The sequence below is a fragment of the Uloborus diversus genome, chromosome 5 (assembly GCF_026930045.1).
Source record: "Uloborus diversus isolate 005 chromosome 5, Udiv.v.3.1, whole genome shotgun sequence".
NCBI classification, from domain to species: domain Eukaryota; kingdom Metazoa; phylum Arthropoda; class Arachnida; order Araneae; family Uloboridae; genus Uloborus; species Uloborus diversus.
The window spans coordinates 73,804,575-73,865,522 of record NC_072735.1 but is presented as its reverse complement, the minus strand read 5'-3'; the positions used below and the strand labels follow the sequence as shown (position 1 = coordinate 73,865,522).

At 35.3% G+C, this 60,948-nt stretch overlaps 1 protein-coding gene across 1 annotated transcript; it reads right to left on the bottom strand.

The window, feature by feature from the left end:
- Positions 1 to 1,390: 1,390 nt before the first annotated feature.
- On the bottom strand, positions 1,391 to 36,285 carry LOC129222970 (protein tyrosine phosphatase domain-containing protein 1-like). Its single transcript, XM_054857533.1, has 16 exons — positions 36,131 to 36,285; positions 35,255 to 35,335; positions 31,712 to 31,827; positions 31,595 to 31,616; positions 28,794 to 28,988; positions 27,912 to 28,001; positions 27,708 to 27,810; positions 22,353 to 22,669; positions 14,692 to 14,894; positions 14,424 to 14,546; positions 14,197 to 14,265; positions 13,905 to 14,114; positions 12,831 to 12,958; positions 6,125 to 6,226; positions 5,940 to 6,023; positions 1,391 to 1,648 (listed from the first exon to the last, which is right to left on the bottom strand). The coding sequence occupies exons 1-16, from the start codon at positions 36,283 to 36,285 to the stop codon at positions 1,391 to 1,393; spliced, it is 2,256 nt and encodes a 751-aa protein (XP_054713508.1).
- Positions 36,286 to 60,948: the final 24,663 nt, after the last annotated feature.

Below are 60,948 nucleotides of genomic sequence, written 5' to 3'. Positions count from 1 at the left end.
TTGACCTAAAACTTTGCTTCTTGTTGATTCAAATTATCAAATTTGAGACCGCGTAATTAAAAAAGTTGATTAGTTGCAATGAGTTTCTAACCTGAACCTTAAACTACACTACTTGAAATATAACTACAGCTGTGTCCCAAAGATGTTGACCCGTCGCGATCAAAGTTATTGACCTCTAAACTAAGCCATTTTTAAAAAATCATCGACTTTGAGACCGTTTAATTACTAAAGCCAAGAGAAACGAAAGCTATTTTATATTTTTATTAGTACTATACTGTGGTGAGTGGTTAATCATATACTTATTTCCGAGGGTTACTCACGGCTTTAGCAGATATCCTCGCCCAAACAAAGCAAAAAAATTTTAAAAATTGCATTTTCAATTGACCTTTGACCTCAAAGCTATGAGTGGTATACTAGAATGCACGTAGTATCAAATAGTATCCTTATTTAAAAGAATTGGCTCGGTTCACTCATTGCTTTTGAAGCAATGCAATAATATATTTAGCTCTTTTTTCTTACGACCCTAAACTTTGACTTCCACTCGAGAGCCAACAAGTCAAATTAGAGAGGAAAGAAGCTTCACTTTGTTTCATAATACTAATAAAATATCCGGAAAGTTTCAGGAAACTTGAAGGTGTCAACTTCAGGCTCCCATTCACTTTGTCTAGCTTAAAAAAAAAAGACTCTTAAATAGATGAAACAAATAAAAGTAGGTTGAGAATCAGTCTGATATTTCATAATTGATTTCATGTTGAAAAAAGGTTGGTAAAAGAGGGTGCGTTTTATGAACTTCAAAATAGAGAGTTAGCAGAAGTTCCAGCTTGGGGTTTTTTTGATAAGCGAATAAGAAAATTTAGAGATTTTAAAAAAGTTTTATTACCAAAAAATCATCTTTTTGGTCTTTAAATGCAACTTATTTTGTCATTTAAAACAAATTTTACAGTTTAATTTTAAAAGTTAATGTCATTTTATTTTATAATAGTTCAATATTTTTTTATAAATTTATTTTGAGACTCATCCATTCTTCTGGAATCACTGGGCGCTGTAGTTTTTACTGCGAAATTCGTCTGCTGTTGTAAAATTATAGGAGCAGATTCTATTATTTTGCTAGAGGGTCTTAAAGCTGTTTTTTTATTCAATTATAGCGAAAAATTTAACCGAAACGATAACTTTTCGCTTATTGGCTTATGCAACGTTTTCCGTCAAACATTAAAATGATTTCATTTTCCTATAGATCTGGCACGAATAACTTCTAAATGTTAAACATGTTTTCTGTGAAGCATCACATGTTTATAATAAACTGCTATTGAATTCCGTACACTAATCTTCCAATCAAGATTCACTGCCATGCCCTTACATTTTTCGTTGAGCATCTTGTTCAGGGCCACGTTCAAAAATGACATTTTTGAGCACACTCTCCCGCAGCCATGTCGTAGAGTTTGTCGATGAAGAGCATGACTTGTCGGCACGTTCCTTGTCGCAATTTGTTCCATTCCATGCCGACTGGGCGAAGAGTCCCTTGGATACCAAGGGCTTGATGGGTGAGGGATGCCACGAGTCGCCGCAACAAGTCTGTTCTAATAGCAGTCGATTTCGGTTGTAGCCTTGCTATGAACCTCACTAGGTATTCTGTTGTGTAACGTGTGCCCTGAAACAGTTGAAGTGTAATTGAGATTTGTAAGACATATTTTTAATGAAAATATTAATTCCATGCAGGTTCTTGTTCTTATCAAATAGTTGTATTTTTTTTTTCAGCCTATTCAGAAATTATTTCTGTCAAGAAGCTGTAAGTAAATTAGTCACAGATAGAAGCTGATTAAACTTGGAAGGTACACTTGCAGCGTCAGTAGATTACAAAACTTAAGCAGAAGTTTAAATTGCTTATTCTAAAGTTTGTAAAATGCCTTGTTTTACCGTAAAAGTAAAATATTCAATCAAATACTTAATAAAAAATCATAAATAAAATAAGTGTCATGCAAGCAAGTGTATTTATATTTTATACTTCACATTGCTTTATCGGTGATCCGGACGTTAAAAAAAATAATTCAAATATTTGAAAGAAAATTAAAATGTTGAGTCGAATTATTATAACTTTATATAAGACAAGGCAGGTCATTCAGCTGGATTTTCATAGTTCTCGTTTCTTATCAATCAATAACTGAAAATTATATTACAGTAGACCCTCGTTTTACGCGGGGTTACGTTCTACGGAAATGCCGCATAAATCAAAATCACGAAAATGAATACTCAATATAAGTGTTACAATAGGGGTTTTGTTCCGTAGATAAAAAAAAGAAAGAAAAAAAACACTCATTCTAGTGATGACTAATTGTATAATAAGTTGAATGTGTACTTATATCTATTTCTATGCACAAAGAAAACTTAAGTTAATATTGCATTCTGTTTATAAAAAGGAGCTGGTTATGATAGTCTTTTGGCAGTCATTAAGAATTTTTCTCTGTAGTTTTTTGCAGAGCATTAACGCATCCATGATCACTTGCGTCATTTCCATGATAGAATCTTCCTTCCCTAACAAATCAGATTGACTATTAATGGCTCAAAAGTTTCAATGTGATCGGTTTTGGTTGTGTGTCATCGATGTCGGTATCCTCGTTGGTTTTGTACTCCTTTATCACTCCTAAAAGCTCTTCTTCCAGTGAGTTCTGAACTGTGTGAGTTTAATAACTGTACTTCTGGAAAGAGCTCTGGGATTAATCGCACTATATGTCTTCAGTGGTCCAATCTCGATTATTAGCACTCCAAAATGCAGTTTACTACGTGAAATCTGCAATCTTTAGGAGTTTGGATTTTGAAAGAGGGGAAAATTTTATCTGCTTGCATTGCCTCATCCGCTTAAAATCGAAACTTATCCGCGTAATATAAATGTGTCAAATCTTAAACCGCGTAAAATAAACTCGCATAAAACGAGGGTCTACTGTATTTTCATTTATTGATCGATGCCAAAAAAAAAAAAAACAAAAAAAAACAAAAAAAAACTAGAGATAGTGTCACTTCTGCTTTCTGGGTTCGGATCGTCTTACCTTCCGTTCCCTCTGGCTTAAAATTAGTTAAAACTACTTACTGCAAGCCAAAAATTTTTGCAAAAAAAGGAAAAACTTGCATATTATTACTTTTATGTTCGGAATTAATCACGAATTTTGCCTGTCAAACTAATCTGTTCTGGCCTGTTTCTAATCAAAAAGCGGAAGACGCCGAATTTTCTGAATTTTTCCTGGTCGAGATGTCTCCCCCTCCTTAACAATTACCGTAGATACAAAGCGAAAATGAAGACCGTGCCGCCCCCCCCCACCTCAAAAACTATGAAACTTGAAACTACTTAGTAGGGGAGACTGGGGATACTTGATCCCCACTTTAGTTTTCAGTTTTTTTTCCCTGCTGAAAATTATCAGTTTAAAAAAAAAGTACGTGAAGAAAGGTAATTTTTTCCTCTATCTGACAGTATTATTTTTAGTTGAAATGAAACAGATAGTTTTGGTAAAATATTTTTTTAAAAAAATTTCATAAAGGGATAATGTATCCCCACATCTAGGGATACATGATCCCTTCATGGGGGATAATTGATCCCACTGAGAAAGTACATAGACTTTTCATTAGATCGGCAATTTATTTATGGATTTTGGTTTTATACATAATGTTTCTAAAAAAAACACACACAATTTCTGATTTTCTTTATTAGATTATAATAATGTGAACACAAAATAAAATAGTTTCAAATTTCACTTGACATATGTAAAAAAAATGTACACAACTTTCATGAACTTATGATGCTTTTGATCAGTTACTTATCCAATACAGTTGGTAAAAAAAAACTATATTTTATAAATATAACTAACAATTTTTTTTAAGTAGCGTAATGAAGCTAAAATTACAACAGTAATAAAAAAAAAAGGATGACAAGCACGAAAATCATTTTATTTGCTTCTTGTCTTGCAATAATAAAATTAAGAGTTTCATCATTTGAATTAATTTTTAAAAAGAGGGAAGAAAAATGTAAGTATCAGTGTACTCATAAAAAAGAAAGCCTAGCTTATATGTTTTCAAAACCTGAAAAGTCAAATGCAAACAATTCGTTTGTTGTAGTTCTTTAAGTTCCGCTCAACCCAACTGGATGTGTGCAGCTTAACACATTTTGTCCATTTTTCAGGAAAAATAGATTGATTAAAAATATTACGTTTTCGCCTCAGAAAACTTATTTCAAACTCCAGAAATCCAACATTGCATTCTATCCGCTATTGGGTCAACATAATGGGCAACTCACTTTTTTGTTGTAAATCTAACTATAGTAAAATCATTTATTTTTTCTTTCAAACAAAGAATTGACATCTATTTCCACCTGTTCAAGCTCATTTGGCTGATCAGAACATAATTTTATCAGTACAGTTAGTTTATGTTTAGATGTTTGAGGTGTTATGTGGGTTACAAGTGCGTACTAATATTACAATAGTTTAGCATATTTACAGTAGTGATTGTTTAAATCTATCACTCAAACTATGATTAATTTTAAACACGTTTTTTTGAATGTTTAAAGTTAATGTCAACTAAGTAAACAACATTTATATTGTTTTTATTGCGTTTATATTTTAATATGGATACTTGATACCTGGGATCATGTATCCCTCTAAACGAAGGGATCAAGTATCCCTAATATGCGATTTTTACAAGCATACATGTTCTATTATTAACAATCAGTGGCAATTTAAAAAATATATGTCTCAATTATTGAAGACTGTTTGTACTTGAACATTACACTTCGGAATTTTTTAAAAGTTGTATTTAACGGATAATGTAAACTTCGGAATGCTTTCCTAAAAAAAAGTTTCCCTTGTCACATTCAAACGATCGGTTTCAAATTTCTACTTAATAATTTTGGTACATTTTTGGCTATGAGATTAAGTATCCCTAGTCTCCCCTATGTTGTCACTGGAACAGAGTTGGGTGTCATTAGAATTTTAATATCGTGATAGATCGCTCCCCAGATATTAATGTTTTCAATATATCGATAAATTCCATATCCAATATGTCATAAAGACATTTTCGTAAAAGTTTCTTCAAAAAAATAATGTAGGCAACCTTTTTTTAGGAGAATGGGCTGTTGAATCTTTCAAGCGTACCAATCCCATAACTTTATACCCGCCATAGGAAAAATATGTCTATGGGGGGAACATGCGCTCTATTAACGTCTTCGCAAACTCAACAAGTAATAATTATAAATTGATTATTCCTTGTAAACTGTACAATAACTGGTCCAACTTACACTCTACAGTTGGCTCTCTGTTTAACGACGCTCTATTTAACGACTTTCTCTATTTAACGACGACCTTTCACGGTCCCGAATGCTCTTCTGTAGTTTTAGAAGCATTCTATTTAAGGACGAATTCTACTTAAGGACGATTTTTTGTGGTCCTTTAAAGGTCGTTAAATAGAGAATCAACTGTATATTGTCTGTAATTTGTAAATAAACTAGAATTATTAAATAAGAATATTAGACAGATTAATGCGCTATTATCTAGAAATAAAAAAGCTTAAATTTTATGAGGAAATAATCTAATCAGATTGCTTTTTACCCTCAATACGGTATTTTATTTTCATCTTTTTTACTGGTATTATCTATAAAATGACACCTAATCTAAGTAATATGCCTGAAAAAAGTGGTAAAATATCACTTCGCTCATTATCAAGGTTGAGGTTAGACGAATCCCGGGCACCAGTATTATACTCAGTTGACTAAAAACTGCCTTGGCGACTAGTCCGTTGAGAACCAGTATCTTTCAGAAGCCATGTTACACTGAACTTCTCAAAAACTGAGCAATAATCTTTCTGCTGCTTAAAATTTTCTCCAGTACCCAAGATTTTGCATTTTTTGTCAGTCGTAATACAACTGTTCAGTCAGAATAATGTGTTTTGAATGGTATACTTACATTATCCAGTCTTTTTAAAATTTCCATTGGCTTCTCTGCTCGGAGGACGATGACAGATAAATCATTTATATTTAAAACAGGCTCCTGAAATAAGGATATTCTTTTAAGTTAATTGTATGTAACGGAAAAAAAAGTACTTATTGTCTTTTCAGCTGCATTTAGAAAAATGGAATCAAGCATCTCACCCTTAGTTGGTCCAACCAACTCCATAACAAAGCGGACAGCATCATAGGATCATATTCCCGCTTCACTTTTTCCCAAGCAGATGGACGGTTGTTTAAAGCTCTCTGCAAAAATAAAGTATATTTTATTAAAAAGTTATAAATGCTACACAATTTTTTTTTTGTGTGTGTGCCGGAATTAGGTTTAATGTCGGGAGACCTGTAGTAACTCTTAACACATTTTCATACATAAAGAGCCGGAATCACACCTAACATGAAAAAAGAGACGTGGAATCACAGAATCCCTGGGTACACTGTAAAAAAAACTGTAAATTTTTAAGAAGTTATCCGTATTTTTTACAGAAAAAAACTGTTCGTAATAAAATACAGGATTTCTCTGTTTTTTTGAATCTGGAACCGGTAATACTTTGTTTTTCTTCGAATCTTCGAAATTTCGCCCGCGTGTTTGGATTTTGGTTCTCGTGCTCGAGTTTTTGATCTTATATTTATTTAAAGCGAGTAAGTCTTAAATCGTTTGCAACTTCCATTTCATTGCATCCTAATCAATATTTTATTATTATGTTTTTTTGTCATCTGTTACTGAGGCATATTCGGAAATGTACCTTTGTATAGATGTATTTCGTAGTAGTATAGTAAATATTGAAATGTATTTATGAAAGTATAGTTTCATTTTTTAATCTTCATAAAATAATAAATCAGCTTGAATTAATAATAAAAATACGGAAGATTTCTGTAAAATAAACGGAAGAAAACTGGCGTCCTGGCTGACAGTTTTTTCCGTAAATTTTACGGATTTTTTTTACAGTGCAGTTGGCAGGCCCCGATTACTGAACAGACCAATTAGGCCGTGATCTAGGACTCCTACTTTATAGGAGCCCCAAATGGCAAAATAAAGCCAATAGCGAAAATTGTAGAGTTTGACTACATGGGCCCCCGGAAATGTGTTTGTCTTAGTGCCTCCCGATATCTTGATCAAGCCCTGGTAATTGGAGAGATATCGGCGACATATATAAAAGCAATTCGCGTTACTGAAAAGCTCAGAAATTTTCTCCCAGTTCTTCTGTCTTACATCTACCTTGAATACCATCATATGTTAATCTCAAATATAACGATACTGACGGTCTTGAAAAAGAGGGTACTTTTTTGACTCGGGTTTATGTTGAATCCTTAGCCTACCTTAGAAAGTCTGAAAAAAATTTTTTGGAAATAACAACCGACACATTAATAGTATCGTAACTCTGATCCCGGTACTGCAGCTGGTTTCAAAGAGAACAGGAGAGAACGGACTGCACTGGTTTGATTAGCGTCTAGCCATTTAATGACACTCAGATTTCTTATTATGATAGTTATGGTTATCGTCATAATCATCATAACGACTTGTTATTATAAATGAGATTCAAAAAAAAAAAAGAAACATGGCTTAGAATTGCAGAATATGATAGATTGTGGCGTGAATGCTACAAATCAGCAATGTAATAAAGTAAGTAATATATTTCAAAACTTTCGACTTACCCTAGTAAAATGGATTTTAAAGACTGCAATATAGCGCAGTCCAGTCTTATTATACAGGGTTGTCCAAATTAAAGTTTCCCAACTCAGAGGCCTGTGCAGGATGTTCTATGGGTCATAATGTGATGAAATTTTGGAAACAGACACAGATCATGCGCTCGTGATTTATTTAAAAAAAAATAATACCTGAAGTTGCCAATAGGTGACGTTGCAGATCAACAAGACATTCTATAGATGTTCTATATGTCTGCCGTGGTTCTCCACAACTATTTCCATCCGTAAAGCAGTGTGTTCCACAGCGGGACGCAATAAGTGCACATTAATACCACGCACATTCTGAATAATTGAGTCTTTCAGATCTGCCAAGGTTGCTGGATTTTCTCGGTAGACTTGATCTTTTAAAAATCCCCATAACCAAAAGTCGCATGCGGTGAGATCAGGCGAGCGAGGAGGCCAAGCTGTTGGGAAACAGCGGCTGATCACACGTGCATCAGTGAAAGTTGCCCGTAAAGAAAGTCCTGAAATCGCAAAGCACGATGTAGTTCTGATTTTTTATTTTTTTGTTTGAGTCAGTTAGGGTAGTGTAAATCTAAGTTTGCAGTTTCAAAAACCTGTGCTAGCTGCGTAATTCGCGAACAACTGCGTAATGTTTGGACTTTTTTTAGTTTTTCCTTTCAAACTAATAAACTATCCAACTTTTGATGCTAAATGGGTTAATTAAATTTCTTCTAAATTAAATTTAGAACTTTTTGAGCTCAAATAGCACTCTGTACGACCAATAGTTTACTAGATATCGTACTTCGATCATTGGCCACTTTTGGCGAAAAATAAAAAAATTATGCTTCGATCACATTTCAGGCCAAGTGTCGACATAAATTCCTACTCTACAAGAAAAAAAAGGGTATACTGTTTCAGTAAATTTAATTGACTTTCTTTTATGTCAAGAACGAAGCCCGTAGATTCAAAAGTTCTTTGACAATCGCAAAACAAACAAATAATCGAAAAATTCGATTTTTGAGGAAATGAAGCAAAACACTTTTCAAGACAATATGAAAGATCCTATTCTAAGAAAAGGGAGTGCAGAATGATATAATAAGACTCTAGTGTGTGTTTATGTAAGTTATCTGTGTTGGGGAAACACGCCAGTTACGAAGAAGAAAAAAAATAGGCCAATAATTAACAGCCTTATGCAGGTGACGTAAATATTCCTTCCCCAACGTATCTATACCTTTCACATTGATGAACTTTCGGCCGCATTCCCTTTATCGACTGGAAAGTTACCTACCGAGTTTTATATTGAATGAAGAATATTTTTGAAAAAAGACGAATTTGTAATGGGATTCAATTATCCGAAGGCGGACGAGCAGAGAAACAAAGAATAAATGTAAATGAGAGTTCACTCATTCTTTTTGCAAAAGAAAATAAAACTGTTCAGGTTCATCATATCAAAATTAAGGCTTAAGTGAGAAACTTAGAATGAAAAGGGCCTCCCTATACACTTTAAGCGCAATATTATTGAATGACTGTACTTATTGAACATATCATTCAAGCTGAAAGAATGGAAAATACAGATACACCTGGAAACATTAACCTGAATGCTTCCATTTTTTCACTAGCAGGTCTCAATTTCAAAGCAAATAATGCTCGCCTTTATTTACAACAGATCTGAAAAAAAAATAAAGTATAAAAAGATTTTTTATGTACACTGAAAGAAACTTCATGGTTTTTGCGAATCAATACATTCTTGCCTAATTTCTGAGCATAGTTTTGTAAAAAACAGTTTCTAATGAAACTAATGGAGCACCCAAAAGATGAAATCCATAGTTGTAACACATCAAACAATTCAGCTGTGCGCTTTTTCAGTAAGTATAATGAATTGTGTTCACGTTAAACTTTATTGGAGAACTGGAATGACTCTGGGACGTTTGTACTGTCTTAGGATTTACCAGAACGACTGCGCGCTAGAGCAATATGATTATATTTGGCTTCTCAACATCAGAGTGCTTCAGAAGAAGCGTTTTCTAAATCATGTAATAAACAACACTTCAATAATGAGTTGCTCGCTAATTTTGGATTTGAAGGCATTAGGGAAAAAAAATCAACAAGAGAAACAGATTGAAACAGTATCCCAACCGCCATCGAAAAAGGTACATCTCAATGGATCGTGATCGTTGATGGAGAGCATGTGGATCTACTTTTTTTTTCTGCTGTTTTTATCTTAAACATTCAAAATATTTCCTTCCCGGAAAGAGACAAAGTCCAGTTAATTTGTATTTACCTTTATAATTTTTTTTAAACCGAGGAAAAATGGAATAGCTCTTTGATTTGTATTTTTTCTTCACGTAGCTAGTGAATGTGATACCACATCTTCCTATGTCTGACTTAAAAACAAAACTAAGTTGTGTTTTTCAAACGAACCGGTGTTTGGTTGACCAGGCCACCATAGCTTTCCTTCTTAAAGTGAGTCACGAAGCTTTAGCCGAGGCTGTAGAGATGCAGCTAGTTGTTCTGTATGGAAATGACGCATCCACCGACATCCTGCGACAGTATTCAATTCCACCTGTTCCTCAAAGTATCATGTAATGCAACTGTGAACCGTCTTTGTTAGCCTTAGACCAAAAGAGCAGCTTCATTTCATTCGTATTGCATGTACCGAAGAGTAAACAAATGGTTAGCAGAGGAGAAGGATGCCTCAGAGTGGAGTTGGTCGAAGACCAACATACCTTTTGAGATTGGTTTACAACATTAAATGAACCAACCTCACCCGTCTTTTTCAGATTTTTCTCATGTTTGTGCAAGAAAGGATATGTGGGAGTATGCTGTTGTTAGCTGTTCAGTTTTGTGCAATCTGCCATTTGAAAAGACTTTTCACAACATCTGTGCCGTTCTAATCGACAAAAATGGAAAAAAAAAGGAAAATAACCAATTAAAAAAAAGACCCATCACTACCTTTTTTTCAGTTCATTAGTACGATCGTACCCATCAAGTACAGCATAAAAACCAAGACATGAAGTGTAGTTCATTATTAACATACGTTTTAATGACTAACATGGAAATCCAGTTTCACTCTTTTGAAATCATTCTGTTTTCTTTCTTTTGTTCAGATCTCTCTTATTCTGATGGGAAGTTTTTAAAGTCTTTTGCTCAAAAATATTATCTATTCAAAATAAAACTCGGTAGGTAACTTTCCAGTCGATAAACGGAATGCGGCCGAAAATTCATCAATGTGAAAGGTATAGATACGTTGGAGAAGGAATGTTTGCGTTACCTGTGTCAACTATTGGCCTATTTTTTTTCTTCGTTGTAACCGACGTGTTTTCCCAACACAGATAAGTTACATAAACACACATTAGAGTCTTATTATATTATTCTTTGTCCTCTTTGTTTTAGAATAAGATCTTTCATATTGTCTTGAAAAGTGTTTTACTTCATTTCTTAAAAAATCGAATTTTCCGATTATTTGTTTGTTTACGATTGTCAAAAAACTTGACACTTGGCCTGAAATGTGATCGGAGAATATTTTTTTTATTTTTCGTCAAAAACGGCCAATTTTCGAAATACGATATCTCCTAAACTATTGGTCGTATAGAGTGCTCTTTGAGCTCGAAACGTTCGAAATTTAATGTGCTTTAAAACGGTATTCCCGTTTAGTCTCAAAAGTTGGATAGTTTAGGAGTTAGAAACGAAAAACTAAAAAAAGTCCAGACATTTCGCAGTTTTTCGTGAATTACGCAGCGAACACAGGTTTTTGAAAACTGCAAACTTAGATTTACACTACGCTAACTGACCCAAACAACATATTAAAAAATCGGAACTACATCTCACATTGCGATTTTAACGTCTAATGTGACAGGACTATAAAAAAAACTTCTGTTTTGAAATTAATATCGATAATTTGATATTATTTTTCAAGCTATCATAATTTTAAATTTACTTTCAAGTGTCAAATTTGGGCGGATTTTGCAAGCAAAGAATTGAAAAAAGGTAATCAAAATGTTTCATAACTTTTCTCTTTTTCTTCAAACACTTTTAAAAGTATTTGAAAAAAAAGTTAAAAATTATTAAATTTAATATTCATTGTTTTTTTTTAAAAATGATTAACTTAATTGCACGCGCTAGAGCTGCATCTGCCTTAACATAGGCAGACACAACTCTAAGTGTGTTAAGGCACAATTGGTAATGCCATATTGAGAGACGTGCTGATAGTTAAGTGGCAAAACTTCTGACAAAACTGAACTGAAAATGAGAAGAAGATGCCTAGATGTAGTAGCTATTTTCTACAGTTATACGTATGGACTTGAGAATTTGTTCACGGGCGATAGAGAGATAGTGTGAGTGATGTAATATCGGGTCAGATGTTTAAGTTAAGTTTAATGAAGCTCAGTGAGCTTCTTTTTTTGTTTTGTATGTAATAAAGGATGTTTTTTTAGAGGTATAGAACTTTGCGTTGGCAACACTGTTTGATATGTGTGCCATTTTGATAGCTGTCACTTGTTTTGTGTTCAGTTTGGTTTGCCATTTCATCATTAATAGACAACAAGGCGGTGCAACATGCCACACAGCGCGCGTCACAATTGATTTATTGAAAGAAACGTTCGGTGAACGAATAATTTCGCGTAATGGACCCGTGAATTGGCCTGCAAGATCATGCAATTTAATACCGCTGGACTACTTTTTGTGGGGCTATGTGGAGTCTCTGGTCTACACCGATAAGCCGCAGACGATTGACGTCTTAGAAGAGAACATTCGCCAACTTATTACTGACATACGGCCTCTATTGCTGCAAATAGTGAGAAAATTGGACTTTCAGATTAGACTTTCTCCGAGCCAGCCGAGGTGGCCATATGCCAGAAATCATATTTAAATAAAAATAACAAAGAATCATCTATTGAATAAAGCAACATTCATGACAATTAACAACATTTAACTGAGTTTTATTTGAACCTAAAGTTCTCTACCTCTAAAAAAAACACCCTTTATGAACCAATAAATGTTTTTTTTTTTAAATCTATATGGCTCTTGCTCTACCACATTCTGTTGTTACCAACTTCTGTATTGGAAAATATGGCTAGGTAAAGTCCTCAAAGACCTGCAAGTTTTTGGAAAAAGGCCAAAGACAGAGTCATCTGGAAGTTGATTGTGAAGCAGACTAAGGCTCATCCCGAACTACAATGCTAAAGAAGAAACTGGAGAGCTGTACCTGATATCTTCGCAAGCTCAATGCAAAATCTTCGCCAAGTACATAATGATCAGCTAGCAAGGCATCAATTATATTAGCAGCAGATAAGGGCCTCCTGAATTCTTCTTCGAAGGATAAAGTCGAGCACCCTGAAAACGAAAGTATACTTATCAAACAAAAACTAACAAGTCTTAAAATTTTCATATGTACATTTTACCAAATTACCTTGCTCTAAAAATAGTTGGATTCTAATGTAATGATCTTGAAAAGACAGTGATATTTCCTTGTTGTAAATGAATGATTGTAAAACACGAGTTTCCCAAAGTTACAATCGATTTATTTCATACTTGCTTTGTTTAATTTTTACGAACTCAAGGTTGATTGGAAGTGTCTTTCTTATTTTCCGTTATTTTATTCAGCTGCTTTAGAGTGAATTTCAGCTGAAATATACTCGGGACTAGTGCATTCCACAAAAAAAAAAAAAAAAAAGTCGCTATCGTCGTAGGGCTTGTGACTCATTACTAGCTTTCAGTCGAGTTCATAATGCTCAAAAACATTTCTAAGAAAGCACTAGCTGGGGTGGAGAGGTAGAAGTAAATGGAAATTAAACGAATCGCAAAAACAATCCTCGCTATGGCTGGGATTTTCTCGTTAAAAGCAAACTGTGCCCCCATTGACTTGTATCATCCAAGTATATCTTGTTACCTCGTTACACCCGCGTTCTCGAAAAATAAGAGCTCATTATAAGCAAGCTCGACTGAATCTTAAATTGCTCCTCACTTTGCATAATTCATTATTAACTGTTTATATCTGAAATTGTTGAAAGTTAATCAAAGTGCATAGCAACTAAATAAAGCCATTTAGCTCAGTAAATTCCGGAAGATAAGCTCTAGTCATAGAGTAAAACAATAGTCCGAAGTTTCATCTCTTATATGCTGGGCGTTTGCGTTCATGTAAACGTTTCTCATGAATGCAAGCGCATGAATGCATTTCACATGAAAACTCTATACAACTTCCTCCCTCTTTTCAAACTAAGAACCAAAAGTAGCAACTTATAGTGAAATTCTGAAAAATAGTGATGAAAGTAAGTACTACCTTTGTTATCTTTGTTGGCAAAAATATCTCTTTTGTTGTCAATTCCGTTTAGATAAGGAGTGGCTTGCTCCGGATCTTCTTGCAGAACGGAATCAATGATGGCGTTGCATTCCTCTGAATTCAGATCTTCTAAGGGATCATCATCATCATCGTTCTCTACCTCTTCTTCTGGTGCATGGATTTCATCCTCGTACGGTAACTCTTCTCGTTCTTCAAATGAAATTGAGAAATATTTAGTGACCTGAACCAAAAAACATAATCTTAGTATGGTTAAAACTTTTCCAAAGCTTACCTTCAACGATTTCCCAGCGTGACAGTGGTGTCCTACTGCGGTGAGCGCCGTCAATCTGCTGTTCTGGATCTTTGAATAAAACAAAGCTATTTAGCGAGTTTTTACAAAATAAGCATAAATATAAATAACTTTATAAATACGCCTTAAACTTCAACAGAGAAAATCGTAGCAACCAATTAAATCAGGAGAGAGCTGGCAAAGAATACTATAATTAGACGAAAGCTTACTTTCAATAATTTCGTAGCATTCTACTACTTCGTAACATTCGATAACTTCGTCGCATTCGAGAACTTCTTCGTGGGAAACTGGTATCAAACTCTGACCAGTCTGATCGATCAACTCTTCTCGATCTTTAAATAAAACAGAAATACATATATATTGTAATCTGTGCCAGAATAATTAAAATGTCAATAATAAAAATTTAAATTTCACAAAATTTACTTTCAACAACTTCGCTACGGGAAACGGGTACGAGATTTCGGCGGGCCCCCTTGCCTTGAACGGTGAAATTTTCGTTGTTGTCCTTGGAAGATTCCGTATTGCTGAGAGACTTGTTGTTGTATTCGAATTCTGGTTCCGGTCCTTGTTCTTCGTCATCCGATAACCGAAAGTCCAATAGACCATCATCCAGCGGAGGACCACCTCCTCCTACGTGATTGAGCATGGGATGTTGGGCGTTGTCTTCCGTGGATGAAAGACTGCAATGACGAAAAACAATTATTTTTGCATTAAACACATGAGGCTTTTCCTCACTCTGATGTAAAAAAAAAAAAAAAAAACCTAACTGAAGACAGGAAATTGCAAAAATTATTTTTGATACACTAATCGAAGTCTACGTGGTTTATTGGTACATGACTTGAATTTGAGTTCCAACTTTCTGATAATGAATAGAATTTGAATTTTCAAGTAAATCGAATGATTTGTTTAAAAACGAGTATGTAATGTTTGAAAAACAGGAAGAGGTCGAAACTATTTTTAACCACTAATGCTATTGATGCATTAGCACTAAAAGATCTCCCTTTAAAAGATCTCCCTCATTCCAACGACAACAAGACCTTCCCAATATGCACAAAGTTTGTACTAATTATGCTTCTACCGACCATATTCTAGATCGTTTGGGGTTCTAGAAATACGATCTTTATTGCACACCTTGGTAAGAACGTTATTAAAGCATACTCAAATATCATGCATTTATTCTAGCACTGCTGATACAGGAGATTTGCAATAACAAGAGAAATAAAATCAATGTTTACGTAATTTAATGATACTTGGCTTAAATTTCAGCTCCAATTTTCTGACAATTATAGCACTTAACTTTTCAAATAATTAGATTGTGTTATTTAAAAACCATCTGTATGTAATGTTTGATCAAGGCTTTATTCGATACACGTTTGCTTATTAGACGCGTATCGAGTAAAGTCTAGATTTGACGAACAGGAAAAGACCAAAGTGTCTTTGATCCACAAATTCTGTTGAAGATAGCATTGATGAATAATCTTCAGCTAATCAAAAATACTTCAGTCTCAAGCAAAGTTAATATAATTTTACTATCTGGTGCTCAAATGAGTTTTCAAGGCTTTTTTTTAAGTTTGACGTTTTATTGTGAAAAAATGATTTCATATTCATTTTTCAAAGCATTGTTCATCATTGGAAACTACCTTCACCTATACTTCTGTCAATTTTCGGATGCCATTTCGAAAACACTATGCGTCTTTTGATGTGATCCACGAATCGATCCAATTTCGGACTTCTGCAAAAGAGTGGAAGTGCTGATCATCAAGAGCATGCGTTATCGAAGAAAAAAAAACTGTAGTCTGAAGGGGCAATGTCTGGGCTGTAGCGCGGGTGTGATAGGACTTCCCATTTCAGCATATCAAGGTATGTTTTGACGGCTGCGCAACAATTAGTCGAGCGATATCATGATGTAAAATTACTTTTGGCCATTTTTCCCGCAGTGTTCGGCTCAAACGTATCAGTTGAATTCGGTAAAGTTGTCCCGTGATGGTTTCACCTAGTAGTAGCAGCTCATAGTACACTCTCAATTGGTCCCACCAAATACAGTGCAGGACCCTGCCATCGTGAATATTCGCGTTTAGCGTATGGCTGAACGGCACGTATGATTAATTGCGCCTAGGGACATCGTAATGGACCCATTTTTCGTCACCAGAAACAATACGATGTAAAAGCCTTTTCTTTTTTATCGTTGATGCAGCTCCTCGCAAGTGAAACAACGGCATACGACAACCTCGTCTTCAATTCATACGGAACCCAATAACCTACTTTTGGGACCATTCCCATGAATTTCAAACGAACGGATATGGCTTGTTGAGTAAGTTTTAATAGTCCAAGAGCCCAGGGCCGCCAGACCATACTTATTTTCTAAGTAACAAAATATGTAGGACAGAATAGAGTTAGCATGTACTTTGAACATAAGCGTGTTTTGAGACCGAGGGCTAATTTGCAGGTACTGGGCACTGAATGTACGCAAAAACAGTGATTACCTTACTTATTTTCTAAGTCTCAATTTTTTTTATTATGATACTCAGGGAACTATTCCAAAACATTTTGTAAGCTGCCAAACGAATCGTATGGGCCAAACATCCCGCCAGACACAATTAAAACGTCGTTGTGAGTGGGTCATTCCGTCCAGATTCAACGGATGAGTGCGCTCGACCATTTTTAATTTTTTTGAAACTCATATCCTAAAAAGATGCATATGAATGATGTTTAAAACCACTTTTATTTTTCTCTAACCTTAACCCTTGATTTTTTAGAGGTCATCAAAAGTCATTTTTGCAGTCAAAAATGGGACTTTTAGACCTTTACATTTTGGCCAAAATCTATTTGAATTACATTTATGGTAGTTAATTTTACGCTTTGATGTTAAAGTGCATAAGATGATAATCTTACATGCTGAGTAACGTGGCCGTAACTTAATAATTAAAATAATGACAACAGGTTAAAGTTCAAGGTCAAATGTAAAATTTTTACTCATTTCAAAGGGTCATAACTCGCTTAGGGGATAAAAACACAAAGTGAAATATGGCAAAAACTAATCACTGGAGTCACACTAATAAGAAAATATAGCTGTAATTGTGTGTTTGTTTACCCTTTATAAATTACAGCCTTTCAAAGATCAGAAAATTGAGAAAAATGACATTTTTAGACCCCTGTAAACCAAAAGGGGATGGAATTAAACTTAAAATTTCTTGGCCAATTGAATATTCAATTCAATTACTATACATGTGCATATATATATTGTTTCGTGTATTTGGTTTGTAAAAAAGATACAGGTCTTTGAAATTGAGCAATTTTGCTAGTTAATTTACTCACTAAAACAGAAATAAAAAGTGTGAAAACTTTATTGCACTTTCTTAAATGGCCTCTATAATATATTATACTGGAAAAACATATTTTAAGTATAAAAAACTATTTTAATTTGATAACTTAGAAAAATTTGGACATGAATGAGTAGTTCATACTTGATTGCGAGCTTAAGAAGTTAATTTATAGACTATCTACACACACAAATTTTCAATACACATTAACATATCTAAATTGCCTTAAACATATGTAAAAACATTATATATACAAAATTTAAAGTTTAAAAAGCGCGTTTTTTATTTCTTGTTTGAGGGTAGTTTTGAAAAAATGAACTTACCTAGTAGTCCTATAGTTGTAATGGTGACTCAAGTATATGACATTTTGGAATGCTTTACCAAGGCACATTCATAATTTGATACTTTGAAAATGTACTAGGAGCATGACAATGACAGGAGTTCTAAATTTAGTGATCAACACAAGCTGTGTAATAACTTTTTTGACAATAATGGGCATTTTCTTTTGATAATCTTTTTAGTAACACACTATTCTTCATACCTATTGCTAGGGGACAATTATTTTACAGAGATAATATGTAAATACGATGGCGTTGTATTGGAAATTTTATTTGCAGAGTCAAACCTTTCTTGCAGCATTTTTTCAGCTAGTTTAATATACTGAATGCTCACAAGGATACATGCAATGTTGAGTAGCAAAAATGCAGAAGGTATGCATTTCTGTAGGAATTAAAATGTGACTTCTAGTAGTTCTTTGCAAGCTCGTCTTAGTAGTATCAATTCTTTTTACGGTTCTTCTGATTCTGTTACAATGTCCATTACCGTGTGATATTGCATAGAAATGCCATTCAGCTCTCAAGTTGACATCCGTTTCGTGATTACATAAATTAAGAAAGTTCTTTCTATTCTTGTTGTGTATTTGAGTAAAGTATTTCAGTACGCCACATGCTGTGTCACCACCAGAACTTTAGTACTACTGTGTGAGTTCATTTTCTCAAAACTACACTGAAGCAAGAAATGAAAAACACACCTTTTTTCCTTTTCAACTATGTAGATAATGCTTTTGCACGTTAGGCAAGTTACATAAGTTAATGTACAGAGCGTATGTTTGTACGAATTGAAAATTTGTGTGTGTAGATAGTCTATAAATGAACTACTTAAGCTGTCAATCATGTATGAACTACTCATTTATGTCCAAATATTTCTAAGTTACCAAATTAAAATAATTATTTTTATGCTTAAAATATCATTTTCCAGTATAATATATTATATAGGCCATTTGAGAAAGTGCAATAAAGTTTTCACACTTTTTATTCATGTTTTAGTGCGTAAATTAACTAGCAAAATTGCTCAATTTGAAAGACCTGTATCTTTTTTACAAACCAAATACACAAAACAATATATATAACATGTATAGTACTTGAATGGAATATTCAATTGGTCAAGAAATTTTAATTTTAATTCCATCCCCTTTTGCTTTACAGGGGTCTAGAAATGTCATTTTTCTCAATTTTCTGATCTTTGAAGGGCTGTAATTTATAAAGGGTAAACAAACACACAATTACAGCTATATTTTCTCATTAGTGTGACTCCAGTGATTATTTTTTGCCATATTTCACTTTGTGTTTTTATCCCCTAAGCGAGTTATGACCCTTTGAAATGAGTAAAAATTTTACATTTGACCTTGAACTTTAACCTGTTGCCATTATTTGAATTATTAAGTTGCAGCCACGTAACTCCGCATGTAAGACTATCATCTTATGCACTTTAACATCAAAGCGTACAATTAGCTGCCATAAATGTAATTCAAATAGATTTTGGCCAAAATGCAAAGGTCTAAAAGTCCCATTTTTGACTGCGAAAATGACTTTTGATGACCACTAAAAAATCAAGGGTTAAGGTTAGAGAAAAAATAAAAGTGGTTTCAAACATCATTCATATGCATCTTTTTGGGATATGAGTTTCAAAAAAATTAAAATTGGTCGAGCGCACTCATCCGTTGAATCTGTATGGAATGACCCGAGTACGAGTGCGAAGTTATTATTCTTGCGCTTAAGCACTGAAAAATATCATCTGCTTTCAAAAGCAATATTGTTAAGGTAGAAAACCTAGTAAAAAGAACATGAAACTGGATTTCAGTGAAACCCCGGTTTCACGACCCCCGAATCTACGTTTTCCTCACATTTCACGCTTTTTTTCATCAGGTCCCAGTTATCAGGTTCCCCAGTTATGCCTGGAGGGCCAATTTGCAGTTACTGTTTACTGAATGTACGCAAAAACAATGATAACTTTACTTATTTTCCGAGTGCTGATTGCTACGAATAATGTTAATTTAGCTCAGTGTAATTTATGCTTACGTAAAAATCAGCATTCAGAAAATAAGTAAAGTTATCATTGCTTTTGCGTATATTCAGTAACCAGTAACTGCAAATTTGCCCTAGGTCTAAGTTAGCAGGCATGACTAGAGGACCTGATGAAAAATCGTAAAATGTGGGTAAAAAGTAGATTTCGAGGACATAAAATCGGGGTTTCACTGAAATATTGTTCATGTTCTTTTTACTAGGTTTTCTGCTTTAAAAATATTGCTTTTGAAAGCAGACAATATTTTTCAGTGCTTATGTGCAAGAATAATAACTTCGCGCTCGTACTCACAGCGACGTTTTAACTGTCTGGCGGGATGTTTCTCCCATACGATTGGTCTGGCAGCTTACAAAATGTTTTGGAATAGTTTTAAGTATCATTACATAAAAATTGAAACTTATAAAATAAGTAAGGTAATCACTGTTTTTGCGTACATTCAGTACCCAGTACCTGCAAATTGGCCCTCGGTACAAGTGTATAAACACCAGTGGCGGACTGGGTCTCTCGAGAAGATGTCAATCTTGGGGGAAAAAAAGGTGCAAAAAAAAATGTTTAAAAGGAAAAAAAAAAGGTTTAAAAAGGAAAAAAAAGTGCAAAAAAGGAAAAAGAAAGGTGAAAAAAAAAAAGGCGGAAATTAAAAGCTAGGCGAAAGTCAACAAATAAATTAAAAAAAAAAGTTGTCAGGCTTGAGGGCGCAATGCTGCATAGGCGGGTGGGTGCATCGGCCCTCGGGCCAATGGGCTGGTGGACCAGTCCGCCCCTGGTAGACACGCGTATGTTCAAAGTACATGCTAACTCTATTCTGTCGTACACATTTTGTTACTTAGAAAATAAGTAAGGTCTGATGGCCCTGGGCTCTCTGACTAAATGCTTTTGCTAGTTCTTGTTTTTAACCCCCGACACACAAAGGAAGGGGTTATAAGTTTGAAGTGTTTGTGTATCTGTGAGTCTGTCTGTGGCACTCTAGCGTCTAAACGGATGGACCGATTTTGAAAAAAAAAAAGAAAAAAAAAGTTCGAGAGGAGTGTTCGATCGAGAGTGTCCTTAGCTAGGTTGCATCTTTGGATGACATTAATTAACGAAGATATTATTTAAAAACCTCTAAAGGGTTTTTCGCTATTTTTGCAGTGAAAACATAGCTAAAAATTTTAAAATTGAATGCCACAATAAAGAGAATTTTTTTCCGCGTCTGATAGAATATGTTTGGAATTTCCATGTTTCGTAGAATTCGAATTATAACGTTTTTTGAAGCAGGTTTTAATAATGGCTAAGCCTTTATTCACGCGATTGATAACCGAATTCATTGTTGACTGACAAGGAAATAAAACGCAATGGTTTAAAATTTTTATTTGTTGGCAGTTTGTATTTAATAGCAAATTTTTAATAATGTAAGGTTTTCAAAAGGGTTTTCAATTTTCCCTCTTGATTCTACAGTTGCGATTCAGTCGGGGTTTTTTAAAATTTTTAATTTTATCGTTGTTGGCACGAGTCTTCGTTAAATTCAGCATCCTTAAACTTTTGTAGCCATCCATCACGCTCATTGTCATTGTATTTAAGTCACCACTTCTAAAACGACTCTACCAAAACTCACATGTGGAAATCGATGAAGCATGTTCCCCGTAAGCTTCTTGCAGCATTCAATGGCCTTCAGCTGCACTTTTCTTCAAATGGAAGCAGAAAAAAAAAAAAAAAAAAAAAAAAAAACTTTCCCACAAATTGTGTTTTGATTGCACAAAAGTTGATATATTCAGAGCACACAAAACCTAAGTTGTTACCACTTCAACAAAATATCACATACTGAAAATGAAAGCCAACAATGAGATTATAAAATAAAGTTAGTTGAAGCATTGTCCGTTTCAATTTAATACTAGTGAGGCCATCTCTTGAAAATCCTTTAAAACTTATTTGTACACCAGACAGATATGATGCATTGGATTAGATACACAACACCAAGGCTTAACTTTAACTAGGGCTGAAATTAATCGTATTAAATTATTGGATCTATAAGTAGTTGGTGCTAAGGCCCCTATATATACGAGCCGACGCATCAGCTTAAGATCAGCCTTTTTGGATCGGAGCGCGTGTTTGAGTGGTTGTCTTTTCTGGCGAATTACCACGTTTGGTGATTGTTCACTGTAAGCTATTATTAGCGGCACGTGAATTGTTTATAAAATAAAATGTTATTTTCTGCAAATTTATCGAAATCCGAAACTTTGCTGTGGTAACCCAAGCAGTGCAACAATGAAAAATCCGATCCAAAATGGCTAAACTTAAGCTGATGCGTCGGCCTATCTATATAGCGGCTCTAGTTGGTGCAAACCTAAACTGGCAGCATCTTAATGCTATTATTAGAATCTGCGCAACCTTCACAATGCTGCAGATTCAGGTTTGCCTTAACTACAGTTCAGTTTTGCTATAATCAACTAACGAGAAAAACTCAATTTGAAAGATTTATACCTGTTAGGCGAGTCCCAGAAAGCTCTGTCATCATTCACACGATCCATATCCCCTATAATTCCATTAGGAGGTGATGGGGGTGCACAGTGCCTGGGTTCTTCTGCGATGCCGTTCATGTAGGTGGTGGTGGTCTTTGGCAACTGGAGAGTAAATTTACGGGACGAGAACTGGATCCTCAACAAGCGGCATCGCGTTGAGAAGTAGCTAAGGAAGCGGTTAGGATCGTTGAACAATTGGTCCGTGTCGAGATCAGGACAGCTGACGTGCTGGTTGTCACCAATCAAGGACAGCAGGCGTTCGCAGAACATGAAAACTGGCTGCGGAACATAGAATTTCGATTAGCAAATGATCGAGGAATGTTGCAACTCACAATCAGGGCGATTCTCGTTCTAATTGAACTACTTTCAGTGCTGTTTTTGACTGGTCACGTAGGGTGAATCACATGCGATTCACCAATCAAAAGTCAAGTTCGTTACGTGACCGAGTTGAAGTTCGCAAAATTACCAGACTTAAAATTAAATCCGGGATGCACGAGAATCGGCCTAAATGCTTCTAACATTTTTATCCACAACCGTGAATTACCTGCTGACTGAAAGTAAACTCACGTTTCAGAGAGAAAATTTGACTTTCAAACTCGAGTCAAAGAAAAGCAACTAACAATCTATACTCTTAAAATCTGTGCGCGTCTGTCTCTCTGCATGTATCTCTATCTCCTTTGAACTGTCAGTGTCTACAAGGTCAGTACTGGTATTGTTGGATACAGGGCATCAAGGGAAAGTCTTTCCACTCTGTATCACCTATATAAACCTTCCGGAGATATCAGTTTACAAAAACAATCTACATGACTTCCAGGAAATGAAACATTCAAGTCATCAATTGTCATCCGCCGCAGGCGGCGCTGAGGCACCGTAGGTAGCGAACGAATGCTGGCAAGCGAAAGCGAAGCGGCTAGGGGGTAGAGTCTTCTTACAACAGGTTTCCCATTCAGTAACAGGAAAACGTGGATAACTACAGTCTGGTTCTGATAACGTTAACTTTTATGGACTAAGGGTTAAACGATTCCATTCGTCACAATAGGGGTTATGAATGCCGACTCAATTCAAAAACAACGTAGATCGAAAATGATTGGTCCTAATCCAATATAAGAATTCCAATTGTTTTTTCAACTTATAAAATTCGATTCCATAGTTCTCCCAGTTACGCACCTTCTTACCAGAGCTATACCATGCTAATAAGTTACGGTGAATTCACTCATTAAAATAGCAACAAAAAACTCGTAGGAAAACTTGCCAAATTTACATTAAAAACCCTCTAGTCAAGATTTAGTTTTGACTGCGAGCGAGATCAAAAGAGGCTGGAGATCCAAAAAAGTGGAAGGTACAATTAGTGGCGGGGGAAAGGAAACGTTAGGTAGGCTCTAAAGCTGATTTAAAAAAAAAAAAAAAATGGGTGATTGAACCTCATCATCATTATTGAATAAATGACCTACCTTCTCCAAATAAAAATCGGAAATTACAAAAATTGTGGCCAATAGCAACCGTCAACTTTCTACCTCCAATTGAGGCAATGAGCGGCAAAAAGATTTGAAAAGCAAAAAGATTTACAAATATTAGGGGAAACTCTCCTCTTCTTTGGTGCACGAAATAGTGCTAGTAGCTCATGTAGGTGCTGCTATACAGCATGATTTAGAAAAAAGAAATCAATGAAAGCCTACCTAGGATGTGAACTTTAAAGGAGTTTTACTTAAAACTTTAAAACGTACACTTACATCCCTTTGCTTCTCACTGCCTCAATTCAAAGCTCCAGCAAATTCAAGCTAACTTTCATGAAATAATAACGTGAGAAAAATATAAAACATACACTTATTAAGTCGATTCTTTTTTAATTATATGAATTGATTAATTTTTATCATTTTTAATTGATCGTTAATTTTGAACTCAGAAAAGTAGAAGGGCAAATCCCCTTTACTTTTAAAGGTGAGGGTGCATTTTTCCCCCTTGCCTCCCCGTATGAGCCACCTAGGGCGAAGTTTTAATTTCATGCGTCGTATGGTATCCTTTGCAAAATTACAATTCAGAAATTCGGTCTAACGATGCTGAGTAAACTTATTTTTAAATATACAAAATCTTATCAAGTTAAAAGTTACATAAATTCTTTGAGTGTTGAATGAATAACATTGTGCTTGAAAATTAAAATAAGAAATAACAACGTATTGCAGAAAATTGCAGATTGCTGCAGACTCGTGTTTCGGGGTTACAAAGAGATCGAGGTTTCCAATACAAAACAAATGAACTATGGAAAAAAAGAAAAGATTTTGACACCAGACGAATACAGAGTGATCAGCGAATAAGCCCTGATTTCGAAATTAAATATCTCTACAGCAAATATCTATAGAATTATGCGGTAAACTGTACGTTTATTAGCAAAACTGGAAAAATGGTGCATAAAAGTGTAGAAAATTTAGTTACGAAAATCGCCAACAGATGGCGTTGAAAACACCTTCTCTGAAAAGAGTCTGAAAAAAAAAAAAAAAAAAAAAAACAATGAAGTGAAGAAGTTTTTGCAATCAGAATAGAATTTTTCAAAGTGTTTACTGTTCGAAGCAATAACGTGGCGTAAACGAACAGAGAAATTTGACATGACGTCTTGCAATGTCTCAACGGAAATGGAATCACATGCAACACCAATAAACGATTCAAGCTCCTCTAGAGTAGCGGGATCATTTTCACAGACACTGTCTTTCAATGCGTTCCACAGAAAGAAGTCACAAGGAGTCAGATCGGGAGAATATGGAGACCAATCTATTCCAGTGTCAGTAAAATCAGTCGATACTTGATCAATCTTGCAACGCCAATTGATTGCTGACAAAATTTTTCAAAAGTTTAACGTAACGTTCAGAAAACATTTAATTAGTTTTGAAAACTGCGACGTGTTGCCGAAGGACTGTGATAATTGGTGGGATTCCAGTCCAAAAACACATGTTCTTCAATGGAATACATTATTTCACTTTCTACGCTAGCATCTTTTCACTTTCCAACAGTCGTACTGGTCGCTTTATACTTCGAAACACATTTTAAAGGCTATTGATAGATCATTGTGCTTACAGCGCCATCTGTTGACGATTTTCGTAACTAAAATTTCTAAACTTCTGTGTGCGATTTTTACAGTGTTGCTAGTAAACGTACAGTTTACCGCACAATTCTTTCTGTCTTTGTTGTAGAGATATTTAATTTTGAAGTCAGGGCTCATTCGCTGATCACCATGTATTTTGTCGGATGTATTTTCATCCATTGCTCACTTACCTGCCATTGAAAAAGAGGCTCTTGTAACTCCAAAACACATATGTGCAGTAATTTGCAATTTTATGCAATTTAACATTGTTATTTCTTATTTTTTTTATAGTGTTCTTTTCGTAGTCAGTTTACTCAGGAGGTGACGCAACCAAATTTTTTTCTCACTAAGCCCACCCGTTATATCTCGAGCAGGAATTCAAAGATGCAATATAGGAATGGTATACATGTGAACCTTAATCAAAAGAGATACTGACTGCTTTTTTTATAGTTCCAATCGTTCCGAAAGTGGAAGTGTAATAAAACTTTTCTTTTTTTTTTCTTTTGTGCAACGTGAGAGTTATTCAGCTTCATATGATCCATTAACATTGTATAATTTAACTGTAGCCTAACAGCAAATCGCGCCAATTTTGTTGCCGGTATACATAAATCCAAGATGCCACCAGTAAGCTGAAGCTTGGTAGTTGCGATAATACGAAGTACTGAGCATTCATCTGAAATATACTGAATAATTTTTTACACTCATGTTTGTGAAAATTGCAACATCACAAAGGACTTACGCGAGTGAGCTGAAAATTGCAGGAAGTGCAAAGTAGGACATGATATGCAAATGATTAGAATTGCAGACCGGTAACGCATGCGTATGCTGAGCAGAGCCCTCTGAATGGCGGATCGAATCGAATATAAATAGACGGCCGTAGCGAGGTGTGTATGATTATCGGTGGTTATATGGTAGAGTAAACTTTAACTGAATCTTTACTATGCCTCTTCTACGAAAGAAAGCGAAATTTGAGCAAATTTCAGAGTTTGAACGGGGCAGAATCGTCGGCCTTCGTGAAGCTGGATTGTCTTCTCGTGCAGTAGCCACTCATGTGCAGCGTAACAGCAGCGCAATGATACGTGTCCGGACGCAGTGGATGGACGAGGGTCGGACAGCTCGGAAATCCGGGAGTGGACCCCGAAATGTGACGTCAGCTCGTGATGACAGAAACCTGGTGCGTATGGCGCTGACGGACCGCACAGCTTCTTCTAGACAATGGGCAACACAGTGGTCAACAGCTACAGGTGTTTCATTGTGTGTTTCATGAATTCGGAGACGTCTGCTGCAGCGAGGGCTGCGCACAAGGATTCCTTTATACAGGATTCCTCTAACGCAAAACCATCGCCGCCTGCGGCTACAATGGGCCAATACGCATAGGATCTGGCGTGCTGATCGGCAGCAGGTCGTCTTTTCTGACGAATCCCGCTTCAACTTGTGGCACCATGATGGCCGAATTCGTGTCAGGCGCTCTGTCGGCGAATGGCACATTGCGGAGTGCATTATCGAACGCCACAGTGGACGAACATCCGGAGTTATGGTCTGGGGTGCCATAACATATCATGGACGATCACAATTGCTACGAATTTTGGGCAATTTGAACAGTACCGGATACATAAACGAAGTTTTACATCCTCAAGCTATTCCTTTCCTGCAAGGATTGCCAGGGGCTGTATTCCAGCAGGATAATGCCCGTTTACATGTCGCCAGGATTGTAAAATCCTACCTTGATTTGCAGCAGGTACAGCTTCTTCCTTGGCCTGCATATTCCCCGGATATGTCACCGATTGAACATGTGTGGGATTTCGTTGGGCGGCGTCTAACTCGTGATCCTCGTCCTGTTGCTTCGACAGACGAACTTTAGTTGTGCATACAAGCAATATGGAATACTCTTCCGCAGGCAGATATTCAAACTTTGTTTCACTCCATATCGAGTCGTGTAGCAGCTCTTATTGCGTCGCGTGGTGGCTACACAAAATACTAATTTATATCTCTTTTTATTGTTTGTTTGGTTTGAAAATGTAATCATTTACTAGTACCATTACCACTCAACTGTGTATTAAATTTCATTCAACTATGATGCTTCCTTCATAGTGTTGCAATTTTCACAAACAGGAGTTTATGATGACCACATCACAGTATTATCACGAAAATAAACCAAACATTTAGCATCATAATAGCTTATCAAAGTTATTAGACACCAATATTTCAAATAGTTGGAAAAAAAAAAGTAAGAAAAATAATTACTTTTGGTACATGTTTGAGCAATCTTCCTTCAAATCCGTGCAAAAGGTAACTTTGCCGCCTTAAATATGCATTGAGGTTCGTTCTATAACTATCTCGAGGAATCCTAGATAAATTGAAAGATAATTATTTTAGACATAAGGGAGTGAAAAAAAGTATAAGAAAAACTTATGAGCAACGAATGGGATATTTTCTATAAATACTCACACATTAGCAAACACTATAAACATGGGTACAACGAATTGAGCAAAACCTTGGACACTTTCAACTTGGCTTTTTGTCTGTATAGATCCCGGCCTGAAACATAAGGGCCATCATATTGGTAAAGAAACATATAATATGAAAAATATGAGGAGGTTCAAAGATACCCCAAATGACTTTGTATTTGAACAAACATATTTCATTGTTCATAGTGAAATTTATTCACAAAATCAACCCCAAGAGGCAGAGAAGGATCTAAAGTTACAACATTGGCAATTTGTCTTCAATTACCCAAACTAACCTTACCGAAGAATATTCCAAGTGTCGAGTTCGTTCTGCCAGTGTATGTATGTAGTGCCAGTTTCTAGATGATGTTTCACTTCACAAAAGTCTGCATAAGGGCTGTCTGCAAATGATGTCACGTCTTGAGGCTAGGGGGGGGGGGGTAGTGGAGTTTTGTAAAATTTTGACAGTTTGTGACAAGGATAGGGGAAAACAAGAAGTGTTGCATCATTTAAGGACAGTCCCAAAAGAAAATTCTTCAAGAAGAATTTCAGAAATTGCATTGCTTTCTCGGAAGAGCACAACTGAAGTTAGAAGTAAGTATTTATGAAAACTGGGTCTAGTCCCCCCCCCCGCTTTTTTTGACAACCTGAGTGAATTGGATGATCATTTCAAGCATTGTTTATTTTCATACATTTTACAAATCCTCAGTTGTTTTCCTATATGGTCAACTAGCTGCTTTTTTATTTTGCTTAAGGAGGAGATTGGCCAATGCATGGACAAAGACAGTAGTATTAACTACTTTTTTTTTGTTAAAAGTATCTTTGCAACAAGTAGAGGTTTTTTTTTCAAAAGCGAGTAAAGTGTCGACTGATTTGCCCGTACCTCTTTTGCCTGATGTAGGAAACAGCGTCAGTGGGCTTGCATCGAAGTGTGTAAATGAGATAACAGGCTACCAGCACACCTGCTCGTCCAAGCCCGGCGTGACTGTGGATGGCCACTTTGCCTTCTGTCAGCGCAAAGGCCAACACCTTCACCATGTCCAAGAGGACGGTTTTTGGCACTGAACCGAAGTCTTTCCTGAAAATAAAAAGGTAAAATATAAAATTTGGTTGGCTGTATTAAGTTTACTAGCGCAAGAGTCTTAATAGGCTATACTGTGCCAAACGATTGTTGATAAATAGAAAAAAGTGCCAAAAAAAAGGGGGAAACTTTATTGAGAGTAAAAATAAAATGAGTGAATATAACAGGCATAGACATAAATGTATTCATAGAAGTATAGGGAGAAAGAGAGAGAAAAATGAGAAGTTTTCATTCTTTCTTTAAAACGAAAATTCAGCTTTAGTATAGCAACTAGAACTTTTACTCGTGTTATTACTATTTTCATCGTTGGATTTATCTATAATGGTATGGAGTTTATACGAGAGCAGATCAAAAAGTTAGTTGAACTTCCAAGTTATGACTATTTATTAAATTACCGTAAAAAAAGAAACACAGCTGTGAGAGCATACAATGTATGTATAGTTTTCCGCATAGTTCCCTAGAGACTTCAAACATTTCTCCGAACGAACGACCAACTTCAAATTATGAATGCATAGAAATCTTCTCCAGTGCAATGTAAAAACACAGAGACAGCTGCTTTCACATCCTCACTGTTGTGATATGAATCATTGTCCACCGAGGAGCTTACCGAAAACATGAAAATTCCATGGCACTAAGTCGGGAATGTAAGGAGGACGTTGCTATACCTCCCATTTAAATCGAAGCAGCAGTTCTAAGGTTTGCGGGCGTTGTGAGGTGTTATCTTTTCAGTAATAGCTATATTTTTACTATATGAACACTAGTTGCTTGTTAACTAGGTTTGATTGCCATCATCCACACAAGCCTCAAGGAAACTCCTATTGCAGTCTGCGGCCTATTCACCAACTACTGTTCAGCAGTATTATGATAGTAATAATAGCCACTGCACTCACAACGGTACCTTTTACTGTTTTTAATATCCCTCGAAGTACTGGGTACAGTTCCGTCCTAACTTCTAGATCCATGAGGCGATGTCTTATTGCGCAGTTCGCTGCTGTATTATGCAGAGCCTGCGGAATGTGGACATAAAACTTCCTACCGTAAGGGAGAAACCCTATACATCCAGGAAAATCGGCTCTTCCAGGATTCGAACCCAGTTCTGATGCTTGATAAGTGTGCACTCTTTTAGAACACCACAGCGAAGGACAAAAATGTATTAAAATAATAGTAACAATAATAACAAAGTAACTACATAAAGTATTTTGCTACGACATGACTTAAAATATACAAATCAGGGGAACTTGATGCGTTAAAATCTCCCAACTTACACATGTGTATAAAAGATGACAGTACTTCCGTCTGCCTCTAACTGACTATTCTGCCTTGGGCAGGTAAAGGGCAGTAACTGCATTTTTTTCATTGTTTTTGCATTTCTTCAAATATTTCGAAAACTCATTTCTGCAGATACTGCCGTTTACCAGCCCACGGCAGTATTAACCCCTCGTATCTGAAAGATTGATCTCAGTAGCCAGTCACTTCAGAGCTGCCCAAAAACCAAAGCCATTGACAATATTAATTATCGTTGTCAATCAGTCACCAAGAGCCAAGACGGGCCCCTTGGCCCTTTGCCCACCCCCCCCCCCCCAATAAAAAGTACTAAACTTGTACTACTCGATTACCAGCCTAAACCGGACTCAAGGGCCGGGTCCTTAGTTTCCGACTACAGTGCGGGCCAAATTATTAGATTAAGGAGTTTTTTTTTTTTTTTTTTTTTTACACTATTTGTACTAAAATACCATTTATCTTATTGTTAAAGTACAGTACATACCGTACACTAATTATTACGTTATTTTAGCATAATTTAATGTTTGTAGGTGCAGCACTGTCTGCTTTGTTTATGTTCTTTGTTTATCTACCTACCAGGAACATAACCTCAATCAGCTTAAACAGTTCACTAGTTCTTTTTATTAGTGTGTTCTGTTTTAAAGTTAGTTTTAGGTAATTAGTGAGTGTGCGTATGTGAGTATATATAATAGTAAGTACAAACAATTTTTTACCTCCTTTTTTAAAAAGTTAAGAAGTGGTGTAAACCATGTGAAAAGTATGCCAAAAAGACTTAAAATGCTCGTCAAGAACAAGGGAATGCATACTAAATATTATATAATTATTTCGTTCCGTTAATGTGTCTATAGTTATGTAATCAATTAAGAATTTGCTTTTAAAACAGTCTTAGTCGAATAATTTGGCCAGCACTGTAGGCTGATATGGCTTGATGTCAGTGTCAATCTCATAATTTAGGCTTTATGAACTTTCAGAGCTTACTTAATGGATTTTCAACATTTATTTCCTTGCCAAATATCTGAATTTTAAAGAGCTTCGATTAACAACGATGCACAGTACTCGAAAACCCAATACAGTGCTCTCCATATGCGACACTGATGGAGTAGAGACCTTCTTTTTAAGGGGCTTTCTTACAAATGTCGAAGTCACCCAGATGTTGAGATGTCCCTAAATTACAGTATTATTGCTTAAAAGTAGAGCAAGGAACATTGAGGATTATTAACAAAACGTTTAGAGAGTTGCTAAATAAGGAAATAGTTTGAGGTAACATATTCAAATATAATTTTACGTCGAAAAGGGGATTAAAAAATACCACCGTTACTTACCAATCAAAATTATAATAAAAGACTGCATGTAAAAAAAAAAGAAAAATATTATTGCAAATATTAAGAAACAAAAAAGAACAGATAAAAAAATATATACTCAATATAATTGTCTTTTACTTTTATTTTCCATGAAAATTTGTGGATCATATGTAAATCCCGACTCTTCGAGTGGTACTCCACAAGAACTGTGTTCTCCCCGTTCTTGCAGGTTGATTAATGATCTGATGCCAATACTAAACAAAAATAAAGAACATGTTATTGAAAAAGATCGTATTATTATATTAATTTGTTTTCATAATAATATAGATTTTCAAACAAATAGATTTACTACAAAGTTCTACATTTTTTCACAGTTAAAGAATATAATTTTTTAAATAGTGTTTTCAGTAATAGAGGGGGAAATTTACAGGATGTTAAAGAAACAAACTTCTTTTAAATTCTTTAAAAATAATTTAAGAAAATTCAATACGATATACTGTAAGAATCGTTTCAACGCATGCAACTTTTGAACAGTATTAACGGAGTCACGTCTTTTTTTTTAGGGGAATATTCATTTTTTAAGCTTTCGCCGTTTTTTTTTTTATTTTTACAACGCTCAAAACTTTAAAATGACAATATTAAAAGCATTTAAAATTTTATTTTCAAGATCTAAAACTTCATTTGCGATTCATTATTTTTGTATCTTAGATTTTTCTAAAGCTACTCTGACATAAACGGTAGCGATTTAGAGATAATCATTTGAATCTACTACAGTAGATCATTGTCCTTCTGCTGCCTATTTTTCAGTAAAAGAAATAGACAATGAATGTTAAAAAACACATTAAAGAAAGCTATTCTTGTGGTGAAAATACGAGGTCTGTAAATTAAGTAATGAGACGTTATTCTTTTTGAATAAAAAATTTAAAAAAAAATCAAATTCTATTTTGTCACCTTCAAAAGACTTCCTTCTGAGACCACACAGCGCTGGAGCCGTTTCTTCCACTCCTCATAGCAGTGCTGGAACTCCGATACTGGAATAACCTTCAGCTGGTCGGTTACAGCCGTTTGAATGTTTTCGACTGTCTCGAAATGATTTCCCTTGAGGTGATTTTTCAACTTTGGGAAGAGAAAAAAGTCACAAGGACTCAAGTCAGGCGAATAAGGAGGCTGAAGAGTCACAGGAATGTTTTTGCTGGCCAAAAACTCGTTTATTAAAATTGCTGTGTGACAAGGAGCATTACCGTGATGCAACATCCACTTGTTCTTGATGTTTGGTCTCACACGAATGACCCTTTTTCGAAGTCTTTCAAGAACCTCTCGGTAAAAGTGTCGATTGACCGTTTGACCTTGTGGTAGAAACTCTTTGTGGACGATTCCGTGAATATCAAAAAAACAAATCAGCATGCATTTAATCTTTGACTTCGCCATCCTTGTCTTTTTTGACCTCGGAGAGGTTGAAGTGTGCCACTCCATGCTCTGGCGCTTGGTTTCTGCGTCGTACTCAAACACCCAAGACTCGTCACCAGTAATGACACGTTCCAGAAAATGGGGGTCATTTTCAATAGAACTCAAAAAGTCAAGGCACCTTTCCTTCCAGATGTTCTTCTGGTCTTGCGAAAGGTTTTTTTGGAACCATTTTTGCGCAGATTTTTCTCATCCCCAATGCATTGGTCAAAATTTGATGAACGGTGGTGTGAGTCAAATTTAACTCTTCCCCGATCATTCTGACTGTCAACCGACGATCTGAACGCACAAGATCCCGGATTCTGTCGACATTTTCATCGGTTCTTGAAGATGAAGGCCTTCCGCTTCGTGGTTCATCCTCAATCGACTCTCTTTCTTCTGAAAATGCCTTAAACCACCGAAAAACCTGGGCTCTTGACAAAACACTATCTCTGTAGGTCTGCTGAAGTTTAAGAAGAGTTTCCGTTGCACTGTGCCCAAGTCTGAAGCAAAACCTGATAGCACACCGTTGCTCGAAATTGATGTCATTCATTTTTAGAACACAATAGAAAAAACTTTCAAAAAAACAATCGCTACGCACAACCAAATAACTCGAGCGAGGTCAAACTCGTACTGAAGGTGGATAACATGCTCCTCTGCCACCCCACCAAGCCCCGCGCTTCCAGTGTTGCCAGATCAAACGCAACGTTGCCAGTCTCATTACTTAATTTACAGACCTCGTACATCAAAGCAAAAATGAGTCTCCCCCCAATAATAATAATAATAATAGGTATTTAATATTTTTTTTGTTAATTAATTAATTGAAAGTAAGGGAAACATCGGCGTGTCTGCCCTTTTATTATTTTTAAAAGTAGGATTGGAACAAAGCATTTTTGCTCTATAAATCTTAGCCAGGGCAACTTATTCCCACGTATCAGTTTCTGACTGGAATGCTTTTTTGTTAAATTTTGAGCTGTTCAAAAAACATCAAAATATGTAAGTTCGAATCCAACGTAATTCCTAATTTCACAAGTAGATTTGCATCGAAAACAGTCCTGTATTGAAAAGATTCAGAAAGTTTCATATAGAATATTTTTAGATAGATTTTGAAGCAATTTTTTTAATGTTTAAAACGTAAAGATTATTTTTTTAAATGCTTAATCTGTTAACCTTGTTTCTTTTCTATAAGTCGGCGTCATGCTTTCCATGGTAGCAGGGCTTTTCGTACCATTTCAAGAGATATCGCTTGCCTAAACTGTATCACAACTTGAAAATCATTGGCACAAAGAAATGGAGAGAGAATTTTAACTTTTATAGTATCAGATATAATTTTTTTATATAGTATAATGAGTAGATTTTAACATTTTTTTCCACTTTTTACTTCCTTTTACAAAAAAGGAAGTATTGTATTCGCGAAAAAATTTTCACTCAAAAATCGGCCTTAATTTCCATTTTTCTCACCCGCGAATGAATGTTGATTCTTTTTCAATCCGATCACACGTGGATATATGCCTGGGAACGTACAGACACCCGAAATATCCATTTTGACGTTCCCCGAGTTAATTACAACGAATTTTCTCGTGACGTCCGTATGTATGCATGTATGTGCGTATGTATCTCACATAACTCAAAAACGGTATGTCCTAGAAAGTTGAAGTTTGGTACGTAGACTCCTAGTGAGGTCTAGTTGTGCACCCCTTTTGATTGCATTCGGATGTACTTAAGGGGTTCTTTTGCCTCTTTTTCTGTGGAAATCATTGTTAATTTCGGTGTAAACTCAAGTTGTGTTATAATTTGTCGGACACTAAGCGATATATCGCATGTCTTTTGATCGCCAACTTGGCGACAAATTTGGCGGATTTTTTTTCTTTTCTTTGTTTTTTAATTTGGTTTCAATTTGTCCACTGTTGGCGATATTTAGAGTTAACTATTGAATCACATTAAAATTGCCAATAATGGGGAAATGAGATTAAATTGGAGTAAAAGGAAATCATGTGATGCACACATCAGCTCGTTTTATTTTTAATTTCACGTTGTAAGATAAACCTGCGACAATCCTAAATTCATTACCTTCTTTACATTCTCGATATAAATATTGTCCATATTTTTCTCCTCGCTTGCGATAGTAAATGGACCTTTTTTTGTTACAATCAATGATTCATCAAGGGAAACGACGTATTTCCCTTTATATCCTGCATTTAGCATCTAATGAATTTTACGTGACATGGAGCTACTTACTCGCGAAACTGCCTGATGATTTTGTACTTTTTGATGATTTCTGTGGAGGGACGAGCCATCGTCACAATGTCATCGGTGATCCTGAAATAGGATTTGTATGTTAATTGGAAACGAAGCATCGTAAAAAATCAACGATCAGTAAAATACCAAATAAAACTCGATCCTTTTTACCAACTGTTACGAAAAAATCGTAGTTTCTACGAACTACAGCCTTGAACTACGACGATACGAAAAGGTGTCCAAAATCTACGATTTTCTTTCATTTCTTTTGGAATCACAGGAATTTTTTCAATCATTAAAGCTTTTTATAATATTATACCCATTTAGATAATATTGTTTTTCTGATAACATTCTAAATGTCTGTTTAAAAATATGCAAAATAATCTTACTATAGTTAATGCTAAAATAAAAAAATAAAAAAAAAAAACTTTACTTTGATTGTTAGTATGTTTTTCAAAGAAAAGTGTTGTCATAATGTAATTTTTTTACCTCAGAGCCAGAAAGACGTATGTAACAAAATGGCAATTTAACAGGAGAGAGGAAAAACGCATGCAAAGAAAGGGACGCGTGTTCTTTTAACAATGCAAAAAAAAAAAAGGGTTTTGTTTTTAGGAATTACGTTCCCATGGCTTGATGCTGAATAGGCTTCTACATACCAATGCACTAATAAACGTAAAATCGCAGTTTCTGGACGTCAGTCTGAGTCTGAAGTACAGAATTCAAACGTAAATTATTCGTTGCGTCTTTTGCCTTTGTAATTAAATGTGCCGTTTTATCCCCCCCCCCCCACCCACATAAAACTATGTTAGAAATTTAGTTTTTCAAAAGTTGGCAGCTCTGGCTATACCGATTGAGATAAAATCTTAGAATTCTTACCATGTGGATAGGACTCCCATGATGTGCATGTCCTGCTTCTGCCAGTAAGCTCCTCCCTCGTATCGACATCTTCTTCCGGGGCAGAACACGGAACAGTGAATGGCCTTCGATGAGCTCTGGCGCAACTTCTCGGGCAAAATACCATATCTATGCATTAAACGACAGCAATCAACATTTATTAAGTTCAAGAACTTTCAGGAAAATTATTTTGATTGAAGGATAATGATTGTTTGAGTTTCACGTAAGTTAAGGAGTTTTTTGAGCTCTGCGTTTCATTGAGGCAATGTTGAATTGTATTTGACTGGTCGGTTTTTACATAAATGATAACAGTGTAATTTGTTTTCATAGCATCGGTGGAAGCTCGAATCTGGACAAATTTAGATCGAGCGTTGTTCGGATGAAAGAAATGATTGAGATGTGAATAAATAAGATGCTTTTTAATTAAAAGTATTATTACTTTCTCATTTATTTACGGAATGTAAATGATTGTTGTTTTTATTACTACAAGCATATTTTATTAATACAAAGATTCCACCTGCTTCTAAAAAAATCAATTTTTGACTAAGCCCCAGATAAAATCAAAGTAAAGCATTAATCTTTAGCCCCAGAATTGAAATTGTCGAATGAAGAAGATCTGTTATTTCGGTAGGTTAGATAAGATAGTTTTAGTTTCACAACAGTGAACATAATAACGGGCCACAATTATCAGTTTCGCACGGCAGGCCGTAGGCTGGGCACCACTGCCGCAACACATAAGGTAAGAGCTCCAGTAGTCGGCCATTCAAGACAGTGATTGCTGTTTTTTAAAAACCCACAAATTTCAACAATCAAAGGATAAAGGGTATGAATTCAGTGCATTTTATCGGAAAAATGCATCAAAATACAAGCAAAAATGCAGATTTAAACTACATTTCGAAAATACAGAGAGTCAATTGTCCCCCCTCCTCAACTATTGCCCAGATGATGGGCCTGTATATGGGTAAATGGAAATTGAGAAATGGGGGATATCATGAAGATAGTCTTACAGCTTTCAACAAGAACATTAGTAAGCAATGAATAAACTAAAATGGAGTGAGAGGGCAACGCAATACAACTTTGAAACCATGTTATTTTGAAAGAAATTTGGCATACTTTTAAACAAGAAGTAAATTTTGATTTCCTTGTAAAGAAAGCCCAATAAATTGAATATTTGGTTAGAAGCAGTAATAAGAAGTGGTATCAACATATCAACATTTGAAATAATTACTCTGAATAGAATACAGGATTCTTGAACTTTTGGTGAGGCAAATAGTTTAGCAAAATGAGCAATAGAAAGAATAATCACATGTTTAACGCTCATTGATACAATTTGAGTTAACGTAATTATTGAAGTATTACCTCTTAATTCCTTACAATGGGAATGTTTATTTATTGCTGATTAAATCACTTTCATCAACGCATCATGATTTGATTAAAAAAACAACAACATTAAATTACCATTTGGTAATGACAAGTTGAGTATTAGAATTTATATTCTAAACTGAATTTACAACCTGTATTCAACCCTGTTTTTGAAATTTCTTCTCTAAAACCATTATTAGAAGCAGTAAAATGATGAAACGACTCTATTTTTCAGAAAAAGTTAAGGCAGAAAATTTAAGCATTTCCTTTTGAAGAAATAGCGCTAGAAAGGGATTTTTTTCTCAAAACAGCTAAATTGCTATTAAATAAATACTTTGTTTTAATTACTATTATATGAACTTTAGAAAATCCATATTAAGTACGTAGACGACTATTGGGCACATCAACCAAACCAGTGGCCAATCTGCCATGTCCGACTATTGGAAATGCATAAGAATTCAGTACCCAGTGTTCGGCCACCCCTCTACAAATAATTGAGCCGAAGAAGAAGTTTAATTTTTAATTGAAACGTAATGTTATACTATCCATTAAAATATAAGTAAATGGAAATTTACATCAGAACGAAAAAAAAGGGTACTTAACATTTAAAGAGGAAGTGTCTTCTTAAGAAAAAAATAAGCAGAATCGCAAACTAGGATGATAGGCACTAGGGTGGGCCGAAAAAACTTTTTTTGGAAATCTGTTTTTGGATAGTGCGGAAAAGTTGCTATATGGGCCCGTTATTACCCATAAAAAATTTCGCTAAATTTGTTTAATATTTAGCTGGAGCTATTTGACCTTGAAAAACTGAAAAAACCCCGGCAAAAATGCACTTTTTTCAAAAAAAAAAAAAAAAAAAAAGTTGGGCGGGGGGGGGGGGAGTCAAAAATAAAAGTTTGAAGCTAGTTTCAGCAAACATTAGACGTATCTGTCAGTGCATTAGTTGAAATCCTCAAAGACTTATTTCGTAGAATATTTAGCTACGCTCCTTTAAGACTGAAACATGGAAAAATGAAAAAAAAAAACTAGTTCCGAAATAAGTAAATACTGAAATGTTAGGGAATACGTTACTTAGAAAAAACAGTGAAAATTCAATCAATTTTATGCAGCATTTGTACGCCAATTTTAAAAAACGCATACCCTCAAATAAAAAATAGTTACATAAGATGCTAATTTTTCAATTTTCGGTTCCAATTGTTTCTCCTGGATAATAAACGGCGCTCAACTGCTTCTATTATTCCTAAGATTATTCTATAACTATTTTATATATGTTTGACAAATAGAGCCCTTGAGTATTAAAGAAATGGATTGAGGGTCAAGGAAAATCATATTACATTGAATGAACCTGAAACAGAGCTTGAATCAGGAGAAAGCACAGAAAATACAGATGACGATTTTAAATTGAATTATCCGCTTTCAAGAAAACGTAAGCGAACTGATGCGCCATCAACAACGACAAGTCAAACAAGGCTTTCTATGCCTCATACAGCTTTAGCAGCACATCAAACTGGCGCTTCAAATAGATCAGTGGCTAAAATTGCTACAGCAGTTCTCGACGATTTCGACTTAGTTTCTCCTAAACAAAACAAAAATATATAGTCGATAAAAACAAAGTAAGGAGGGAAGTCGATAAAAAAAAGGAGCGAGCTAAGAGAAAGGGATTTAAGAGCAGTTAAAGGGGCAGCTAATAAAGAGTTTGTATTTTGATGGCCGCAAAGATGACACCCTTCAAAAGACATCTGCATCAAAAATTAGCATCTGAAGCACATGTAGCACTGATAGAAGATCCAGGTAGCAAGTACATCGGTCATTTATCACTAACAGTTGGTGAAAGTGCAAAAGAAATTTCGCAAGGTATTATAGGCTTTACAAAAAAGTATGATATGAGCTTGCTTAACTTATCGGTTATTCTATGTGATGGAACAAATGTAAATACGGGATAGAAAGGTGGAGTAATTCGTTTACTTGAGACACATCTCAAAAAGACCTTTACAGTGGAACATATGTCTGCTGCATACTAATGAGTTGCCACTGAGGCATCTTATTCTGGAACTGGACGGTTGCACAACGGGGCCACATTCATATTCTGGAGCTATCGGACAACTTCTTAGAGATTGTGAAAAAAATCCGGTGGTCAAATTTGATAAAATTGAATGCAATTTTCTGGTTTTGGACATGGAAGATATAAAAAAATTAAGTACTGAACAACAATATTTGTATAGAATCTGTCTTGCCGTAAAAGATGGTAGTTGTCCTTCTAGCGTGGCTGACAGTAGCTCAGGCAAACTCAGTCATACGCAATGGCTGACAACTGCAAACCGTTTGTTACGCTTGGGTATAGGCACTCCAACTCCATCAGAAGATCTTACAATGCTTGTAAAGTATGTAATGTTAGTTTATGCTCTAATGTAGTTTGCAATAAAAATGAAACAGAACTGCCAGTATGGTGCCCAACATTTTTGGAAAGTTATTTCTCTTGCAAGGCAGTTTCCGGGCAACTTTAAGGAGATAATTTCCAAAGTTCTCTCAAATAATGCATATTTTGCTCATCTGGCACAGCTACTGTTGACAATGCTGTTTGACTCAAGAAAATACATTCGGGAATTAGTTGTTAGGCGCATTCTGAACTCTAGAAATAAGAAGATGAAGAGCTCGGATGGTGTACGATTTTTTAAACGTCCTAAACTCAATTTTGAAGCAGTAGATTATGTTGATTTAGTTGATTAGGCAAAGACACCACAGAGCCACCTCCTACAATGCATCTAAAAGACCAACAATTGAAAGAAATGTGCAAAAAACAGATTACAGAGTTCACTTTCGAGAAATTTCCCTGTCACATGCAAGCTGTGAAACGTAGTGTGAAACTAATAACCGAAGCTGCAATATAAGTTCGTGGTGAAACTGCACGAGATGGATACATTCGTGCCAAACTTCAAGCTAGAAAAGAACTTCCATCATTTGATAACAAGGGACAATATTATTCCAAAAAATAATATTCATTATGCATGAGGTATTATAAATCAATTTTGAAGATTTCTTATTCAAAATTTTATTATCTTTATATGTAATTCTAGAAAATGTATGATACTATTGCGTGATAATAATTACTATGGTTAATAGTGCTATTTAATTAATTAGTCTATGATTTAATTTTGAAAAATGATTTTCACATTGGTTTTTAAAGAAATTCAATATTTTTTCATTTTTCTCAAATTTTTGATGTCGGAAAGGAGCGGTTAAATGCTCATTAAAATCAATGAAACATTTTATTTGCTCGAACTAGCTCATTATATAACATTTTCGGTGCATTCCAGCAAAATATTTGGAATTTAATTTTTTAAAAAAAATTTCGACAAAAATTCATTTTTCTCTTTTTTTTTCGGTTTTTCAGTGTCAAATAGCGCCGGCTAGATATTTTTTAATATCCAAGAAATTTTTTGTGAGTGCTAACTAGCTCACTACACAACTTTTGCGCGCTATCCAAAAATTGATTATGAAAAAAAAATTTTTTTTTGGCTTATTTCGGCCCACCCTAATAGGCACACCTATTAAAAAAAAATGAATCATTACTACTTAATAAAACGTACTTACAACTTCACTGTTGTTGGATGATAATTGGGGACAGGTAAAGGAATGTGGGAATGAATGCATCATATCCGATTTTGAGCTATACATATTCTATTTATAAGCAATTTTATGTCCCTGTGGCCGACTACTGGAGACTGACCGACTACTGGAGCACTTACCCTATATGGACATAGTTATATTTTGTGAAACTTTAATTCACTGTTTCTTTTCTTTTAAATACACCACTCATATTTTAATTGTGTTATTATACTAATTGGCAGAAAAATGACGAAAATCTCCCTCAGTATCACATAGTTACCAAAAATTAGGAAATATTAATTATAAAACTTTAATTTCAGGGATGTAAATTAATGTAAAAAAAGAAGCGACCATGTTTTCATATGCTTAACATGTGCAGATTATAGCAAAGAAGAAAAAAACTATATTTCCATGAAAAAAGTATCCATTAGGTCTATATTAATGGAAATTTCCTCACCTCCGTGAATCTCACCTCCGTGACAGATCTTATCAATGTCATTAATTCTGAGGTGAAAATAACTGATGAGGGGAAATATATTAATCTTAGGCATTCTACCAAAACTATAACTTGCCAGTATATTCTCAAATTTACTAAAAACTGTTTTTTAACACACATTTGAACTAAAAGGATAACTTCTAATTCAACCGTACTTTAATTGGGAGAGCTTAATATTAGATTCCAACTAATCATTAAACTTGCTCTTTGTTTGCACAATTAACAAAATTACTACTTTGATATTAAATTGACCTCAATTTTCAAACATTGAAAATTTTTTTCTTTTTTTTTTACTTCCGTGAACAAGAATTTATTTTATTTATTTTTTATTTATGAGTAAAATAATTGGAACTTAGCTTGGCCGATGTTTATGGTTACTAGGTTTATGGTTTCTAGGTATGGTTAGTAGGTAACACTTTCATGTAAGAATTAAAAAAAAAGAAAACAAAACCGTCGAAATTGAAAAATACTTGCGTTCAAAAGTTATATTTTCTGGAGAATAACCCATATACTAAAATAAATGAAGTTGTACAAGGTTTACTCATATGGCTGAAAGCTACATTAAAGGACTGCACTACTTGTTGCATTCTTACACTTTTAGTTATAACTCTTGGATTACGTAAGTAATTTTTATTTCATTCATATTAAACGACAATCGTTATTTTCTGAAAAACTAGTCTACTCTCTATGCAGTTAAATCATTAATATTACATCTATGTTACATTTGCTAAAGTTAAAAAAACTCAATTATATAAAGAAAACAGTTTGTATCCATCTCAATCTTTTCAAAGGTACACTGTTCTAGACAAATCTACTTACTGAACAGGTGGTAATGTTCCCAAAGCAAGCGTTTGAGACCCAGACAATTTCACAGGTTTCAAATCCGCCAAGTTACGCTTTAGGTCGGAGCTCATACTTCATCCTAAAGAGGAAGATAAAACAATTATCTGACTGAAAAAGTTTTTATTGTATTTTTCTTTGTTATTTATGTAAAATATAAGCAGTAATTAAATATGTAATCCTAAAATATCACCCATTGGCTCAAAATAGGGATGACGTGATTTGTAAGTAGACGACAGGAGAAAGAAAGTGTGATCAATACCAGAAATACAAATAAACGCAACGTCAAGGCATGTTTTAGTGTTAATTGTTAGTTAATTGCTTATTATGGCTTACGATGTTAACTGCTTATTTAACTTCATTTTAGAACAAAAATAGCCAATAAATTTATATTTCCGTTTAAAAGTAAGATAAACTCATATAAAACACTTCTATACCAGAAACGTTAGGATGAACTTCGAAGAATGAGGCATGGCATGTTTTCTGATACCACATTTGGCCCACCATACCCTTGAATATCAGCAAGGCCATGAGACGAAGGCCCTCACCATTTAGAGCAATTTTGATAGACGTTAATATACTATTGCGAAATTTACTTTCTTCAAAGAATAAATAGGATTAAAGCTCTGTGGCGTTGGATCTCCGAAACGGATCAGCCGATTAGGATTATTTTTTTTGGTTTGTAAACTCATTTGATCAAGAGGATTCTTAGTTATGATTAACTTGTGTCTTTTTTCTCCTTCCAAATGTCACTACCCGACTGCACGTGCGCGACGCAAAGGAGGGTAATGTGTTTATGAGTCTATGTATGTTTGTTCCTATGTGGCGTTCTAAAGACTAAACGCCTTGGCCAATTTTGGTGATTCTTACGTCAATTGAATCGTCTTAACTTTGCAAGTGTCACTAAACACATGACAGCGATCAAAATCTACCATAGCAACAACCAGTCGCCATATTCTCAATTCGGGATCGCGTCGCACGCGTTTTCGCTGCCTGCATTTTTTGTTTACCAAGCCTACTAAATCGATTTTGATCAGATTTCCGACTTTTGCGGTAGTCAGACATTCTTTTCGCAGTGCTATACAACACTTTTTTCTTCGTCGTGGGAGAAAGACTATTGTAATTAAGTCGATTTTGATCTCTCACATGTTGCATTTGTTTTTGTTGTGATTCAGGGGACTGAGTTTCGCGACGTGTACTTTCTTGACGGGTTTTTTTTTTTTAGTTTTGCGAGAAAGATTTGACTGACGACGTTTCCGAGTTCGCGTCATCATGAGTTTTTATATAGAACTTGATGACAAAGCAGTTAAAAGCAATGTTCCTGGAGTAGGAGTCAGAATCGAACCATCAACAACAGAATTCGATGCACTTCGTAGTCAGGGTAAAATAGAACGTAAAATGTTGCCATTAGTGTTGTGCTGGGTTTAACTGTACACAGGCTCCAAGGAACTACTTTGGACCGAGCTGTGGTTGACTTAAGTATGTAGCTTTGAGCCGAGTTAGGTCCCCAGAGAGACTAATATAATCAGTCAGGGAGGGATGTAAGGATGAAGTCTTTTCATCCATAAGCTCATTACTTTTTGCACTGAAAACGGCGTTTCTTGTAACGCCGAAACACGTGTCTGCTGTAATCTGCAATCTGTGCTTTTTGACGTTGTTATTTCTTACTTTATTTTTAATGATTGATTGAAAATAATTCTAAAGTTTTTGCTTTTTCGTCAAGAGTTTTGAAGAAAAGTTATAAAAGCGAGAGAGAAATGAGCGGAATTAAAAATTCCACAGACAGAAGTTATATTACGCATAATTCATCACTTATCCAGAAATTTCAAAGTCGAACCAATGTTGATTTGATGCGTTTACTATTATACCTCGAATTTTAATTACGGTTTTAGTGATACATTCATTGCGTTAAGTCCTCACTGAGCTTGGAGTGTGTTCGCGTGCGAATGCTTTACATGGTTAAGCTAATTTTCAAAATGATGTAAAAAAGTAGTGATATCTGCAGCAGAGACGAGACATATGTGTACGTAATGATCATAGTTTATTAATTTTTACATTATTTCCGACTAGAAAGATGTTCTGTAAAAGATGATTAAAAATGCCTTTTGCTAAAATATGAATAAAATGTAAAATCAACTGATTAAAGCAAGCATTTTAGGAACTTTCAAAGCTACCGTAGAGGTTATTTATCGGCGTGAAAATGTTTAATATGCAACATTCAAGCCCAGAACTAAAATTTTTGGAAGGGCGGAAATTTGCCGCATGGAACTCCAAATTTCCCGGAATGATGATAATTTTGCCAAATAGAACTTCAAATTCTGCCGATTCGTGAGACAAAATTTGCCGAATAACGAACATTTTGAAGGTCACAGTGACCTCCCATTGGGGCGCTCCTTCATCTAAGTTCGAATCGCGACCGTTTATAAGTAAGTCGAAGGGACCAAATAAAATCTTCGTTATTGCCGTAATTTTGTTATTATAAGTTACATATTAGACACTAAAACGTAATGGGGAATTGAAGCTACGTTATAGCCATAAGTTAGATATATGAGGTTTTACTGTACACATTGATAATCATCACTGTCTCAAATTTGAATGAATTCGTATTATTCTCTAGGAAACTAGAAATAAAACAAACTTGTTAAATTATTCTAAATTGTCAAAAACTAAAAGCGCCATTTGTAAATGTGGAACATTTGCATAAACATGAAATGTTTAATCCAGAAAATTGCTTCACCAAATGGCAGACAATGAAAAAGCATAAAAGCTTTTTTGAAACAGAATTGGGTCAATGTGAATTGAGAGCTTAGGTATTATTTTTAGCCTTCAGTGAACGGATCATTGTTGAACTTTCGATGAGTGGCGAAAATTCAAGTCAATGACAACTGCTCAGCAATATAGGCATCGATCTGAGCCAAAAGACAGGCATTGGAATGGAGTTAGTATTATACTTCCTGTGTTTGTTGAGCAGACAAACGCCGTAATGGAAATAGGGAGTGGATTTCATGACGGCTCAAAGCTCAACTGAAATTGGTATTTGTTTTGAATTCTATTGCATGTGGAGTTTGTGACATTAAAGCTTCATTAGTGCATGCTGTTTTCAGAAAATCATTTGCATAGCAGTGAATTAAAATCCACAATATGTGCGGGCAGAAGGACTAATTCTACAAAATAGAGTCTTTCAAGACTGTTCTCATAAGCTACAAAAAGTATGCTGGAAAAAAAGTAAAAGCTGAATTTGTCATGTGATAAAGAATATTTATCACATTTATTAACTCCGTACCTCAAGGGAGACTAATGTAAGTTCAAAGATAGCAATTTGTTGGTTATTATTTCTTTGTGTGTAGATTCTTGTTCCACATTGAGCCATAATCCTCATATAAATAATAGCCAATGATCGAGTAACCCACGTGTTTCAACAATGAAACTCGCGCCACGGCATGATAACTTAATAATATATTTTGGTAATGTTTAACATGCAGGGAAAAGTTTTTTCGTGACAAGGCTGAACTCGATCCGGTAACTTAACTGTTTTACTGGTAAGACTGTGCCATTTCAGGGGAATGAAGAAACGAAAAAATGGTCAACAACGAACGCTACCTACTGGAGTTTAGGGTTCGTCCACTGGCGATAGGGTTAAAACTTCAAATATTTAAATATCATCAAACAAGCAAATGCTTCATTCAAATCTAGAACCAATTTTCACCCATCATATCTTGAAGGGCGATTTTCTAGTAATAATAATAGTAAAAATAATAATAACTTTTCGTGATCATTTACCAGTGCAATAAGAGTGCTATTCACAACCTTAGTATGCACGAGACAAGACTTTTTTTTATCTCCTGTAAAATAGCGTTAATGATGTGACTTAGGTTAGTCTGGTTTTCTGGTGCATTCAATTAACCAAATGACGAATGATAGTATCTTTTTCTCACTTTCAAGAAGTTACCAAGCATTTAATTGAGAAACGCATTCTCATTAAATAGTCAATTAAAATCAAATTTAATTGACAGCATCAAATGTGCATACAAAGTAACCAAAAAACTTGTTTAATTTTGGAAAGCATAAAAAATAAACGATGCGCAGTCGATGTAGCTCTTCAAAACCCTCTAAAGTAGTTTATTCAGCATTGCGGCAGTTTCAACCAACTTATGTTCAGTGTTGCAATTTTTTCCATCTGATATAAAATTAGATTTATATGAGGATCATACACCCTAGGGTCGAGAACTATTCGACCTCGTATTTTCGATAAACTACTTCTATTATCAAAAAGAAAAAAAAGTGTCTTAGCATTCTAAATATGAGAGAAAAAGTTAAATAAATGTATAAAAATTCACGTCTTCAAATTGCGCATGAGCTTTATAGATTAAAAAAAAAATCACATTTAAAATATTTAAAATTAAATACAACTATTGTAACTTTCTGTTTTAACAGCACTCAAACGTTTCATTTGACACTTTTCTCATACGTATGCTATTCGAGTCCTGCTGCAGCATATTTTTCCAACTGAATTTCTTAACCAGATGTCGGCTGAAGATGCTTGTATAAGTTAAGTGTTAAAAATTTATACTTTCATACACTTTGACTTTTTTTTAAAAATAAAACAGTGATATGATGAAAAACGGACCTATACGCGCTTTAAAAGTTATAATCTACAAGTTATTTGTCTGATGATCACCTGAACATCGTCGATCGAGTAATTCCAAAGAAATGCCTAATGTGCCAAACCTTAACTCCTTGTTATTGGCCATGGTAGTGAACTACAGTCAACAAAATAAAGGAATTGGTCTACAGATGAATACTCAAGGCAAGACATCATCCATCAGAACACAATTCCATAGTTATAAGATTTTTTTTTTTTGCCCAGTATTAAATTTTGAAGCTTTGAATTGTAAGAGTTGATTCATTGTGGTCAATGTGTTCACTTTTTCGCTTTTACGTGAGAAACAAGGGTATTATGGTTTTTCCTACAGACTAAACAATTACCAAAGTTTGCATTTCAAAAATACCCATATCACGCTCGGGCTGTTGAAAGGATTGTGGAACCGGTCAATGAATCTGCAGGAAAGATACTTGAGGTAAGACGCAATAATAGATTGACTCATTAGGACTACTTTATACTCGCTATAATCATTGTCAACTCTTATCCATTGGTAGAAAATTTAAAACAATATCGAGCAAAAACAAGTTTGTTCGAGACGGACTATTCCTTCAAAAGTTATTAGGAGGGACAAACAGACAGACCGACAGACCACATTTTCTCCATCTCAAACCCCTGTTTCAAATTTTCAATATTTTTTAAACTAGATATTTAATTATTTATTTGTGACTTTTTTTTGTTTTAAGTGATATTTTCAAGATGCATTAAGCCTTTTTTTGTGCTTTTCTTCTTTTTTTACTTTTACGGGAAATTAGGCTAAAAAAGTAATTAAATTGGGTTGTATGCTCCAAAAATAAAAATGTTGAGTTAACTAATACACATGGTAGGATGACCTCTTCTACAATATTTTGTAGCAAGGGATGTTTAGTAATTCTGCTATATAGCGTGATTTATAAAAACTTTTCAATGAAAGTCTACCTTCGGATTGAACTTAGCATGTGTTTTACGCGAAAAACTTTTATTTTATAACTTATATCCATTAGTTTCTCGCTGCCTCTGATGCTCTACACACCCTTTTACTTTAAAAACTAATGGGCAATTCCACGAAAACCGGTCATTTTGTCCCGCATGTGATGCCTCATATATATCATTAAAAATAATATTTTATAATATTAATGAAATTTTTTTCTGCTTAACAATTTACAGACTTATGTGTGATATCTTAAGGAAAAAAAATCGTCATTACACTTTAAAATTATTACTTTTTCAGGGTTTTAAACCTTGGAGATACAATTTGAGCAGCATCTGGGGTAATTTTGAGGAGTATTTAGAAGAGAAGTTCGGTATTTTGTAAAAAATTCCATATTTAAACTAAAAACACTTATCTATAATTGTTTTTGAGCTTTTATAATATTTTAAATAGCATAAAAATAAAAAAAAGCAGCTTTAATCACTATGTCATGCTTGAATACCCTCAGTCGAGAAAAGCGGAGAAAAATAACTTTTTTGTAGAGCTGCGGAGTTTCGCTATTTTTGCGGAGCAACTCCGCAAGATGCGGAGCAGCGGCAACCCTGCATATTAATGAAACATATAAACTGCTACGAGTGGGACAAGCGGTTGACTTTTTCCTGGAATGACTCTAATTCATTCTGCAAGAGAAATTTTCTTTTCGAAAGTAAAATTGTTTTGCTTAATGCATTGCTTATGCAGTTCAATTAACTTCCATTGTTTTAAATGCTTCATTTATCGATGTATGCCTATTTTTACAAGGTCTATAATTTTCTTACACATTGATGTTTTTATAAATGAGAAACGAAGTCAACATTTAAATCAACGCATCGTAATCGCTCCACCTTGACTATTTTTATTGATAAAATAGATATATATTCTTTTGCAATAAATCACTTTTTCATATCATAACCACGTCTCGAGAGATTACACTATCGTTAACTAAAGAACAATAATTTTCAGATAGAAAAAAAGGATTAACCTTGTCTGATAGAATGGATAGAATGATTAATGAGTGAATAGTTTTAGCACCAAATAACTAAACAGTTTCATAGACAATTGGAAAAACAAAACATGAAATAATGGCATCTGATAGATTTAATAAACGACTTTGTTCTAATTAATAAAAAGACAAAATGAGTTTAATGCGAAAAAAAAAATTAAATAGAAAACGATCGGCTGACCCCTCATTTTTAACAAAAGTAATGCTAATATTCTTTAAAATGTTTTTTTTTCTATTTATAAACAATTTTAGTTTTTTATATTTGGCCATACAGAACTGGAAAAAAGAATAGCAGTAGTTAATCAAGTTTTATTAGTATTTGGAGACTAGTTTGTGAAATGAAGCAACGTAACGATACGAAACTTATTTCTTGCAATTTTTATTTTATTGTATGGTTTTGATTGGAGGATATGGTCGGAAGTCCCAATTCAAGTATCAACGTTTTCTCTTGAAATATGTGGTCAAATCATTTTGTTGGCTTTTTAGAAACATTTTTAAGACAAAACATTTTTCTATTAATGTTCAAATCTTCAAAGCAATAAAGACAATTTCCGTATTTAAACTTAAAATACCTCACATCGTGTTCATTTAAAAATTGCTTTACATGAGGGGGGGGGGAGGAGTGCTTTTTTTTTTAAACTGTGATTCCGAGAGTATAAAATAAGGTGAAGATGATGCTTCATGAATCAGCTACAAAGTATGACTGACTACCCTTATGAAACCATTGCTGGACTAAATAACGTAAGAACTACAATTAAAAAATATATATTCACCGTTGCTGAATGAAAATGAATAAAAGTGAAGAAATTCACTAAATCGTTACGGATCATTCCATAGTGAATAACGTAACATTCGCAGCTGATTCTCTAACTCTTTTTACTTAAAATCTGAAATAAAAAGAACATTTTCTTGCTTTAATATGCATAAAACGTACTACGGGTCTGTTTTTCATTTCTACCTAGACTTTGAAGCAAAACAATAGCTGATAGGTATTTTTTCATTAAAAAAGGAGTTGCAACTAACTTAGCATTTTTGCAACCCTGAAAAACAGTGCAAATGTTACGAGGCAAGTTTTTCTGTAAGTTACGTAGGCATTTAAAATTTGCTGATATATTTGGAAAAGGAAAACAGTCTATTTTAAAAAATATACTACATATTTATTACAGTTGAATTTTTTTTGGCCCTTAGTGATACTTTTGCGAAAGACTGTGTTTGACTAACGTAACCGGACTAACATAACCATCAAATAACAAGCAATGCATACACATAAAAAACTAATCGCTTGCACTTACATTACTTTTACACTTTTTAGAAACTTTTTTTTTATGTCGCGTTATGGTTCTTTCTTTACTTTTTTCTGTTGAATTATTCAGTTTAATTAACTCAATTTAAATGTGCCAAAAAACTGCTTTTACTAACTGAATAACATTATTTTTGGGTCGATTAAATCCTAATTATCTCTCTTTCAAAAAGTTAACTTTATACAAGTTGATAGTTTCATCAAATTCTAGTATTCTTCCAATATGCTAATCATCGTCATAAGAAACTCCGTAGAACTTTTTAACGACATATTATTCTTCAAGGTTTACTGATACATTGAACGAATAGTGTTATATATCCTGAATTAAAATGTAATATTGTAAAAAGATGTTCGAACATTTTTGCGCAATGCATTTTAATTCCAGATATTACCGCAAATGTTTAAATTTCTAAATAATCATTCATACATTTTCTGTTATATGCTACAACAGCGTTTATCGTCAATGTATCACATAACATCTTCAAATGTTCTCCTACGAGCTTCCATTACCTTATTTTAATAATTTGTGGAGATATTTTCTGAAAAATATAACAGTCCTCCTTTGTTAAGATTGTCTTTCTATTTTTTTAATTCTTTAGCTTGGATTCTTGTGTTGAATGCATATTCAGCAGAATACTCATTTTAAGGAAGACCTTTAAAAAAGCCTTTTTTAAGTAAACAGAAGGTCTACATTGTTACATTACTGGAGGTATTTTTCATCCTAAATATTTAAAATCTATGTAGAATGTCTACTTATTCAAAATCGCTAATGAAAATGTACATTAAATTAAATAAGTTTTAAATAATGGCAGTCATTTTTAAAATGTTACGTTAGTCGTATCTAACTGTTACATTAGTCAAAGCTCAAATGTTACGTTAGTCACACTATTATTTATATCTACTGTATCTAAAATCAATATTTTGCACTTTTTAAGAAGATATGATACATATGTAAGGAAATAAAGAGTGTTTTCTGTTACAATTATTTGGTTTCGTTTTTAAACAGAAAATAGTACATTTTTGTGACTAACGTAACGCAAATATTTTCAGTGAAATAACCAAACTAATTAAAATATTTATCTTATAACATACGTAAAAAGAACAGGCAATTTTATTGGGCCAACATCTAAACTTTTACAATAAACACCGTTCTTTTAAAAAATTTGCAAAAATTTTTACATTACGCAAGAAAAGTTAGATTTATGTTTTTTGCGTTAGCTAAGCCTTTTCTACAACCTTGCACGTTTAGAGCCAGAAGAAAAACAAAGAATGCTATTTTTGCAAACGTTTAATGGATTTATATTTACTAGAAAGTATTGTAACATATCCGGTGCGGCTTCCAACTTTCTTGAAAGGACGACACAGTTCTTGATTAAAAATACAGGAAATTTATTTACACTATGTACAGGAAAGAGCGTCAACAACTGCTAAATTAATCATCAGCAATTAAACAAGTATCACTCAACACCGTAAACTCAACGGTTACACACGTATTTACTTCCAAATACGAAAACAACACAGCGAAATGGCTCGCTATAAACAGAGCTAATACACTCTCAGTTTGAATTCTCAATCGAAACTAAACTTTTTATCCAGCGTAACGGCTTATATACACACCGAAAAGAGAGCTCTTAAATATTCCACAAGATTCGAAACGCTTCTCGAAATGCGTAGATCGTTATCAAATTTTATCAGTGAAAAAAGAGAAATAGGGGGTTCGTATACTTCAGCCGAATGTATAGGGGCTGTATATTCATTACGGGAAACTATTTACAGGTTACGTTACTACAATAATTACTATTTACAGAATTTGTAACATTGCCCCCTTCCTAAGGGCTGCACGTCCCGGGCAGTACAATCCCCAGAAAGGGTGCCAAACTTCTATCACAAGTTTACAAATATACACATTAATTAATAACTAACAGATACAGAAAACACAATAATAACAAGAAATATTACTAAACATTAAAAGCAAAAATTATCTACAACTTTTATGTTATCAACCATGGTTGTTTACGTAATACTCATGAACAATGGCCATAGTATGGGGCTAACCGATCATAATGTACAACCCTAGGTTTTGCATTAGGTAATTTTTTGATCCTCACTACGACGTCATTCAGTCGGTTAAGAACTTTGTAGGGTCCATCCCAATGTGACTGCAATTTGGGTGAAAGACCTTTCCGTCGGATGGGATTCCATAACCAAACCTTGTCGCCTTCGTTGAATTCATGTCCAGTAGACCTTGTGTCGTATCGCGTCTTCATCTTCTCCGCCGCGATGTTGATTCGCTCTCGTGCGAAGTTATGAACGTCTTCCAACCGGGCCTAGAGATCCTGGATGTACTCCTAAGGCGATGAAGGCGCATCCGGAGGACGACCGAAGACGAGATCACAAGGTAGCCGAAGCTCTCGTCCGAAGAGCATCTGAGATGGGGCATATCCGGTAGTCTCGTGGACCGCACTGCGGTAGGCCAGAAGGAACAAAGGCAGCTTCTTATCCCAATTCTGTTGATTTCTGGAGACCATAAGCGAAAGATTATTCAGGATTGTGCGATTAAATCTCTCCACCATGCCGTCCGATTGTGGGTGTAGTGGTGTTCTAGTTTTCTCAATTCCGAGAATTTGACTTAAACACAGCAGAGATGAAGTTCCTCCCTTGATCGGAATGGATCTGCAAAGGTGTTCCATATCTCGAGATCCAATGCTGGACTAGAGTCTCTGATACGGTGGTAGCTTCTTGATCTGAAATGGGATACGCTTCGGGCCATTTGGTGAACTAGTCGATGGAAACAAGAATGTATTTGTTCCCATCAGCAGTTCTTGGTCGAGGACCCAGGATGTCGATCCCAATTCGTTCGAAAGGAGCTCCAACGTTGTACAGATGTAGCTTCCCTCTGCTTCTTTTCTTCGGTCCTTTACGAGCAGCACAGGAGTCACAAGAATGGCACCACTTCTCCACGTCATCCTTCGCCTTGCTCCAGAAGAAGCGCTCCCGAACTTTATTGAGGGTTTTCAAGACACCAAAATGACCTCCAGTCGCACTACTATGTATTTCTTTCAGAACATCTGGAATCCTTGATCGGGGAAGTAATAACTGCCACCTAGATGTTTTGCCGTCGACAGATTCCCATTTTCGGTGTAGCACGTCGTTCCGTAAATGGAGCGAGTTCCATAAAGCCCAGTATCTTTTTGTTGCAGGACTGAAGATGGAAACGTCCTGCCAGCTAGGGCGTCGACTGTCACTTTCCATGAACTCCAAAATTGGTTTTATGTCGGGGTCTTCAAGTTGATCTTTTTGAACTTGGTCGTCACTCCATGGATCAGGTTCTGATGATGTTGGAGTCACTGTCACCTGATAGGCGGTAGGGCTAGTCGTTCCATACTGTTTCTCGATTCGGGAACAATGGTGGCAGTTCTCAGGACAGGGTCTCCTTGATAAAGCGTCAGCATTACCGTGAGATAACCCTTTTCGGTATTTGATCTCCATGTCATATTCCTGGAGTCGCTGTATCCACCTGGCTATCTGGCCTTCTGGATTCTTAAAGTTCAAAAGCCAAGTTAACGAGGCATGATCTGTCCGAAGCAGAAATTTTCGGCCGTAGAGGTAATGATGGAAGTGTTCTACAGCTTTCACTATGGCCAGTAACTCCTTTCTGGTGACGCAGTAATTTCGCTCTGACTTTGATAAGCATTTGCTCCAGTAAGCGATGACATGTTCATTGCCGTCAATTTCTTGGGATAAAACAGCTCCGATGCCCTCGTTGCTCGCATCAGTGTCCAGGATGAAGGATTTTTCAGGCTGAGGATAGGCGAGGATAGGCGTTGATGTTAAAGCCTCCTTCAGTCGTAGAAATGCATCTTCGCATTCTTTGGACCATTCAAACTTTTGCTTGCTCTCCGTCAGCTTGTGCAAAGGTCGTGCAATGTTGGAAAAACCCTTTACAACTTCCTGTAGTACGTGCAGAGCCCCAGGAAACTTCGCAGCTGATGGATGTTTTCGGGACGACTCCAACTCTTGACCGTAGATACCTTTTCTGGATCGGTTTGTACACCTTCAGAAGAGATGATGTGACCAAGGTAGTTCGCTTCCCGGCGGAACAAATTGCATTTGGACGGGCTTAACTTCAGATTGGCTTCCTTAAGCTTTTGCAGCACCTTCCTAAGATTTGCCAGATGTTCTTCGAAACTGCGTCCCACGATGATGATATCGTCTAAGTAGACCAGACAGGATTCGTAGGAAAGTCCTCTTAACACTGTCTCCATAAGACGCTCGAACGTAGCTGATGCATTGCAGAGGCCGAAGGGCATCACTTTAAACTGCCATAAGCCTTGTCCAGTTGTAAACGCTGTCTTCTCTCGGTCATCAGGGTGTATCTCAACCTGCCAGTAGCCGCTCTTCAAGTCCAGGGTCAAAAACCACTTGTGTCCGGAAAGAGTGTCCAAGGTGTCGTCTATCCGTGGAAGAGGGTAACTGTCTTTCTTGGGGATTTCATTCAGCCGTCGGTAATCGACACAAAATCTGGTGGAGCCATCTTTCTTTCGGACCAAGACGATGAGAGAGGCCCAAGGACTGGATAAAAGTTCGATTACATCATTCTCCTTCATCTCTTTCAGGAGGGTCTCAACCTCTTCCTTCTTGGCGAATGGTAGTCGTCTTGGATGCTGTTTAATAGGGGGGGGGGGTTCTCTAGTGTAAATCCTATGCTGTGTTAAATTCGTACGGCCAACATCCTCCGATGTAGATGAAAACAGATGCTTGAAGTCATCCACCAATTGTTCCGCAGCAGTTCTTTGATCTTTCGATAATGGCGCACTCCCAATTAACTTCGATGTCAAGGACTCAGAAGACACAGTCTCGGGGGGAATTGATTCTTCTAATGATGCAGTTTACCGGAGTACAGGTTGCTAACACTTCACCTTTCCGGATATTTCTTGGCCTTTCACTCACGTTGGCGACTCTCACAGGAATTACATCCTTAGAAATGTCCACAAGCGTAGATGCTACCAGCACTCCTTTTAGGTTCTTGCTTAGGTTAGGGTATTCAATGAGTCCGAATCGAAAACTATTGCTTTCTTCAAGGGAGCTAGGTATTAATGATTCTGACCTTGAGGGAATCGATAAATCTGTTTGGGCTATTATTTGATGAGCGGATTTTACATCATTTTCAGCGTTAAAGATGGCAATGTCTTCTCTCATCGAGTGCAGTTCATTAGTCTTGAAGTCCAGGGTGAAGTCATATTTCTTTAAAAAGTCCAATCCGAGAATGAAGGGGTCCGTGATATCAGAGACGAATGCCGTATGATGGTAGGTGGCATTCCCAAACACTATTTCCAAGTCCACTTTACCTTCAATCTCGATTTTGTCACCTGTCACAGTCTGGAGACTTACGCGTGGCCATGTCCACAACAGTTTCAATCCAAATTCACTAGCCACATCTGTCCTGATGATTGTCACATTGACTCCAGTGTCGACAATCAGTCTGCAGGGATTCCCATTTACACGTGCGTAAATGAAAAGTCCATTACTGCCGCTACTAGAAGAGGAAATCTGCAGAGCTCTGGTGGTGGTGATTTCCTTCCCTCGCGTAGCTTGGCGAACCGGACAACTCCTTCGCAGGTGCCCTTCACTACCACATTTCCAGCACTTCTGCTCTTGTTTCTTTTGGGGTGTTATGCTGTTCAGATGTCTTGCCAAGTCACCGAGTTGTCTCTGAAGTTCATCGAGGTGGGACGACCTGGAATCAGACTCATCAGCTTCCTGAGTCCGGATTAGATGGCGATCCACACGGGTTGCTTCTTGGGAGGCCTTGTATCTCATCGCATATATCAAAGCGGATTTCAGGTCGTTTACATTCGCCATCTGGAGGGCCTTCTGGATTTCAGGATTCCGAACTCCGTCGATGAAGTAGTTGAGAGCCAGGTTGTCTCGAACATCCGCAGGATAGGCGCAAAAAGCAAGATAAGACAGTCTCTCGCCGTCCGCCGCTAGCTCTTGCAGTGTTTCCCCGGTTTTCTGGAAACGGGACTTCAACTGGAGTCGGCTGAAATCTTTCTGGCACTTCTCACCGAAGCGAAGCTCCAACGCAGATGTGAGGGCGGCGAAATCCAGGCGCTGGTTGTCCGGAAGGGTCTGAAGAATGTCCGCTGCGTCACCTCTCAGGGATGCTGCAAGATGGCAGGCCTTGGTAGCAGAGTCCCATCCGTTCGCTTCCGCCACTATCATGAATTGAGTTTTGTAAACCTGCCACGAAGTTTTCCCATCAAATGTGGCAAGTTTAATGGACGGTCGAGCAACCGATGTGGGAGCGCCAAACTGTACAGAGCTGCTTTCCGCGGTCGCCAATCTCCTTTCCACGTCCTTAATCATTTCTTCCTTAAATGAAGTAAATTTCTTGTCTTCTTCTTCCAACTTATTTTCCACATTGGCGATGCGCTCTTTCACAGTATCAAATTTTTCTTCCAGAGCATCGACTTTATTTCCCATGGCGGTTAGTTCATTCTCCATCATGGTTTTCATCGACGTTAGGTCACTTTTCATTTCATCTTGACTTGTAGTAATTTTAGCAGTTAAATCACTATTTAACAGTTCTTGGTTAGTCGCTAATTCATTTTTCAATTGTTCTTGATTAGCCGCAATGTCATTTTTTAATTGTTCTTGATTTGCAGTAAAACTTGCAGTCAAATCAATTTTTAATTGGTCTTGATTAGCCGCCATATCATTTTTTAATTGTTCTTGATTAGCCGCATATCATTTTTTAATTGTTCTTGATTAGCCGCCAAACTTTCAGTCAAGTCACTTTTCACAGCATTAATTGCTTCCAGAAGTTGTTTTAGTTGGTCATCCATTGCGCGTGTAATCACCATAAAAACAAAGTCTTTAAATTCAAACAGTCTTTATGAAAAAATGTCCAAAGTCACACTTACTCCAAGAAAGTCCAGAAGAAGCCCCACGTTGGGCGCCAATTGTAACGGATCCGGTGCGGCTTCCAACTTTCTTGAAAGGACGACACAGTTCTTGATTAAAGATACAGGACATTTATTTACACTATGTACAGGCAACAACGTAACCGTAAACTCAAAGGTTACACACGTATTTACTTCCAAATACGAAAACAACACAGCGAAATGCCTCGCTATAAACAGAGCTAATACACTCTCAGTTCGAATTCTCAATCGAAACTAAACTTTTTATCCAGCGTAACGGCTTATATACACACAGAAAAGAGAGCTCTCAAATATTCCACAAGATTCGAAACGTTTCTCGAAATGCGTAGACCGTTATCAAATTTTATCAATGAAAAAAGAGGAATAGGGGGTTCGTATACTTCAGCCGAATGTATAGGGGCTGTATATTCATTACGGGAAACTATTTACAGGTTACGTTACTACAATAATTACTCTTTACAGAATTTGTAACAGTATGCTGAATGAAATTATAGGTCACACAATTAGGGCTTTGGTAAAAAAATTCTGAGGCTGAGGTTGACATTTCTATGGAATGACCCGTACTTCATTCATATTTCACAAAAATTCAATTAGGGGAGAGTGTTGTGCTCCGGGACACTTTTCGTATTTTAATTTTTAACGTCAGACATGTAAACCAAATTTAAAATCTAAAAGTTACATTAAACTACCCCAGCATCTTTCCCTGCAATATATTTTTTAAAATTCAGACAGTTTGAAAATAAAATATTGCCCACTATTTAAAGTAAGAGTTCCAAACTAAGATTGATTTTACAAATACAAAGACAGAAAATGAAACAAAAATTGAGAAAATATTTACTTATTTACTTTGGAGTCATGAAATTTCTTTTTTTTTCACAAAATCACCAATTTAACTCTTTTGATGCTGATTGGTACTATGGCACTATTTAGTGGTGAAGATTACTATTAGAGATTACAAAAAAACATGGCTGCTAAAAATAGATTCTTAGAAATTAGCAGTGTCCCAAGGTACAACACTCTCCCCTAATGTTTAATGGGCGCTGTGTAAAATATCATAAGAATTTGCTCAAAAATCCTCCTCCCCCATTTCTTAAGATAAATTTAGCATTCCTTTTAGAATGGAAAACAACAGCACACTAATTTGAATAATAACGTGAGAATTATAAATTAATTATAGCTGTTGCCACAACTTATTCATCGATATTACACAGTTTAAAAAGAATAAAATTTTTGAAAAAAAAATAGAACCGACTTCAAAATTGCTCTAAAAAGTGAAAAATAATTTTATTCTTTAAACACCATCGATAATGATTTTAAACATGATTTTTGAAGTTGGCGCAAAAACAAAACGTAAAATCCAGTGTAACCATGCTTCGTTCATAATTTTTTCAGAAAAGCATCCAAAGTTACAAACGAAACATTTATATCGTTATTCAAATATGTTGTCATCAATGCATAATTTATGTGATAGTGAAGAAACTGGGCCTGGTTAAATTTATAGTTGTAGTTGAGTTATGACTGTGAATGATTTTATCTTTCGTTTTTGCGCCAACTTCAAAAATTATGTTTGAAAGCATTATCGATGGTGTTTAAAGAATAAAATTATTTTACACTTTTTAGAGCAATTTTGAAGTCGGTTCTATTTTTTTGTTCAAAATTTTTTTATTTCATTCTTTTTAGTGTAAATGTAGATATTTCAGTAAAAGTAAGAAGTTACCTAGTAAGAAGTTCAACTCTATGTCACTGTATTGCTTTAGAAAAGCCTTTATTCAAAATTATCATTACAATTACTATTAATGTTATATGGCACCAAACTTTTATAACAATGAGTCTCATATCGTCGCGTAGATGAAGATAGCGAAGACAATGTGAAAGCCAAATGAAGCGAATACTCGTTAGTCTCAACTCGAGATCTTTATTCAGAACCAGAACCACGAATGAACGTTACATCTCTTTATATACAACTTGAGAAAGTGCTGGAACTTTCCAGACTTGGAAAGATACAGAAATTAATAGAACATTCGAGAAAATACGGGAAACAGTAGAAACGAAATTTTAGTAAAGTTCACTTTGTCCTAGTCGGGATTTGAACCCGGGTCGCTCGTGTGGGAGGCGAGAATTCTACCACTGAGCCACCGTTATCCACGGATGGAAAGTGCGAACTTCGCTACAATATCATTTTAATCATTTAATAGGGAAATTGCATAAAATGTACTGTTTCTTGCCCATAACGTTTTTTTCTAAAGAACAAATATGGTCAAACAAAGTAATGGGACCTAAGTTGAGCCATCCCCTATCCATTAAAAAAAGAATCATCAAAATCGGTTCACTAGGTGAGACGCTATGAGTGGACAAACAAAAAAAAACATACATACGGTACAAACTGATAACCGCCTCCTTTTTGAAGTCGGTTAAAAACAAAGTAAATGAAGTTTTTAAGGGAATGCTTTGAAATTCTCTTCCGAAAGCTTTCTGTGAGACGGAAGTCATGTAGTTTTTTAATTGTTGCCAAATACAATGAAACATGATAGTAATCATAAAGTTAAAATACTTTCACTTTTTAATTTTTGCCAAAAACAATGAAAAATAATAGGATTTGAAAAGTTAGTTTTTTTTTTCTAATTTTGCCAAACTACTTTCAAACTTAAGCAAGCATACATCTGTGGATTTTATATACTTTAAATTTATTACATATTGCAAGCTTTTGACGATCTCGTCGATTCAAGTCAAATGATCAGTTTAAAAAAGTTAATCCGCATTGCTTAAATGCAGCCTTGAAATTATTTTATTAACTTTTATTAGAGCAAATTAACTTTATAATTACAACCATTTTTCAATGTTTTTGGCAATATTAAAAAAGTGGATCTCGAGTATTGTTTAGCTTTTCTGTTTTTTATAATCTGTTTTCTTCATTTTAATATTCAACTTTATTGACAACTTAAGTCAGACGCAGAAAGAATAAGAGCGTGGCGTGAGAGAAAATGTGCGGTTGAAGTAGCAGTTCAGAATGTAAAAAATGCGCAGAAAAAAAAGGATAAAATTTTTAAAATAACAACGAGGGTCAAAAGGCACAAATTGCAGATTACTGTAGACACGTGTTTCGGCGTTACAATGAACGCCTTTTTCAAAAGAAATGAGCTAATGGATCAAAAGACATCCGACAAAAGCAATTTTTGCTTTTTATGTTGTTATTTCTTATTTTACTTTTCAGCACAAAGGTATTTATTTAACTTATTGGAAAGATATCTTTATTGTAAAATTAACACACTATGTATAATAACATTTTTTGTCACTATTTCAAAATGAATTGAAAAAGTGTCAGTCTTTAAACTAAAAGTATTTACTGCCACGGATAGTAATACGCCTCCCGAAATCAAAACGGGTAGTTTTGAGAGGAATATCAATTTAATAAATTTAAGCGCAATTTTCCGGCTATTGCATTCCAGATGCGGCATTTATGTATTAATGCGAACTGATTTATGGCACTGAAGATGGTCACGCTCGGCAACACACAACATTCAAATGAATTGTGCGGGAAAGGTGAATGGCCGCCCTGACTACTATTAACATTTCGGAGGCGTGTTTTGGCACAGAATACCAGAAACTACTACTAAGTTACGGTTACAAGAATGTGATA

Bases quoted from the DNA above. Each gene is read 5' to 3' on its own strand.
- LOC129222970 (XM_054857533.1), bottom strand. From the start codon at position 36,285: ATGCATAGATATGGTATTTTGCCCGAGAAGTTGCGCCAGAGCTCATCG. The intron at 28,002-28,793 runs GTACGGGCAAAT...CTTATGTTTCAG, and splicing joins TCCTACATCAGGCAAAAGAG to GCCGGGATCTATACAGACAA. The intron at 14,547-14,691 runs GCAAGGGGGCCC...TTTTATTTAAAG, and splicing joins CGAAAATTTCACCGTTCAAG to ATCGAGAAGAGTTGATCGAT.